The sequence below is a fragment of the Medicago truncatula genome, chromosome 7 (genome assembly GCF_003473485.1).
Source record: "Medicago truncatula cultivar Jemalong A17 chromosome 7, MtrunA17r5.0-ANR, whole genome shotgun sequence".
Lineage (NCBI taxonomy): Eukaryota > Viridiplantae > Streptophyta > Magnoliopsida > Fabales > Fabaceae > Medicago > Medicago truncatula.
The window spans coordinates 20,424,116-20,486,044 of record NC_053048.1 but is presented as its reverse complement, the minus strand read 5'-3'; the positions used below and the strand labels follow the sequence as shown (position 1 = coordinate 20,486,044).

The 61,929-nt window shown below is 35.9% G+C and overlaps 5 protein-coding genes across 8 annotated transcripts; 1 reads left to right on the top strand and 4 right to left on the bottom strand.

Annotated features, from left to right (window-relative positions):
- Nucleotides 1-3,363: 3,363 nt before the first annotated feature.
- LOC120576843 (uncharacterized) lies at nucleotides 3,364-6,860 on the bottom strand. Of its 3 annotated transcripts, XM_039827394.1 has the most exons (9): nucleotides 5,635-6,860; nucleotides 5,191-5,265; nucleotides 4,732-5,102; nucleotides 4,446-4,637; nucleotides 4,238-4,348; nucleotides 4,048-4,129; nucleotides 3,858-3,953; nucleotides 3,650-3,764; nucleotides 3,364-3,495 (listed from the first exon to the last, which is right to left on the bottom strand). In XM_039827394.1, the coding sequence occupies exons 1-8, from the start codon at nucleotides 6,838-6,840 to the stop codon at nucleotides 3,666-3,668; spliced, it is 2,232 nt and encodes a 743-aa protein (XP_039683328.1). In that variant the 5' UTR covers nucleotides 6,841-6,860; the 3' UTR covers nucleotides 3,364-3,495; nucleotides 3,650-3,665. The 3 variants fall into 3 exon arrangements, with proteins under 3 accessions (XP_039683328.1, XP_039683329.1, XP_039683330.1); XM_039827395.1 differs by lacking the exon at nucleotides 4,238-4,348; XM_039827396.1 differs by lacking the exons at nucleotides 3,364-3,495; nucleotides 3,650-3,764; nucleotides 3,858-3,953 and having other exon boundaries at nucleotides 4,251-4,348.
- Nucleotides 6,861-10,728: 3,868 nt separating this feature from the next.
- LOC120577010 (uncharacterized) lies at nucleotides 10,729-12,264 on the bottom strand. Its single transcript, XM_039827898.1, has one exon. The coding sequence runs from the start codon at nucleotides 12,262-12,264 to the stop codon at nucleotides 10,729-10,731; it is 1,536 nt and encodes a 511-aa protein (XP_039683832.1).
- Nucleotides 12,265-15,387: 3,123 nt separating this feature from the next.
- LOC120576868 (chlorophyll a-b binding protein P4, chloroplastic-like) lies at nucleotides 15,388-17,359 on the top strand. 2 transcript variants are annotated; one of them, XR_005642948.1, is made up of 3 exons: nucleotides 15,388-15,562; nucleotides 16,322-16,536; nucleotides 17,001-17,359. XR_005642948.1 is itself a non-coding variant. In XM_039827459.1 (2 exons), the coding sequence occupies exons 1-2, from the start codon at nucleotides 15,515-15,517 to the stop codon at nucleotides 17,283-17,285; spliced, it is 333 nt and encodes a 110-aa protein (XP_039683393.1). In that variant the 5' UTR covers nucleotides 15,388-15,514; the 3' UTR covers nucleotides 17,286-17,359. The 2 variants fall into 2 exon arrangements, 1 of the variants encoding a protein (XP_039683393.1); XM_039827459.1 differs by lacking the exon at nucleotides 16,322-16,536.
- A 1,079-nt stretch (nucleotides 17,360-18,438) lies between these two features.
- LOC120577009 (uncharacterized) lies at nucleotides 18,439-21,926 on the bottom strand. The gene is made up of 4 exons (XM_039827896.1): nucleotides 21,922-21,926; nucleotides 21,322-21,415; nucleotides 21,039-21,228; nucleotides 18,439-18,632 (listed from the first exon to the last, which is right to left on the bottom strand). Exons 1-4 carry the CDS (start codon nucleotides 21,924-21,926, stop codon nucleotides 18,439-18,441), a joined length of 483 nt encoding a protein of 160 aa, XP_039683830.1.
- Nucleotides 21,927-29,766: 7,840 nt separating this feature from the next.
- Nucleotides 29,767-36,522, bottom strand: LOC120577008 (uncharacterized). The gene is made up of 2 exons (XM_039827895.1): nucleotides 33,491-36,522; nucleotides 29,767-33,232 (listed from the first exon to the last, which is right to left on the bottom strand). Exons 1-2 carry the CDS (start codon nucleotides 36,493-36,495, stop codon nucleotides 29,767-29,769), a joined length of 6,471 nt encoding a protein of 2,156 aa, XP_039683829.1. The 5' UTR covers nucleotides 36,496-36,522.
- Between the last annotated feature and the right edge of the window lie 25,407 nt (nucleotides 36,523-61,929).

The window sequence follows — 61,929 nt, the reverse complement described above, 5'->3', positions numbered from 1 at the left end:
GGAAAAAAGTGTGTATATGAAACATTATCCTTTTTAATGTGAATATATAATTATATATGTCATCATTAAGGAGTAAGAAAGACAAAGACCAAAGCTATATAGATTCGATTCTCTGCATACAACTTTGAAATGACTCTGACCAGTCTTTCATTCATTTCTTATCTTTTTATATGCTTGATTCGTTTTATTATCAACTGCTCTCCTTCTAATTTTAATTGTTATTTACTAGCATTTTGTCTATCTTTCAAAATAATAATCATTTTAGAATATTAATACAATATTTATTAATTTTTTCTACTAATATATTTATGGGTTAATAGAGTTTTACCCCCTGTAATATAGGGTACTTTTGGATTTGCCCCATGTAAATTTATTTTTTTTAAATTTTGTCCTTGTAAAATAAAGATTCTTCAGGATTGTCTCATGATCCCTATCACTCAGCAGAATCTCTTAAGTGGCGCTGATGTAGATATTTCTTTTTTATTTTTCATTATTTTTTCATTGGCTACATGTACAATTTATTTAACACATCATATTTAACTTAAAAAAAAAAAAAAAATATAATTAAAAAAATCTGAAAAATATTTTTCAAAAATTTTAAAAAATCGAAAAAAATAATTTTCAAAATAAAAAGTTCGGATTTTTTTTCTCAAAAAATAAAAAAATCTGGAACTTAATTTTCAAAAGAAAAAAAAATAGAAAATATATTTGAAATTAAAAAAGTTCAGATTTCTTTTCAATATAAAAATTATGGAATAAAAAGTCTAAACAACCTTTCTCAAAATAATTTTTTACCAAAATTTTTCTTTTTAAATTTTTTTTTTCAGAAAAATATATATTATTTTCCAGAATATTAAATTAATTGAAAAAAAACTGAAATTAAGATTTTGATTTAAATTCTGGAACAATATTTCAAGATAATTATGAAAAATTACAAAAAATGAATTAATTAGAAAAAAATAATTCATTTAGTTTAAAAAAAAATTGTTAAAAAATCTCAAATTTAATATATTTCAAAAAAATTATAAAATAATTATGAAAAAGATTCTAAAATATCCAAATTTAAATTAAAATAAAAAAAAACTTCGAAAAATATAATATTGTCTAATTTTTTTATTTTGAAAATTAAGTTCCAGAATTTTTTTTTAAATATTCCTAATTCCGAAAACAATTTGATTTTTTTTATTTTCCAAAAATATTTCATAAAAATTCAGAAATAAAACTTTCGAAAAAAATCTGAATTCATTTCTAAATTAAAATTTTTTGAAAAAAAACTGAATTTAAGATTTTCATTAAAATTAAATAAGAATTTTATATTACTTTTACTATTAAAATCAATTAAATTAATATTTTTTTAAAATTTGCGCACAACTTCAATATGGTACATGGTAAGATAATATGTATTTAGAGCTTTTCAAACTTAATCTAGTCCACTTTTTAAACTTAGAAGATGAATAATATGTTGTAAATTTTGATTATATTTTAAAAGTTTCAAATATTTTGTGTCCCATATTATCAATTGAGAAATATCGAAAAATATTTTAATAAAATATTATTATTATAATATTATTAATAATATTGCTTGACTTGGTTTTGTAACATATTAATTCCAAATGTTGTAACTGTCTTTTCCATTGATATCTCTTAACATTAGCCTTATTTGTGGTTTTCTCTCCTTACGGTTCATTTTTTTTTTTTTTCTTTGACCATGTGTTAATTACTTCCTGATTATAAGGAAACAACAAACTTTCTCACTATATAAAAAATTAAAAATATCTCTTATGGTTCTTTTAATTTTTACAGCAGAATAAACATACTTGCTGTAGAGAACTCGCCTCTCCACACACAAAATTAATTTCCACTTCCTTAGAAAATCAAGTTTAGGTTTATTGGGTGCATCATTCCTGTGTTTTATCAGATTCAAGTTGCTCTGTCGCATCTGATGTGATTCATATTAGGGAAGAACATGTTGTATGCTGGAGGATATGCACTTATGAGGCTAATAAATCTTTAAGATTGTTGTAAAATATTGATATATGAATTATCTTTAAATAATAATCAACATATATAAATATAAGCATCAATAAAATATAGGTAAAAGAGAGAACAATAAACTTATCTTTTCTTAAAATTACGGTGATTTGAAGTCGACGAAATCGAAGTGAACAAACACGAAACCATAAAAGGTTATATATAACCTGCTAAGCAGTAATCTGTCATACAACATGAGGCGTGACAAAGTCACTGTCCTTAGGTATTTTTCCGCCTCATAAGAGCATATCTTCCTTGGTATTTCAATAAATGTTTTTAAAATCTCTAAAAATAGTCTTTGCATTTTAATAAATGTTTTTAAAATCTCTAAAATAATAAGAATTATTCTTCAAAGTCACGCAAAATATAGGGACAAACTACATATTTAACCCTAAAATAATTGTGACCTATTAACTACTACATCAGCATTCCGTTAGAAAAATAACAACATAGACTAATTTTGATAACAAAAATAAAATGTGAAAATTTTAAAAACATTTAATGAAATGTAAGAACAACTCGTCAAATGATCGCAAAATCTAAGAACTAAAAACATATTTAACCCTTTAATTTAAATTAAAAAATGAAATTTCTCAAAAATCGAGTTTACATAATGGATCACCTTACCCATCTATATTCAATTCACTACTACAAAAATGGGCTTATATAGCGCTTTTTTTTGGCTTTAGCTAGCGCTTTCAAAGCGCTACTGTAAATGGCGCTGGTAAAGGTAATATAGCGCTTTTTTTGTATAAAGCGCTATCTAAAGTAGTGTTTAAATAGCGCTTTTGTTAAAAAGCGCTAGTAAAGTTTAACCTTAGATAGCGCTTTTAATATTAAGCGCCATCTAAAAGGCGTTTAAAATAACGCATTCACTTCAAAAAATAGCGTTTATGTTTGAAAACGCTATGTAACACCAGGTTTAGATAGCGCTTTTTGTCATAAAGCGCCAGCAAAGATAATCTTTAGATAGCGCTTTTAATAATAAACGCCGTCTAAAAGGCGTTTGGAATAACGTTTTCATTAGTAAAAAATAGCGTTTTAATAAAAAAACGCTATGTAACACTATGTTTATATAGCGCTTTACACATGAAAAAAGCGCTAGGAAAAGCATTAAATATTTTTTTCAGGATTTTTTTTTTTTTTTTTTTTTTTTTTTTACAATAAGATAAAATAATATATATATATATGTATATTTTTTGCACATTAAAATTGAGACTATTATTTATCAAATAAAACTTAAAGATGTCATAAAAAATGTATGTATATATAGCATAAATGTCAGAAATGTACATAGCCACTAATATGGTAACATGGATATCTGAAAGTTACAACTAATTAATTAGTTAATATAAGATCAAAATCTTCTATGGTAGCATGTCTTCATCTATCTTCTTGGTCGTCTCAAAATTTATATTCACAAAAAGCAGGCAAAATTTCCAAATTTTGTTCACTCTCCACCACCTGCATATGGCAGAAAACCCCATTAAGCAATAAGAAACTATATTATATTAGAGACAAATTCAAAGTACTGCTGATCATAGTACAAATTAAAGCAAGATAATAAATTAAAAACACTACCACTTCTAGCAAATATATTTTGAAACATGAAACTCACCCTTATCATAAAAATATCATATAAACAAAAGGCTCATCATGAACTGACACCATTCTTCTTGGATTTTTCTTAGTTTATCATTTGAGTATGTCGCACACTTGAAACCCTCAATGTACTGCATATATTATAACAAAAAATAATCATGTTACTTAATAAACTTAAATAATATATACAAATATTATACTTTAATATAAAAAATAACATATACCAGCTTTGGAATCTCATTTAGTTTCGAAATGAGAATCTCTTTCATAAACCTCATCACAAAGTACCCGCAATCTATACCATTTTCTTGGCGAGGACACTACAAAAAATAAAATAAGTTTGTATAAATAAAATTATTTATATTATATTCATACACTAATTGTTTAAGGTTGTTATATGTTATATTATCAAACCTGTACTCGGACCCATGATATGTTGTTAAATTTATTCTTTGATACTTGAGCGTTCCTTGCAGCGCGAAATACCTTTAGAACTCTACAAAATATAAATGTAAACTTTGATTACATACAACTGACCATATATATAGTTTTCATATACAACAACTGACCATAAATATATATACATATATATATATATACTTACGTGTCAAACATACTCTTCATTTTTGGGTAATTCATATAGTCATTGAGTAATGGATCCATATAATATATGATTTCCGATATGGGATTAATGACAAATAACACCCAATGTCCACTACACAGATGTCAAAGTTAATTAGAAAATCTTCTATAAACGATGGTAAAAAGTGAGGAAAAAATATTCAAAAACAAAGTTTCAAAGAAAATCTTACATAGGCTTATGTATATAAAATGGTAGAATAAATAACTTGTGCTCATCTTTATATTTCAAGAATTCCTTAACCATGTATGCTTTGACAAATTCTTGTTCTGCTTCAATTAACACCAAGGATATTCGATGGGGGGATAAGAAGGAGAATTTCCTTGGGACATCAGTGTCGCGCACAAACTTCTCATACAAGTACCTAGAATAAAAATGTAATATTAATTAGATACTATATATTAAATGTTATACAAATAAAATAATTTGTTCGATCAATTTAAAGTTATTCGGAATACCTGATATATACGCAGACAACAGAGACACCTATTTCTGTATTGTTGAAAAACTCATACATTTGTTCTTTGGTAATTTCTTCATTATACTGTTCTTCACCAAAAATACCTTCCTCCATAGTTATCTGACGCGTATCTGAGTTTTCCATTTGCACTTCCACCAATGATTTAAGAGCTAACACCCATGATGGACGACACTTTGTAGAGTTAGGTTTTTGATGTTTGGTTTTTGCAATATCTTGTCTTTGTTTTGTGATTGGAATATTGCTATGTCTACCCTTATTATTGACTTCTTTCGACTTTTGTGCATGAGACATATTTCTTGGTTTATCCTTGATGATTTTAGTGCCTTCATGCAATTTTTGTGTTTGAATCTAAAATATCAATTGTATAGTTAATTTAGTTAATGATTAACAAATGATTGAACAACAAAATGAACATTCTTTGTGTATATCAATATACCTGTTTTTTTGAAGTGACCGACTCGTCACCCCTCCTAATCCCATCGTTACCATTGCCTTTATATGTTGCAGGAGTCTATGTGAAATTGATTCAGTCAGTGATCAATTTATTTTTTAAACAAGAGTGGAGAAATAAAGGCTATCTTTGATTAGACATAGTTTCACAACTTCTTAGAAGTACATTCTGCCCTCATTTCAAAGAATCACAAACTATTGCTTCTCTTGAAAGATCAATCCTATACTTATAAGTACATGCTATAAATGAGACTAGCTAGCTAGTTACTAACTAAAATTCTTTTTGAAACCTGCTAGGAGAAATAAGTTTCTTTCAAGTAGATAGCACTACACCTATAATAGCAACACACAGAGAAATAAATTGCAATCCGAATTGCACAATAATTCATGATATAGAAGTAACATCATCGAACAGAGAAATTTATTTTACCTCAAGATTAAGGGAAATGAGGTTTCTTTGCCATGCCACATATGTTCCTATTGCATCTCTAACCAACCTTATACCAGCAACATCATCAGGTATGAGCTTCAAATCATCAATTAAAGGTGCCAAGTACACGTCAATATCATTCCCTGGTTGATTGCGCCCAGAAATTAACATCGACAACATCATGAACTTACGCTTCATACATAACCATGGAGGCAAGTTATAAATCACCAAAATCACAGGCCATACGGTATTTGGGATACTTTGAAAACCATGTGGGTTCATTCCATCAGTAGACAGTGCCAAGCGTAGATTTCTTGCTTCTTTCCCAAAATCAGGATAATCATGATCAATTTTAGCCCACTGTGGCGAATCTGCAGGGTGCCGAAACTTCCCATCTCTAATTCTATCATATTTGTGCCATGTCAAATGTTTTGCATCAACTTCACTACTAAACATGCGCCTGAATCTCGGTATTATAGGAAGATACCATACGACTTTCGCAGGAATAAATTCTTTCTTATATCGAGAGACATTACATTTAGGACACTCATTTAACGATGCGTATTCATTTCGAAACAAAATGCAATCGTTAGGACAAGCGTGTATCTTTTCATAACTCATGCCAATCGAGCACAACATTTTTTTGGCTTCATAGTTTCTACTAGGAAGAACATTATCCTTTGGCAGCATATCTATCAGAAGGGTTAACAAGTCTGTGAAGCTTTTATCAGACCATCCATTTCTCGCTTTTATATTGTACAACTTCAATACTGCAGACAGTCTTGTGAATTTGCTGCAACCATCGTATAATGGTTTCTCTGAATCACTAACCAATCTCTCAAACATTTCAGGACAATCCCGAAGATCTTCTTTAACTACATCTAGCATTTCGTCAACTCGATCATGGTCAAATGTATTTGTGTCAAATTCATTTGATTCATATGTCTCATTATTCTGAAAATCTACGTTGTTGTTACTCATCTCACCATGCATTGTCCAACATGTGTAGCTTCGATCAATTCCGTTCGCCAGTAAATGATTTCGCAACACAACCCCATTACCCCTTCCTCCATAACAACAATTTAAGCAAGGACAAATGATTCGATCGCGGTCAGTGGCATGTTTCACAGCAAATTTAACAAACTCTTCTACTCCATTTTCATATTCCTCTGAAAATCGGTCCGCAAACATCCATTTTTTATCCATTGTTTCTTAAAGTTAATTTAAGAAACAATTGATTTTTCAATCTACAAAAGGGTTACAAAACTATTACGCCTACAATATCAACATCTCTGGCCATATATAACAACACATGAATATATTCTACATGTTGTCACAATTCATGTATTAACTAAAATAATCAAAGCACAACACTAAAACCATATACAATTCAAACTTGTTAATTTTAATTTTTTATCAATCAGAAAATAGAACAGAATACAGCGCAAATTCCTCTCAAATTCCATAACTTTCAAATAAGAATCTCAAGTCTAAGCAGCATGGCACATAACAACCAAGGTCGGATTAAGCAAGTACTTCAAAAAAAGTAATTTCTAGCTAGCATTGTGACATGAAACAACATCTATTAAACAAGTAATTCTATAACATAAAAAATTATTACAAAAATTTATAAATTCAGAAGCTGTGGCAAAAATGAATAAAACCCATAACAAAAAAAGAGAAAGTACAAAAAGAGAGAGAGATATCTGGAGAAATTACAGGAGAAAGAGAGAAAGAACCGTCAGGTAGAGAGCTGTGATGGAGAGAGTCGTGAGAGAGAGAGCTGTAAGGGAGAGAGCCGTGAAAGAGAACCTACAGAGAGAGAGGTTGCTGTTAGAGGAGTGAGAGTCAACCAAGCAATTTATTTGTCAAGTTTGTGAAATAAACCTTTTTTTTCCATAAAAAAGTATACATAACTACTAAATTTTAGAAGTTGATTATTTTTATGAATTATTAAATTTGAATTTTGTTTGTAGATTGTTATATTCTTAAGTTTTAGGGCAGCGTTTAGATTCTTAAGTTTTAGCTCTGCCTTTTGAGTACTTCTCAACCTTTTGTTAACAAAATCATGTTATTATCTTCACTTAAGTCATAACTACACTTGAATTATACAATGAACAAATGAAGCATATTTGTGAAACATTCTCTTGTTTTCAGACTCTGATTGTGACATAAACACACTATGACTAATTATTTTCTTCTTTGTGTCTTTTTCTTCTTCTTTATATACCCATGAAAACATATAGGACCAATAGAAGTAATGAAAACAAATTACCAAACAGGGACTATCAAACATGCACAGATTATGCTGAGATTATGCTGAGATTTTTTCACTTAACCCTTTAACCTGAAGTATTGATAATGATAAGTTAGTGTTTTCAATTGGCAGTTGTGATAGCTTTTTAATCCAATGATAGCTTTTTAATCCAATTGGCAGTTTCGACAGACAGAATTGAAAACACAAATTGAAAACACGAGAAAGAGAGATACCTGAAGAAGAAATTACAGGAAAAAGAGAGAGAGAGAAAGCTAACTCCGGTGGCCGATAACAAACTCCGGTGACTTTTTCCGTCCAGTTGAGTTCAACGCTTCAACCCACTTCTTACGTTTTCCGGCCGGCGAATTTAGTTTTGTTGTTTCAATGGCTGCTTGCTACAGTTCCCTTGGCGGTTAGGGAAGACGAGATCCATGGGCTTCTTATTGTATTGGTGCAGAAAAAAGATGTTCCAAAATTAGGCCCATTGTGTTGGCAATATTTTATTTAATATATTACTGGTATTAAAAAAATCAAAGATTATGAAACAAATATTTTATTTTAGGCTTAAATGCTATTTTTGGTCCCTTAAGTATTTAATTGGTATCATTTTGGTCCCTTAACTAAAAAAAAGATTGTTTGAGTACTTAAGTTTTTTTTTAGTCACGTTTTGGTCCCTTCTGTTAGATTTCCGTTACGGTTTAAAAAAAGGCTTAATATATGCTTTGGTCCTTTAACTTATTTTTGAATTTCATTTTGGTCCCTTAATTTTAAACCGTCTCAATTTGGTCCCATAACTTTAGCTCCGTTTACCTAAGTGGTCCCTTCTGTTAAAAAAACTAACACAAGGGACCACTTAGGTAAACGGAGGTAAAGTTATGGGACCAAATTGAGACGGTTTAAAGTTAAGGGACCAGAATGAAATTCAAAAATAAATGGTAATAAATGTTGTAATTTTGAACTTAATTCTGGTTTTCTTTTTACTGTGATAATTAATTATCTTTGAAATTTTAATATACTTCCAATGTATCTTATATCCACGTCGATGAAGTTGAAGATTTTGATCCCTTTAAAAATCCTTTAGACAAATTTCTCACACGAATCTGTTTGTTGCCATCAATGGTTTTAGTGATAAAGATATCACTTATGCTTCAGGATCTGCATGTGCATATAATATAATATATGAAACACTAATATTGACACAAAATATTAATGCGGACACATATCAACACAATTAATAACTCGAGAAAAAAATTAATTTATTGAATAGAAACATATGTTTTGATTTGTTGGAAACTGAACAACTTTTCAATCTGAAATGTTATATGTCACATGGTATATAATAAATTATTCGCTTCTTAATTATTATATAAAAAAAAAGGCTTAATACATGATTTGGTCCCTTAACTTATTTTTGAATTTCATTTTGATCCCTTAATTTTAAACCGTCTCAATTTGGTCCCATAACTTTACCTCCGTTTACCTAAGTGGTCCCTTCTGTTAAAAAAGTTAACTCCTGGACACGTGTCACATTGTCATTGGCTCTGAGTTTTTTTTTACAAAAAAAATAATATTTTTAAATTTTTTTTTTTTTTTTTGTAAAAAAAAACTCAGAGCCAATGACAAAGTGACACGTGTCTACACTTAACGTTTTTTATTAAACCTAATGGAAACCTAACTGAAGGGACCAAAACGAGACTAAAAAAAACTTAAAGTGTTCAAACAATTTTTTTTAGTTAAGGGACCAAAGCGATACCAATTAAATACTTAAGGGACCAAAAGAGCATTTAAACCTTTATTTTATATATTGTATAGTGCTAGTTCGTATTTATAATTTTTACATAGTTTTTATTAATTTTAATTCTTTATATTTATTTATAATATAACATGCACATTTTATTGAATAATTTTTTTTTACTAATATATATTTAGTTTGACACATAACTTATTTTTGGAAAAGTTTGGATTTAGTTTGATATATATATATATGATAAAAATATCTTGTCAAAAAAAAATATATGATAAAAATATTTAAAAAGGGTGTGCTTTGCAGTAGCTATCCATTTTTCATAAAAATAAAAATAAAAAATCGAAATATGTTATGTAGGGGATCGAACAGGGGACCTGTTAGTTAGTAGCGTTTCTTATAAAAAAAAAAAAAAAAAAACAATAAAATACAGTTTCAGGGAATCGAACAAGGGACTTTAAGGTGAAGATGTTAATCTTCTACTACTCAGCTACATTAAAATAGCGCTTTTTTTAACTAATAAGCGCTATATTTCTCAAACATACAGTAGCGCTTTTTTTAACCCACAAAGCGCTATTTAATACTGATTTATTTATAGCGCTTTTCATCAAAAGCGCCATATACCAATATAACTGTTTTTTATTTAAATATTTATTATTTTTATTGAACCAAAAGTGACGCTTTTGAAATAAAGCGCTATATAAAGGTAGAAGTATAGATAGCGCTTTTTCAGAAAAGTGCTAGCAAAAGCCCCGTGTTTTGATTTATAGCGCTTTTATGTTAAAAGCGCTAGTAATGGAGCGCTATATTTTCCCAATTTTGTAGTAGTGATTATACACACAAAGGACTAGGGTGTGAAGTCGTTTCAGAAAAGATGGGAATCTTGAAGAGCAGGCGAGGTGCAGTCAAGGATACGATATGATGTATTCAATCTTTTGTTTTGTTTTGTTTTGATATCCCCCCATACGCAATGAATGATTTCACAGGAAGTGACTATGCATGGAAAATGAATGCGAGACTAATGGCAAGGCAAGATAAAGTGACATATCACATTGCTCAGCGGCGGGAAGAGCAGTGTAGTATCCTATTGCTGCTACGTGACAGCTGCTTCAGTTTTCCATATATTTTTCACAACAGGCTTCTTTTTTTTCTTTCCAAAGGTAACCTCCACATTTTGTTGTCGGTGATAAACTTCCTCTTCGGTCAAGGGTTTTGGAGCAAAACCAATCTCCGGTTCACCATTGAAAGCTTTCCTCATCTTACGATATGGATGATAACGATTTAGAAATTTTCGATGCCCAAGATAAACAGTCTTGCTTCCATGTTTCAGTTGATGATAACATGTTTCAGCCTCACATATAGGGCACGCTTTATGCCCTTTAACTGTGTACCCACTCAAATTACCGTATGCCGGAAAGTCGTTGATGGTGCAAAACAACATGGCACGCATATTGAAATGTTCCCCGGAGTACGCGTCAAGAACATCAACTCCTTCTTCCCACAACAATCTTAAATCATCAATCAATGGACTTAGATAAACATCTATGTCGTTACCTGGTTGATATGGGCCCGAAATCATCATCGATAACATAATATATTTACGCTTCATGCACAACCAAGGAGGTAGGTTGTAAATTATCAAGAGAACGGGCCATGAAGTATGTTTACTACTTAGATTACCATATGGATTCATTCCATCAGTATCAAGTCCAAGTCTAAGGTTTCTTTTCTCTTTGCCAAAAGATGGAAACAAAGAATCGATTTTCTTCCATTGCAAAGAATCAGCTACATGGCGAATTTTTCCATCACGTTTTCTCTCATCTGCGTGCCATCTAAGGTTCTTTGCGTCCTTTGGATTAGAGAACAATCTCTTGAACCTTGAAATTATTGGTAGGTACCAAAACACTTTGGCAGGAGGACCCTTTGTGCTCGCATCATCTCTAGAATCAGCGTCTTTCTTTTTGTAGCGTGACACCTTGCACTTCGGACAATGATCATGTTTTTCAAACTCTTTTCTATATAAGATGCAGTCATTAGGGCATGCATGTATTTTTACATACTCCATACCCATCGGACACAATATTTTTTTGGCCTCGTAATAACGATTCGGCATTGTGTTACCTTCTGGAAGTATTTTTGTCAACAATTGAAGCAATTCTGTGAAACTTTTATCACTCCATCCATTTTTTGCCTTCAAATTAAACAATTTTAAAACAACTGACAAACGTGTAAACTTTGTGCATCCCGGGTACAAAGGTTCTTCCTTGTCTTTACATAATGTATCGTACATATGCGCTCTCTTAAAAGATTCTTCTCCAATATCGTGTATCATGTCTTCCAGTCGATCATCCATATCTGCACTAACGTTCTCTCTTTGGGATACACTTGGCAGTATTGCTTCACCATGCCATATCCATTGTGTATAAGTTTGACAAATCCCGTTCCAAACTAGATGGCCCCTTATTTCTTCCTTAGTAATGTTTGGCTCCCGGTTCGCACAAGAAACACAAGGACACGGGAAAAGTCCATCTTTGTTTGGAAGATTTTGTTCAGCAAACTGTAGAAATTCTATCACTCCATTATCAAACTCTTCACTTAATCGATTAGCTTTCATCCAACTACGATCCATAATGACGCACTGAAAATGAACACACGCTGAATCAAAGAATTGTGATGCCTACATAACTATTAGAACTTAGAAGACTTGGAGTTTGACCAAGTAAAAAACTTGGTGCTTAAGCAACATAACTACTTACGCGGAGGTACGAGATTAATACTAGCTAGAAATCTCTTAGATGACACGCAAAAACTGTCATTGTGAGTATGGTGGCTAAGTTTTTTTTTAATTACATAGGGCCGAAGCCTGAAAAGTTTCAAGCCCCTTATACTTTACAATTGTCGTCCTTCCTTCCATCTCTAAGAAATAGTATTATTATAACAACCGGTGAGTGATTAGATTAAAGTGTGTTTCTAACATTATTCATCAAATCACACATGAATTTAATGACAAAATCAGAATAACTGGAAAAGGGATTAGGGATTAGGGTAAACCATCTAAATCCATTGATTGAAAAGGGCACACATGAATTTAATGACAAAATCAGAATAACTGGAAAAGGGATTAGGGATTAGGGATTAGGGTGAACCATCTAAATCCATTGATTGAAAAGGGGTTTCATAACAAAATCATAATAATTATTGGATTTCTAACCACAATGAAAAACAAAAACGAAAATTGAATTACAAAACCCTAACCATAACCGAATTTAAGAGAGAGAGAGAGAGAGAGAGAGAGAGAGAGAGAGAGAGAGAGAGAGAGAGAGAGAGAGAGAGAGAGAGAGAGAGAGAGAGAGAGAGAGAGAGAGAGAGAGAGAGCTCACCGGAGGAAAACAGAGAGTTTGAGAGTTCGACCGGATTCTTTGAGAGTGGGATTGAGTTCGACGGGATTCTTTGAGATTGAAAGAGTTCGACAGGGTGATTTGAGAGTGAAAGAGTTGGACGGTGTGTTTCTGTTTGAGAGTGAAAGAGTTGGACGATACGGTTTAGGGGTGAACATTTGTTTTTACCTCAGGCACTTGTCACCCACTGATGTAGTAATAAGTTAGCCAAAGTTTTCACTCAAATTGCAAAAATGCCACCGCGTGTCTTTCCCCTCATTTCAATAATCCACTGATGTAAATGTTATATGCTACAAGGAATTACCCTCATGTGCTTATGTCAACTGATGTAAAAACTCATAGTGTGTATCTTTCCCTTCAGTTATTTTCCGTGCTGATGTGAAAACTAAAACCCCCTTGATGTTAAATCTATATTTTGTAGTAGTGATTGTACCAACCCAATATGTAAAAATTTATATTTGCGATGATAACTTCTAATTTCATCCCTAGTTAGCAAATATACATCTCTGGAATCACTTAAATAATGATTTTTCTCAACTGTTATAATTTTGTAACCTTTCATGAAGTTGAATCGAGAAAGCAATGTTTGCTTATAAATGTGACTTGTGGATATGTTCTTTATATCTTGGTTGTGAATTATGCTACACTCCTTTCTAACAACATCAGAATCATTAACAAGAACTGGAGCAGCCATTAGAAGTGATGAACCTGATCTGCAACATATGTAGAAATATAATATATTATATATTTCAGTGAAGAACAAATTTGCATGTGATTGTAGAGATTAAGTAGCAAAGGCACTTTAGAAAGAAAAAAAATACTTGGAAACTTAATATAGAGATTAAGTAACAAGGAACTCTAGAACGGAAAAAATACTTGGAAAACTTACATAAATGAGTGATGAGAACTTGGTTGCGAATGAAGGAGGGCATGAAAATGTGATATTATTGCTGGGCGAACAAGGAACTACTTATAGATTCCATTCTCTGCTTTGAAACTGACATGCAACTTTCGAATATTCTATCAAATCAATAATAATAATAATAATAATAATAATAATAAGGCTGTTAGTCAATATTTATAAAAGGGTATCATTTAATGTGGTCAAAATAGTTGACTTTATGGGAAAGACTTGACCTTGCATTTCTATTGAAGTTGCGCTCCTTGGAAGAGAATCGAAGACGCGCGCCTCTGGTCGATGGGCGAAGGGATCTCGAAAGCGGTTATTTTTTTGGATAAGGTCAAGTGTTCAAACGACTATATTCGATATTCAAATCGTATGGCTAGGATTAGGTAGTTCTTCTGCAGTTATAGTTTTTCAAACTATGTTGTTATTGTCTATCTAACTTATTCCTAATCCTAATTAACACTCCAATTAACACTTCAAATCCTAATTCTTCTTTTTTAGGCGCCAAACAATCCTAGCCCTTGGATCTACACCTTTGGTTGCCACTTATTTATCAGCCATAGATCTGATCTTGCTGATGGCTAGCACAAATCACAATTCAAATTCAAGTTTACAGTGCATTGTAAATGACAAATAATTAATGTTATCGGTTTCCAATACAGTGTTGCATATCCATCTCATTGGAAACAATGGCTCTGACTTAACCCTCCTTTCTCTCCATCTCTCTACGATTCCTCATCTTCTTCAAAAACACACAAAATCCCTTTTTCTTCTTCTGCCTTCATTTCGACCCTCTAAAGTAAATGCATCATCGTTGATCACCGCGTTGGAATATGCTCTTAACCGCGCCGGAGTTGCATCACCGTTGTTAATCACCGTGTCGGATTCGCTCTTCATCGCGCCAGTGTCGCTGTTAGAAGCTTCTCCACCGTTCAATTTTTAATTCAGCAACTTCACCCGGAATCGCTGCGATAAAGATTGAGAGCGAAAAAAGAATCCCGCATCAAACAAAGTTAAGGTAACGATTAATGATTCGTTATACTTTGCTTGCTATAGATACATAGATGAATAAATTTGGTGGCTTGCCTTCATTTGATTTTGCTTGCTGTTGAAATTTTAGATGAAGAATTTGAAAATTGTCTTCATATATTTTTATTCAATTGCACATGCAGGAGTGACAGATTCAAGCCTATTGTAGTCGATCCAGGAACATATTTAGCAAGGAGAAGTCAAATTTTTCAAGCTACAGAGAAGAGAGCAACACCTGATGCATTCAAACTCTTCATTGGTAAATATGTTTTCATTATTTTCAATAGAGTGTGTTTTTTTTTTTTGTGTCTACTCATTGATAAAAATTAGAAAATAAAACAATGTAACGAGACAGTAGAGCTATTCCTATTTATAAACCTTATAAATAGGACCAACTTAATCCATTATGATGCACCTTATATTTTTGAAACATTTTGTTTTTAACTCAATTGAATTTTGAATTCCTCTTCTATTAGGTCATAATTTTTCTTACTCAATGTTTCTATCAAATTGGATTCTAAATCTGGGTTTTTCTTTGGCAAGAAATGCTACTATTTGGTGAAGAATCAAAATATAGCAATTGGGTTTTCAAGGTACTATAGTTTTGAACCAATCAATTTGCTCGATTCATCATTTGTTAATTTTTGTTTTTAATTTTTTTTAGCTTTAGTTCAAAATAGTTGAAGAATTTAACGGGGTTGTGAGTTTTTGTTTTATATAATTTCTAATATGCGATTATGTCTTTTTTGCATGTTTCTTCATGATGTTTAACTCTGTATTTCCCTTTTTTGTTACTTATGTAGGTTGTTTTGGTTTTTGTTCTAATCATGGAAAATCATTTGAGTTTAGTGTTACAAAGTGAGCTTGAAAATCTATACAAAGATGCTATGAGAACATTGAGTTCACTTGCTTTTTGAATCTTCTATGAGTTTGGTGTTCTATGTTAAAAAAATTAAAACCACTACCATAGGATGAAGCAATAGTTTTAGAATCAAATGTTGATTGACAGGAAGATATATTTATTGTCGAAGATGTCTAACTTGCTGCCCCTGTGTTTGTTGTTATGTTATATTACTTTATTATATTCTATGATCGATTATTTCCTTCATTCTTTATGGTTAAATCTGCAATTTCTGTTTGAGGATTCCAAAATATCATGTTTGCTCCTATGCACAATAAGAATTCTGCTAATTGAATTTGCTAGATAATTATCAACTAACTCATGTATTTCTGCATTTAAAAAGTAATAGGGCACTCTGAAGCAGCAATTAGCCAACATACTGGTGTTTGCATATATTTTTAGTTCATTTGTAAGTGTTATCTTACTATTGCTTCCTTTTCTCTCCATACAGATTTTGCTCCAACAGAAAATAAAGATGGTATGTCAGTTCTATTAATGATTTTTCCGAAGTAATATTTTGATTTTTGGAAGACTTAAAATGACATCCATCCAAGCTTGAGTGTTTCATCAAATGGATGAACAACAAAGCATCATGAACAACTTTCTTGATATATTAACTGGGGGTGTTCATTCCTTGAAGCATGAAAACAACAAAGGCTATGAAAGGTGACTTTTTATGATCTAAATGAAATACTGCATGTTTGCTGCTATATTAGTTTTGAAGAATTAAAGTGCTGCTATATTAATTTTGACTAAGTCAAATCAACCAAAGTGCTGCTATAGTATTATATAGTACACAGAAGGAATACTCTAAAAATATATAATTATGCACATGTATGTCACTTTGTGTAGCTAAAACCATTTTCATTATATATGACCATGCTTTGCTGTCAAAGTTTATAAATGAAATCTATATGTGGTCATATTAAGCCTAATGCTATATCAATGTCACTTAAGTAAAGGAGGTGTGCACTGCTACCGTAATGCTTATCTTTTCCATCTGATGAATTCTAATGATCATATTAGCAAAATGTTTGATAGAAAAGACTGAACCCAATAAGATAAATATTTTGAAATAGTCTTGGTATATGTAGCATAGTGATTTTTTTAATTATGCTTGAAAATTGCAGGACTTAACACTTGGAATAGGCAACCAAGATCCTATCTTCAAGCAATACAGCTTGCCTAAGGGAAAGGTTGGTTACCTCAATGGAATTTTTAACCCTTTGAACTTTGCACCAACTTTGGAGGCTAAAGAGAAGGAAATTTCTAATGGTAGATTGGCATTGTTGGCATTCTTGGGATTTATCAGTCAGCACAAAGTTGCAGGAAAAGGACGATTTGATAACCTCTTGCAGCACCTTTCAGACCCATGGCACAACATCATTGTTCAAACACTGAGTGGCGGCAACTAAAATGTTTGTTGTATCCAATGACATGAAAGCCTATGTTATTCTAATGTAATCATGAATGGATGAATTTTGAAAGATATCTGAGCATGATTGTTAAGATCCTTAATTTATTTCCATGTACGGAGGAACTAGGTGGTTTTAAAAAAATAAATAGGCATAGGTGTACCTTTGTGGTGATGGAACTCTTTTGTAAGCCATCCATTTAATATATGATAATTCCCGTTCTTGGAGTGAAATCAGATCCTACATATATTTGAGTTTTATATGCATGTAGTCTTGGTTTAATTTTGATGTCTTGACTTTACTATATAGAAATTATGTGATCTTTTGGATTATACCAATTTGAGTTTTAAATTTATTACTAACAAGATTCATAAATTGACAAAAAAAGTAATTGTTTACCTCTTATAAATAGAACAAAAAAATATAACGAGAAAGATTAATCGTTAAAAAACAATAGCGCTTCAACTCTAATAGACATTTGCGATAGAACGGATGACAATGGAGATTATATCAACACCACTTCAAATGTAGTATATAAAGTGATATTCCAAAATGTGTGAATAATTGTTGTATGTCCTAAAATATTGATTATGTTGAATTGTTTTCTTATTGCAATATATTAGCTTTTCCATTGTTTATGACTCGGGCGGTAGCACGGGTAAAAGTTCTAGTTTTGTATAAATAGTAGTTTTTCTTAGGAAAAACGGGTCACAATTCAATCATACTAAAAACTTACGCTCAAACTATCCATATGGAAGCGATAAACGAGTCACAAGTTGGAATGTATGAATATGTGTACCAACTTACATTCAGTCAATGCAATTTAAATACATTTCTTTAAATGCCTTTGCAATTTACTTGTTTATTTTGAGTAATTCATTTACTTTCATTCGCATCATACTTCGATTGGATTCAACTAGGTTGGATTCGATTGCCCTTTTATTTTATTCTTGCTTTTATCAAAGTTCTTCAAGAACAAACATCACAATTTTAAAGAGATAAATAAAGCACAATATGCTCTTAATATTTACTGGTTGATCTTGTAAGTAAACATTTTGAAACCAGCGATTGTTTACCAAATTTTAGTGTAAATAAATTGGCACGCCCGGTGGGACCTCTTTTGCTTTTATTTACAATCTTTTTAACTAAAACTTTAAAACTGTTGGTCTGCATTGTGCATGCGTTTGAGGAATAAGAAACAACTTCCTGAAATGACGCGACCTCCTCCCGTTCCAGGCGCAGCGGCATCGAACGCCGCTACTGCATCAGGAACAACGACCAATCCACCAGTACCGCCAGGGGCTACCCAACCAAGCCCAACTAGTACTACCGCTCCAGTGATGGAGCCTGTGTGAAACACCCCGACTTCCCAACAGTTATATTAATAAGTAAAATCAGAGTTAAATCAACAACGGAGTGTTACACTGCTTTTCAAAAATTCTTGAATAGGATAAAATGCTATTCATTAAATAATAGTTCATTAAAACATATCAATTCATCGCAGCGGGAATAATTTTCAACATTAAACATCCTTCAAATAAATCCTTGGCACTTGGCCTCAACAAAATATCTTTAATGATTAAAATCAATATCAACAGGTTCATAATGATACATAAGGAATGAAAACATGACAACGATATCCCATCCCGTTACGTATCAGAGCCCTAAGACACTTGAGCCACCACTTCTAATATTCTTCAATACCTGCAAGTTACCCATACGAAGGGCAACAATTCCAAGCAGAAGGGGTGAGATTCACAAACAATAATAATAGATATATATATAAATCATCAACTTAATTAAATAACATAATTAACAACATATACCCAATGATAATATTCATACTTCTTCAATTTTAATAACACTTACTAATCCAATCAACAACAACGACACATCAGTATTTATCAACGACTACAACAGCTCATTCAACAACACTCAACAACATCAACCACAACAACTCTCTCAACAACATCTACAACACCAACTCGCTCAACAACATCTACAACAACAACAACGTGGTACTAATTTCAACGGGTTGAATGACTAAGCATTCCGGGGCATAAGCCCCCAACAATTTGAATGACAAGGCATTCCAGGGCATGAGCCCTCAACAGTTTGAGTGACAAAGCATTCCAGGGCATAAGCCCTCAACAGTTGAATGACATAGCATTCCAGGGCATAAGCCCTCAACAGTTGAATGACATAGCATTCCAGGGCATAAGCCCTCAACAGATTCCTAATCATGAAGGACTCAACTTGTGTATATCAGCATACAACTCAACTACGACAACGACAACATAGGCAACGACAACGACCGTGCATAATAACTATGACTCACTCCCCAACTTGATCAACATCAACAACCTATGACTCCGTTACTTAGAACGACAACTCGCCACTTACAACTCGAACCAACACATTGTACATTCTAATTGAATGCAGTTAAGTATAAACCAGCGATCATTAACAATCATAATCAATCAACAGCAACACAACAGTATACAACAGCATGATATAACAATATCTTATACAATCCAACGATGTCTAGCATTTTCACATAATCCAAGTATTACTTATACAATTTTTATCACATTAATAACCTCAATTTACCCTATCCAGCTTCACAGTTCATCATTTAAATCCTATACATCTTTCATTGCTATCTCAAGGTTCAACTCACAGCCTCTCGTGCGACAAAGTCACATGAAATCCTAAAGAACGCAGTCTGTCAAGCACTAGCTCGCGAGGCGAGAGCCTCTACTCGCCACGGCGAGTTAGGGTAAAACACTCTAGAATCCATTCTGACCCTATTCCGAGTTCAAACTCATTCTAAAACTTTGCCTAATCATTAAGGTACATGTTCAGGCCCTCACAAACACCTAAGGTTAAACTCACAGCTCAAAAACACAGAATCTTGCAAGCTCTCTGCCCACACTCGCCACGGCGAGTAAACTTGCTCGCTATGGCGAGCTGCGAAATGCAACTCGCGAGGCGAACAACTCCTGCTCGCGAGGCGAGCGATGATCTTCATCACTCGCTATGGCGAGGATCATCACTCGGGAGGCGAGCGATGAATAACAGTACGGCCAGGTTACAGTTTTTCTCAAAAATTCACCCAAACCCATTGTTCTAACCTTAAAACTGATTCTAAACATCAATATATGAAACATTTAAGGTCTGTTCATCATTTCTACATCAATTCACCCTAATTCCATCATTTAATCATCAATTCTCATCATAACCCTAATTCCCAATTCTCCAAATTTATTCATAACTTTTGTTAAAACATAATCAGAATCATATACACTAAAATTAATGTAAGTTAGCCTCACCCTTACCTTAGATAATCGAAATCGCAGCCCTTCTTGGTTCTCTTCCCTTTTCTTGACTTTTCTCCCTTTTCTCTGTTGTACGTAAAAACTGCTTCCCCCACTTCTATTTTCTAATTCTTTAATAAATATAATCTCCCAATATTCACTTTACTCCCCCTAAGTTTACTTAATTCTCGTATAACCCCCAAACTCCAATTAAATCCTATTTCTCACTTATTCTATTAAATAATAAAATAGTCATTTAATAAAATATACCACACCACAAAATCAACGTAAATCATTTAAAAATCATATAAAAGACTTTAAATCAACTAAAAATAATTAAATAAAAATGGGGCGTTACAACTCTCCCCAACTTGAAGAATTTTCGTCCTCGAAAATATACCTCAGATCAGACGATCCTCATTCGCTGTCTGAGTACCAGCTAAAGCAAACACTCTTCCACTCGCCTGACCCTTCTTAGGCTTCTTGCACTGCGAACTAAGATGACCTTCCTCATCACAATTGAAACAAACAATATCACCACGCTTGCATTCAGCTATTGTATGCCCTTTCTTCCCACATCGGAAGCACTTCTTCTCCTCACCATTGCAAACATTACTCTTGTGGCCCTTCTCACCACACTTGTAGCAAACAATCTCAGCAGGATCATCTCTCCTCTTAGGTCTCCTCTCATCAGTCAATCTCTGTTCCCCTTGGTTTACAGGAGCACTGTAGGGTTTCGGACGACCTTGTTGACCCTTGTTCCTCCGCTCATTTCTAATCTTATAGTGAGCTTTGGTATCCTCCTCATATATCCTGCAGCTATTCACCAACTCGGAAAAGACTCTGATCTGCTGATACCCAATAGCTCTCTTAATGTCAGCTCTCAACCCATTCTCAAACTTAATGCACTTGGAGAACTCCGTTGTCTCTGCACTGTAATGAGGGTAGAACTTAGCAAGTTCCACAAACTTAGCAGCATACTCCGTAACTGACATATCCCCCTGTTTCAGCTCCAGAAATTCAATTTCCTTTTTCCCTCGGACATCCTCCGGAAAATACCTATTCAGGAATTCTCTCCTGAACACAGCCCAGGTCACCACAGCACCATCTTGTTCAAGCACAGGTAAAAGACTTACCCACCAATCATCTGCCTCTTCAGCTAACATGTGCGTACCAAACCGCACCTTCTGCACCTCTGAACACTGCATAACTCTAAAAATTCTTTCAACTTCCTTGAGCCACTTCTGGGCTCCGTCAGGGTCATACCTTCCTTTGAATGTTGGTGGATGATTTCTCAAAAAAGTTTCCAACATTCTTACTCCATCGTTACCAGCACCAGCTTGTGGGTGTTGTCCTACAGCTTGAGCTACAGCCTCAAGCGCAGCAGCAATAGCAGCATCATTTCTCCCAGCCATTTTAAAACTCTACACCACAAACAACAATCAGAACAACAAAAGACAGATTAAAGTCGACACACTACACTACGTGGCTCAACACGACTCTACTACGTGGCCGGACGGACCAACCTGCTCTGATACCAATTGAAACACCCCGACTTCCCAACAGTTATATTAATAAGTAAAATCAGAGTTAAATCAACAACGGAGTGTTACACTGCTTTTCAAAAATTCTTGAATAGGATAAAATGTTATTCATTAAATAATAGTTCATTAAAACATATCAATTCATCGCAGCGGGAATAATTTTCAACATTAAACATCCTTCAAATAAATCCTTGGCACTTGGCCTCAACAAAATATCTTTAATGATTAAAATCAATATCAACAGGTTCATAATGATACATAAGGAATGAAAACATGACAACGATATCCCATCCCGTTACGTATCAGAGCCCTAAGACACTTGAGCCACCACTTCTAATATTCTTCAATACCTACAAGTTACCCATACGAAGGGCAACAATTCCAAGCAGAAGGGGTGAGATTCACAAACAATAATAATAGATATATATATAAATCATCAACTTAATTAAATAACATAATTAACAACATATACCCAATGATAATATTCATACTTCTTCAATTTTAATAACACTTACTAATCCAATCAACAACAACGACACATCAGTATTTATCAACGACTACAACAGCTCATTCAACAACACTCAACAACATCAACCACAACAACTCTCTCAACAACATCTACAACACCAACTCGCTCAACAACATCTACAACAACAACGTGGTACTATATTCAACGGGTTGAATGACTAAGCATTCCGGGGCATAAGCCCCCAACAATTTGAATGACAAGGCATTCCAGGGCATGAGCCCTCAACAGTTTGAGTGACAAAGCATTCCAGGGCATAAGCCCTCAACAGTTGAATGACATAGCATTCCAGGGCATAAGCCCTCAACAGTTGAATGACATAGCATTCCAGGGCATAAGCCCTCAACAGATTCCTAATCATGAAGGACTCAACTTGTGTATATCAGCATACAACTCAACTACGACAACGACAACATAGGCAACGACAACGACCGTGCATAATAACTATGACTCACTCCCCAACTTGATCAACATCAACAACCTATGACTCCGTTACTTAGAACGACAACTCGCCACTTACAACTCGAACCAACACATTGTACATTCTAATTGAATGCAGTTAAGTATAAACCAGCGATCATTAACAATCATAATCAATCAACAGCAACACAACAGTATACAACAGCATGATATAACAATATCTTATACAATCCAACGATGTCTAGCATTTTCACATAATCCAAGTATTACTTATACAATTTTTATCACATTAATAACCTCAATTTACCCTATCCAGCTTCACAGTTCATCATTTAAATCCTATACATCTTTCATTGCTATCTCAAGGTTCAACTCACAGCCTCTCGTGCGACAAAGTCACATGAAATCCTAAAGAACGCAGTCTGTCAAGCACTAGCTCGCGAGGCGAGAGCCTCTACTCGCCACGGCGAGTTAGGGTAAAACACTCTAGAATCCATTCTGACCCTATTCCGAGTTCAAACTCATTCTAAAACTTTGCCTAATCATTAAGGTACATGTTCAGGCCCTCACAAACACCTAAGGTTAAACTCACAGCTCAAAAACACAGAATCTTGCAAGCTCTCTGCCCACACTCGCCACGGCGAGTAAACTTGCTCGCTATGGCGAGCTGCGAAATGCAACTCGCGAGGCGAACAACTCCTGCTCGCGAGGCGAGCGATGATCTTCATCACTCGCTATGGCGAGGATCATCACTCGGGAGGCGAGCGATGAATATCAGTACGGCCAGGTTACAGTTTTTCTCAAAAATTCACCCAAACCCATTGTTCTAACCTTAAAACTGATTCTAAACATCAATATATGAAACATTTAAGGTCTGTTCATCATTTCTACATCAATTCACCCTAATTCCATCATTTAATCATCAATTCTCATCATAACCCTAATTCCCAATTCTCCAAATTTATTCATAACTTTTGTTAAAACATAATCAGAATCATATACACTAAAATTAATGTAAGTTAGCCTCACCCTTACCTTAGATAATCGAAATCGCAGCCCTTCTTGGTTCTCTTCCCTTTTCTTGACTTTTCTCCCTTTTCTCTGTTGTACGTAAAAACTGCTTCCCCCACTTCTATTTTCTAATTCTTTAATAAATATAATCTCCCAATATTCACTTTACTCCCCCTAAGTTTACTTAATTCTCGTATAACCCCCAAACTCCAATTAAATCCTATTTCTCACTTATTCTATTAAATAATAAAATAGTCATTTAATAAAATATACCACACCACAAAATCAACGTAAATCATTTAAAAATCATATAAAAGACTTTAAATCAACTAAAAATAATTAAATAAAAATGGGGCGTTACACTGTGTACACCCTAAAGGAAGACACTATGGCCTCGCAAACGTGACAGGCCGGTCTATCTAATACAATGGCCACTACCACTTCTAGGGCCACTCCAACGGTTTCAATGGCCGCACAAACTTCACAGGCTATGAGAAGTGCATCGTCTCAAGGATTTCTCAAGCTTAGCACCGGTCGAAGAGGACCATATGGTATGCCAACGTCCTTAATGCAAAATTTGCAAACGAGTCCGGCGGTATCCTCTGATAGTTTAAACACATCGATGCCCCCATTGTTCAACCAAGGGGGAAGCATCCCATTTGGGAGACCCCAACAAACGTTTGTTCCGTTTGGTTCACCTCAACAATCATTGACCAACGCCTCATTAGGCGCTCTGAGGCAACAAATGGAAGAAACTAACCATGAAATGGTTAATTTGGTTACTCAACAAGTGAGCACAGTTATTAACCCCTTGATTCGAGATACCAATAACAGTTATCAAGCACTGTCACATTAGATGGAGCGAATAGCCAATTTTTTGGGCGCTCCTACAGTGTGAGTTGCGCCAACGCCTCAAAGCACTAATGTAAGGCAAAGAGAAGCACCTGTCGAAGAACAGGTAAATCAAGTGCCTGAAAATCAAGCACAAGAAGTGCAACCTGAGATACCAGAGGAACCTGTTAGGGTTCCCATAATAGTAAATAGGCACCAAAATGCGGACCAAGTGGTCATGCAAGCCCGTCGAAATAACTACGAGGGCCAAAATAACATAGTCAATGTGGTCGAGACCTTGTTGGCCCATAACGGTTTTAATATGGGATTACACTGCCCAAATTTCGTTTCGGCCTTATTTGAGTTTGTGTTGGAGATTGAAATGCCTAGAAACACTATGTCGCGCCATTTTTCGGACGTCAAAGGCCATTTGATTGACTTTGACTCACTTTTTATATCACGACCGAACAAAATTTTTTTAAGGGGAAAACGTTCCAAACCACCCATTTTGAAAAGATTTAGGGTTCGGGGGTTGGTTATATTTAGGGAAGGTATTAGCACCCTAAATATTCGTAGTACTCTACGAGAACCTCTTGATTTTATTTAACTTTTTGTGCTTAAACTTGCTTGCTTTTAAAGAGATGAAAATGAAATTGAATTATGAGTTGATAAAGAAAAGAAAATTGATTTTAATTGAAGAGAAAAAAGAAAAATGTTTTTTAGTTGATGATTGAAAAGAGAAAAAAAAAGAAAATTATTTTTTAATTGATTTGGAAGAACAAGGTCCTCTGCCTACGTACCCGTGAGGGATCAAAACCTCGTAGTTCGGGGTAGAAATTGACGTTTGATTGGTTGAGTGTTTTTTATTAGATTTTGAAAAAAGGTTTTGAAAATAAAAAGCCAAGTGGCAAATGAGAATTGATTTGTGTTTTTTAGATTGAAGAAAACTGACTTAAAGTTGAATTAGAATTGATTTGAAATTTGATTAAGAAAAATAAAATAAAAAGACGGTCACTTGATTTAAGATCAAGGTTTATTGTGAAAAGTTCTTTTTGTGAATTTTGGATATTTGAATGTTTTTGCATAATAACTGAAAATTAAACTAATAGAGCAATAAAAAAAATAAAAGTGTGTGGGTGTGAAGAAAAGATTGTTAGTTTACGTTAGTTCAACAAGATAAATAGTATTTAACATATATAGGACCAGAACACTCTGGAGAACAAAAATATAATATTAACAATTAACTTAGGACCAGAGCACTCTGGATTAATTTAATTAACAAGGACCAGATTGTTCTGGAGAATATTTAAATTAAACAAAAATATAATATTAACAGTTAATATAGGACCAGAGCACTCTGGATTAATTTAATTAACAAGGACCAGATTGTTCTGGAGAATAATTAAATTAAACAAAAATAAAATATTAACAGTTAATTTAGGACCAGAGCACTCTGGAGGATAAAAATATAATATTAACAGTTAATTTTGGACCAGAGCACTCTGGATTGAGGTGTGTATTTTAGTGAAAAATAAATTAAAAGATATATATATATATATATATATATATATATAGAGAGAGAGAGAGAGAGAGAGAGAGAGAGAGAGAGAGAGAGAGAGAGCAAGAACGAAAGGAAAAAGTGAAAAGGAAAAGAAAAAGGAGGAAAGAAAAGAAAGGGGAGATGATATACCTTTGTGGGAGAGTAGAAGAAAGAAAGAGAAAAAAAAGAGGGTTGTTTTGTTTGATTTTTGTTTGTTTTGGTAATGAGGGTGTGTTGTTTTGTGTTTGTTTGTTGATGGTGATGAGAAAGAAAAGAAAGAAAGAAAGAAGAAAAAACTTTGTTTGAAAGTAGTGAGCACCTTCACTTTGGGAGAGATTCAATTCTTTGTGTGTAAGCCCCTCCTTTTGCCATTGAGGTATGCTTGTATTTATAGAGGTGAAAGACTTGGAGCTTCACAGACAAAAACAGCTGTGTTTTCCTTGTTAAAAACAGCCCATGTGCTTATGTTTTTGTTGCTTGGAGCACAAGAATGAGAAAAAAGTGAATTTTGTTCATGCAGAACGTTCTCCAGAACGTTCTGGAACTTCCAATTTGCAAAGAGAAAAGGTGGACACGTGAATGCAAGCTGTAGAAGTTTGGAGGCCACTTGTTTTTACAGCTGTTTGGCACTTCTTTGAAAGCTACAAGTGCTGTCCTTTGTTGCTTTGAGAGCAAGAGTGTCCAAGTTGTAAAATTTGCCACATGGAGAATGTTCTTAAGAACATTCTTGTTGTTCCTTTCCTTTTTGAGACAACCACACGTGATGAAAAAACAGTTGTGATCTGGTGGCAACATGAGGGAACATGATGATGTCATTCTTATCCCTTTGAAGTTCCACCAGAATGTTCTCAAGAACGTTCTTTTAGTTCCATGCACTTTTGAAGCAAAACGTGTGGTGTTGTGCAGCTGTAATCTAGTGGTATATTTGATGGGACATAATGAGGTCACTTTATTTCACTCGTAGTACGACCAGAACGTTCTGGAGAACGTTCTGGTAGACTATTCTTGATGAATTTTCATTTTATGCCTTTTTAATAAAAATAAAAACAAACAACATAATAAAATAATGATAATAATAATAACGAAAAGGACTAGAATAAAATGACTAAAAAGAGTGGTAAAAAAAAATGAACAAAAAATGAGGTATTTAAAATACGTCTCTGCCGAAATTTTTCCTAAAAAAGCAAACAATTCCGGGCCAAAAGACAAATGAAATGTGATCTTAGGTCAAAAATTGGGGTATGACAGATGCCCCTATTTAAGTTTCTTCGTCCGAAGATTCGAAGATGGAATCTTTGAATTGACAGGTCGAAGAGACTTAAATACAGAGTACACCATTTTTGACCTAAGATGCTATGAATGCATTTGATGCAAGAATGAGTGCATGATGACATAGGTGACTCGACTGGAATGAGAAACAACAATAAGATACCCAACACTCGCTAGAGAAAGGGATCCTGACTCCGCTAGGGGAATGTAGTTTCACTGGGGAAAATGATTGTCTACTACCTGTATGATAGGTGATTGAAATTAACTAGTGACATCACTGGCACAACTTCACGCCAGGGATGACACTTTGAAATTGATTAGTGACATCACTTGCACGGCTTTACGCCGGGGACGACACTTTTGAAATTGAAATTGAAATGGAAATTGACTAGTGTCATGACTAGAAATGGCTTTACGCCGGGGAGGACACTTTTGTATTTGAAATTGAAATTGACTGGAAATAGGTTCAAGTTGTCCCTTTATCAGAAACTTGCCGCTTGAAATTGACTGAAAATAGATTCAAGCTGTCCTTTTGTCGGAAACTTGCCGTTTGAAATTGACTGAAAAATAGATTCAAGCTGTCCTTTTGTCGGAAACTTGCCGCTTGAAATTGAATGAAAATAGATTCAAGGTGTCCCTTTGTCGGAAACTTGCCGCTTGAAATTGAATGAAAATAGATTCAAGTTGTCCCTTTGTCGGAAACTTGCCGCTTGAAATTGACTGAAAATAGATTCAAGTTGTCCCTTTGTCAGAAACTTGCCGCTTGAAATTGACTGAAAATAGATTCAAGTTGTCCCTTTGTCAGAAACTTGCCGCTTGAAATTGATTGATTCGTGACATCTCTTTACCAGACACACTGGGGATGACACCTTTGATGTAAATGATGATTACAAGCTGTTCATTTGTTAGAACTTGCCATTTGACATAATGATGAAACGAGGACCGAACTGAGGGGATATTATTAAACAAAATTTTGTGGGATTGATGCAACCATGTACGAAATGATGCGATGCATATGTTGTATAAGAATGTATGAAAGTGTTGATGCATGGATGTATGGGTGTATGAATGTATTACGTCCGAAAGCATGAATGTACTTATTGTATATGATAGATGGACTCGATGAGACAAGACAAGATTTGGTAAGGTGGAAAGTGGACTGACATCACAGTACTTATACACTCGGCAAACTTCCTTTGAGATGACCTCATTGGGGACAAAGTATCAAACACATGCCTTATGGGGATGAAACCCATTAAAAGTCTGGAAAAAGTCGCCCTTTGTAAGCTGATACATAATGTTCTTCCATTGACACACTTCCGTCGTTGTGCCCTTTTTTTTTGAATTTTCTCAGTGTCCAATCATGGTTCTCTGGTGGGGTCTAACCATTCTTTGAGGAACGTGCTGACGCATGCTTCCTTCACTCTCAAGTCCTAATATGTACTTGTGCCTTTATGCCTTTTTAAAAGACATGGAAAAAAGTTTTTTTTTTTTTTTTTTTTTTTTTTTTTTAGAGTTCTACTTCGAAATATTATCATCAAACAATGGAAAGAACTTTAAAAATAGAATAAAAGGGGAATTTCAAACAGAAGGGCCATAGGCTCGAGTATTATTGATTTGAATGACAGCCTGCAGATGACATGACTTCATGGATTTTTTTTTTATTTAAAAAAATGGTAATTTTAAAATGGGAAGGTACATTGAATTTCATAACCCCATTCCCCTTACAACTCTTGAATTCTACTGCTTTTGATGCTTCAGATTTGGAGATTCTTTGATAGTAGACATGCCCCAAGTGGATTGTGCCTGACTGGACGCAGTTACTTTGTCTTTTTCTTTTTTATCCTTAACTTTTGCATAGACCGCCCTTTCGGGTTTCCAGCCTATCAGGATAATGATTTCTGTTTGATGTCTCTAATTTTTGCTTGAGCCGCCCTTTCGGGTTTTCAGCCCACCGAGACGCTCATTTTTGCCTAAGCCGCCCTTTTCGGGTTTTCGACTTACCGAGCTGTTCTTATAACTTTTAGACAAAGTATTTCTTGACTGCATCTGTGTTCACAGGACGTGGAAGTTCTTCACCATCCATGGTTTGAAGAGTCATGGCACCGCCTGAGTAAGCTTTCTTGACAACATACGGGCCTTCGTAGTTAGGCGTCCACTTGCCCCTAGAGTCGGGTTGGAAAGTCAAGATCTTTTTGAGCACAAGATCACCTTCTTTGAATTCACGGGGATGAACTTTCTTGTCAAAAGCCCGCTTCATCCTCTTTTGATACAACTGACCATGACAAAGAGCAGACATGCGCTTTTCTTCAATCAGATTCAATTGGTCATACCTACTTTGAACCCAATCAGCCTCTGATAATTCAGCCTCCATTAAAACTCGTATTGAAGGAATCTCAACTTCTATGGGAAGTACTGCCTCCATGCCATATACCAAAGAGAAAGGGGTTGCCCCTGTTGATGTGCGTACAGAAGTACGATATCCATGTAATGCAAAGGGAAGCATCTCATGCCAATCTTTATAAGTCACCACCATCTTCTGGATGATCTTCTTTATATTTTTGTTTGCAGCTTCGACAGCACCATTCATCTGAGGTCTGTAAGGCGAAGAATTATGGTGTTCGATCTTGAAATCATCACACAATTCTTTCATCATCTTGTTGTTCAGATTCGTCCCATTATCTGTAATGATCCGGCTAGGGACACCATAGCGGCAAATAATATGATTCTTGATAAACTTGACTACCACCTGTTTGGTCACATTAGCATAAGATACAGCCTCAACCCATTTGGTGAAATAGTCAATAGCCACTAGAATGAAGCGGTGTCCATTTGAAGCTTTGGGTTCAATTCTTCCAATCATGTCAATGCCCCACATAGAGAATGGCCACGGGGAGGAAAGAACATTGAGTGCAGTCGGCGGCACATGAATCTTATCGGCATAGATTTGACACTTATGACACTTCCTGGCATGCTTGTAACAATCGGCTTCCATTGTCATCCAGTAATAACCTGCTCTCAATATCTTCTTGGCCATTGTATGTCCGCTAGAATGAGTCCCAAAGGATCCTTCGTGTATTTCATGCATCAATAAGTCTGCCTCATGTTTGTCAACACATCTGAGCAACACCATGTCAAAGTTTCTTTTATACAAAATGTCCCCGTTTAGGAAGAAATTGACAGACAATCTTCTTAGAGTCTTCTTGTCTTTATTGGATGCTCCGAGTGGATACTCTTGCCTTTGAAGGAAACATTTGATATCGTGGAACCATGGCTTGTCATCAACAACTTCTTCAGTGGCGAATACATGAGCGGGTCTCTCAAGACGTCTGATATGGATCAGCGGCACTTCATTCCGACGATTTACTTGGTACATTGAAGACAAAGTAGCCAGAGCATCCGCCATCTGGTTTTCATCACGAGGAATATGGTGTAGCTCGACTTTGTTGAAGAAGGTCAGTAATCGTCTTGCATAGTCTTTGTAGGGAACCAGGCCGGGGTGACGAGTCTCCCATTCTCCTGTGATTTGATTGATTACAAGGGCTGAGTCACCATAAATGTCGAGGTTCTTGATTCTCAGATCGATGGCTTCTTCGATACCCATAATACACGCTTCATACTCTGCCATGTTGTTTGTACAGTCGAACGTTAGCCTGGCCGTGAAGGGGATGTGTGCACCTTTAGGAGTAACAATGATTGCCCCAATTCCGCTACCATAAGCATTAACAGCTCCGTCGAATATTAGACCCCATTTTGATTCAGTATCTGGACCTTCCCCGAGTAGCGGTTCATCACAATCTTTCATCTTCAAATACATAATCTCTTCATCAGGAAAGTCGAACTTGATGGGCTGATAGTCTTCAATTGGTTGGTGAGCCAAGTGATCAGCAAGGATACTGCCTTTGATTGCTTTCTGGATACGATACTCAATATCATATTCGGATAATAACATCTGCCACCGGGCAATTCTTCCTGTCAAAGCGGGTTTCTCAAAGACGTACTTGATCGGATCCATCTTAGATATCAACCATGTAGTATGACTAATCATATAGTGGCGGAGGCGTTTTGCAGCCCAGGCTAGTGCACAACAGGTTTTCTCGAGCATGGGATAGCGAGATTCACAGTCAGTAAACTTCTTGCTCAAATAATAAATGGCATGCTCCTTTCTTCCGGTTTCATCTTGTTGTCCGAGCACACAACCCATGGAATCTTCCAGTACAGTTAGGTACATGATTAGTGGTCTTCCTTCAACTGGAGGGATGAGAATCGGAGGTTCTAGTAAGTACACTTTGATGCTATCAAAGGCTTTCTGGCAATCTTCTGTCCAAACAATCCCTTGATCTTTGCGGAGGAGTCTGAATATCGGCCCACATGTTGCAGTCATATGAGAAATGAAACGGGAGATGTAATTCAGTCGTCCGAGAAACCCCCTTACTTGTTTTTCTGTTTGTGGAGCTGGCATTTCTCTGATGGCTTTGACCTTGTCTGGATCTACTTCAATACCTTTCTGACTAACAATGAAGCCCAGAAGCTTTCCGGATCTAACACCAAAAGTACACTTGTTGGGATTCAGGCGAAGTCTGTACTTTCTTAGCCGTTGGAACATCTTTAGCAAATACTCAACATGTTGTTCTTCAGTGATTGACTTGACGATCATGTCATCCACATAAACCTCAATCTCTTTGTGTATCATGTCGTGAAAGATAGTAGTCATACCCCTTTGATAAGTAGCTCCTGCATTGATCAAACCGAACGGCATTACTCTGTAACAGAAAGTGCCCCAAGGTGTGATGAAAGACGTCTTCTCTCTGTCTTCGGGCGCCATCTTGATCTGATTGTAACCGGAGAAACCATCCATGAAGGAGAACACTTTGGATTTTGCAGTGCTGTCAACCAGTACATCAATATGAGGTAATGGGAAATCATCTTTAGGACTAGCTTTGTTAAGGTCACGGTAATCAACACACATTCTGACTTTGCCATCCTTCTTCGGAACAGGCACTATGTTGGCTAGCCATTGAGGGTATTTTGATGTAACGAGAAAACCTGCATCGATCTGTTTTTGCACTTCCTCTTTGATCTTGAGGGCCATATCAGGACGGGTTCTTCTCAATTTCTGCTTGACCGGCGGACATTCGGGCTTCAAAGGCAAATGGTGTACCACAATATCAGTATCCAGACCTGGCATATCTCGGTACGACCAAGCGAACACATCAACATATTCTTTGAGAAGCTCTATCACTCGCTTCTTGACACTTACCTCAAGTGATGCCCCAATCTTGATCTCCTTCTTGTCTTCTTCGGTACCCAAGTTGATTGCTTCTAATTCTTCCCCATAGGGCTGAATGATCTTTCTTTCTTGTTCAAGTAGCCGAGAGATTTCGTCGGGAATCTCTTCGTTCTCTTCTTCTTCCGCCTCATACACAGGGAACTCAAAGTTGGGAGAGATCATAGGGTTATGTTGTTCAACGGGTTCATTGGTTTTTAATCTGCATATATGATTGATGATTTTAGAAAATAAGTAAGTGCAGATTTTTAGAAGGTGATTATATTTTTGGTTTTTTGTATTACCATTTTTTCTAAAATCATAAAAGAAAACAAGGCGAAAAAGTCGGGAACAAAACGACATTTTTATTTGATTGATGATAAATTCTTGAAGCAAAAAGCCCTAGATAGATTCACTCTCGCTTGGGGCGGGGCGAAAGGATTTTCTTTAAAAACATAAAAGACGAAACAAAGTGCATTACTTGGATAAATGAGCAATAAAAGGAACATCTACGGCAACCCAATTGTGGCTAGACCCTCCTTGTGTCACAAAGTTTCGTGGCACTCTTTCGGGATTATCTTCAATGATTGCATGAATGAACCCAGAGCTGTGGAAAGTACCTCTGATTGGTTCGACCATGATTTTAGGCTTGGACAAATCAGCTGATGGGCAGAAACCCACTCCTTCTCGGCGCTTGTTCTCTGGGAGTTCAATCAACTTTCCCCAGCTTGCAGACCCTCCAGCTTGTATCACTTTCTGAGCATCCTTCAGAGAAGAAATAGATGCCTCACTCTTCTTGGTACTCTCTTCTTCCACGGTAAATCCCTGAAAAGGCGTCCCTTCAACACTGTCAGCCCCAATGAAAGAGAAAGACGACAAATGGCTCACTAACAAAGCCTCTTCACCATTCACAGTTACTAGCTTCCCATTCCTCACGAACTTCAACTTCTGATGCAAGGTAGACGTTACTGCCCCCGCTTCATGAATCCAGGGTCGGCCTAGTAAACAGCTGTAGGATGCTTGGATGTCCATCACTTGAAAAGTAATATGGAAATCCTGTGGCCCAATTGTAATAGGCAGAATCACCTCTCCGAGAACATTCTTCCTCGAACCATCAAAAGCTTTCACCATTACTCCACTTTGTCTCAAAGGTGTACCCTTGTAAGTAAGCTGATCATAGGTCGTTTTGGCCATTACATTTAACGATGACCCGGTATCTACCAACACATTTGACAAAGCGTCGGTCTTGCAGTTCATAGATATATGCAATGCCAAATTATGGTTCCTTCCTTCCCCCGGGAGCTCTTCGTCACTGAAACTCAGATTGTTGCATGCAGTGATATTCCCCACTATTCCATCGAATTGTCCCACAGTCACATCATGGTCTACAAAAGCTTGTTCCAAGACTTTCATCAAAGCTTCCTTATGAGCCTCAGAATTCAGCAATAAAGACATTATGGATATTTTTGACGGAGTCTGCATCAGTTGATCAACCACTTTGTACTCACTTTTCTTTATCAGCTTGAGAATCTCATCAAAATCAGAACATGACTTGGTCCCACTAGTCTGACCCACATCTTTGATTGCACCGGAATCTTTAGTTCGAGTTTCTTCAGTCACCGGAGCGTCAACTTTCTTTGGAAACACTAGAGGGATAACACGCCCATTCCTCAATACTCTACTATCTTCGGCAATATTTCCCACAGAAGGCAAAGGCGGTATTGGAACTTCACGACCACCTTCTATCATAGTGGCATTGTACTTGTAAGGAATTGCCTTCTCAGAAGTATAAGGTATTGGACCAGGCAAGCAAATCACTAAAGGAGCAGCAACTGACTTCCGACTGTCGTAAAATATCTCCAAAGGCTCTTCAGGAGTTATAACACATACATTGTCATATTTTCTTTCAACAACCAGTTCTCCTTGGTTCAGCAGTCCTTGAATATCATCTTTCACTTTCTGACAACCCCAGGGGTTCAGAAGGCACTCGTTGCAGCCGTCATGATCATGTTTAAAGAGGTTTACTTTGCATAACTTGGCATGCAATGGGACCAAAGGTGTTCGGATTTGTTGAACGTCGAGAATATGGTGAGTCTCTTGGCAATCTTCGACCATGTTGACAGTTGCAGCACCATGGTTTGGCAATGGATTGGTTTGAATATTTGGCGCTGAGTCTGTGAAGGTTATCTTCTTTTCTTTGATTAGCCTCTGTACTGCATACTTAAAGGCATAACAACTTTCAATATTATGACCTGGGGCCCCTTGATGGAAATCACAAGTCTGATCAGGTCTGTACCATGCTGGCAGTCTTTCTGGTACTGGAGGAGGAGGCCTGGTTTGAACCAAGTTATTTCTGAGTAATCCTGGAAGTAACTCCGCATAGGTGACGGGAATTGGGTCAAATTGCATTCTTTGTGGTCGAGGTTGCTGTTGTTGATAGGGATGTGGGGGATTTTGTTGATATGGTTGTTGTTGGTATGGACGTTGCTGGTATGGTTGTTGGGGATATTGTTGAGGGTGTTGAGGATATTGTGGGAATTGAGACTGGCTATTTGGGGGATGAATAATATTGGCAGCAGGTGTGATGGCAGCAATGTGTTGATAGGTTGGATAAGTTTGCTGAGGCCTTCCTTGGGCCACCATACTAACCTCATGTTCTTTCTTTCTCGGGATGTGGTTGCCATATTTCTTGGTTCCACTGGTAGAAGCTCCATCTTTTACTAAACGTCCTTCTCGGACTCCTTCTTCCAACTGCACACCCATGCCGACCATTTCAGCGAAGTTCTTGGGCGTACTTCCGACCATCTTCTCGTAGTAGAACTGACTGAGAGTTTTTAAGAAAAGTTTGGTCATTTCCTTCTCTTCTATACGTGGGCTGACTTGGGCAGCAACATCCCTCCACCGCTGAGCATACTCTTTGAATGTTTCTTTGATCCCCTGAGTCATGGCCTGAAGATCACTTCGGTCTGGAGCCATATCTACATTGTAATTGTATTGTTCCACAAAAGCTTCACACAGATCATGGAAAGTTTGGATCTTTGTTTTGTCCAGATTCATGTACCACTTTGAGGCGGGACTAGCCAAGCTCTCCTGGAAGTAATAAATAAGGACCTGATCGTCCTTAGCATACGCGGACATCCTTCTTGCATACATTGTTAGATGTTCCTCAGGGCAGGAGTTCCCTTTATACTTCTCAAAATCTGGGACCTTGAACTTATGGGGTATCTGGACGTTTGGCACCAAACAGAGGTCATAAGCAGTTTTTCCAAATCTTTCTTTTCCGCGGAGAGCTTTCATCTCACGGTACATCTCATCATACTTCTCTTGTAAATCCTCCACTTGACCATAGGCCTTCATACTCCTTGAATGGAAGATGGGTTCTTCATTTTGTGGAGCAGTGTGAATCATAGGTGCTGAGTAAGTCATGACAACTGGGGGAGCTCTTACAGGAGGCGGAGGGACATGAGTCACCTGATGAGTAGGCATCTGAGCTTCACAAGCAATGGGACGGAGTATTTCGCCAGCAGTAAAAGGCGGGAACCAAGGCACGGAGAGCTGTGGAGCAGAGTGTGTCGGAGTGTCGGCACATATTGTCCATTCAGGGATGGCAGAGGAAGATGCTTCAGCCTGAGTATTGGTGGGAGGTGGAGGAGCTTGTGTTTGTGCATGAATTTGTGCTTGAGCTTGTGCTAGAGCATGAGCTTGAGCCTGAGCCTGAGCTTGCTCTTGGGTCCGCATATCTGCCATCGTCTTCATCATTTCAACCATTTCGTCCATCTTAGTCTGCATGGCTGCCACTTCTTCACGGAGCGCCCGATTCTCTTGCTCGAGAAAATCCATCTTTCTTTTAACAGTTGCACGAGTGTAATGAGTACGAGTAGACTTGTAGTGGATGCGCGGTGCCACCTTTGAAACGAGCTGACTTTTGATTGGAGAAGAAAATTTGTGTGAGACTTGGATTTGAGACTATGAAATGCAAGATGATGCATGATATGCTTATGCAAAAATAGACACATTTTATTTTATTTTTTTTTTTTTTATCGAAGGACTTATAAAAGCTATTTTGTAAACATTATAAAGAGATAGAGGATAGACCTATAAAGATAATTCCCTTTTTACAAACTGAGCCAAGGGATAGACTCCAAAGTTCATAAAAGAAAGCGAAAACATAAAAGATAAGAACATTTTGGGAAATTCTTGAGCCTCTGAAGTAGACTACTCCTCGGAATCTGAATGCGCGTCCTTGAAAAAGTCCCAACGCTCCTTTGCGCTGATAAATTGTGCGAGCCTTGTGCTCTGAGCTTGGATCTGAGCATCTTTTTCAACTATTTGTTGCTTTTGCTTGCGAATCTCATGATCCTGTTGTTCTATTTTACCACTCATAGTTTCCATCTTGAGCATAGCTTCATCATACTTTCTTTTCCAAATGGCACCTACACAGTTTGATTCAGCCAATTCCTCTTGGCACTCTCCCACAGTCTCAGGAGCCAAGGGTAAGGATGGTGCTGGGGTAGTTGAAGATAGGTATCTTGGGAGGTGATAGGGTAGGACTAGACTTGAAGCTCTATTAATGACCCATTGAGTGTGAGATCCTTGTGAAAAGTCTGATTTCTTCGCCAATTGGCTTCTGCTAAGTCTGCGAATAGCACGCCAAGCCTGAACAAATTTTCCTCTCTTGTTTGTGGGATCTTCATGGTTAAAGTAGAATTCACCCTCTAAGTAGATGCTATCCGGTTTAGTTTCCATTGGGCATCCAAACTGACGTTTGGCAAGGATAGGGTTGTAACTGATTCCTCCTTGCATACCGAGAAGGGGTACGTTTGAGTATTCTCCACAACTGACAATGATGTTTCTGAAGTTATGGGTGGCGTGGTACCAGGCTATGTCAGATGGAGTGAGGGACATGATTCTTTTAGACCAAGAGAGATTTCTTGGATTGGCTTGAAAGGAATGGGTTTGGGGTAAATGAGAGGTAAACCATTTGTATAGTAAAGGTGCACAACCGAGGATAGTCCCACGACCTACCTGGTTCCGATCGTGTATGGAATGGTACATATCGGCTAACAATGTGGGGACAGGGTTCTTTGTGAGGAAGATTTGAATGGCATGGATGTCAACATAATTATCAACATTTGGGAACAGTACAAGGCCGTAAATGAGTAAGGCTAGGATGGAGTAAAAGGCGTTGACATTGTTTACTTCGGCGAAATCAGAGGCTTGCTGGTAAAGGAATTTGGCGGGTAGGCTTGGAAGATTTCCTTTGATGGTGAGTTTTGTTTTTATGAGAGAGGTTTCAAGATGGAGAGCATCTGCTATAGTGGCGGCTTTTGGAATGGGTTCAAGGCCGGTAAATGGTACTTCGTCAAGCACTGGTAGGCCAACTAAGTAGGAGTATTCCTCGAGGGTGGGAGCAAGTTGGTAGTCGGGGAAAGTAAAACAATGGTAAGCAGGGTCATAGAATTGGACCAAGGTCTCCAAACATCCTTTCTCAACATTTGTCCAAAGGATACCAAGCAGCTTTCCATGACGATCATGAAAGTCTTCCGGACTGGCTACCTTAACTGCAAGATCCCTTAAGTTCATCAAATCCAATTTCTTGAAAGTGAACTTCCTAGTGTTTCTTCTCTCCATCCCTTTGATATTTACAAAAAAAAACTATATAAGCCCTTCGATATTTTGATGAAAGAAGTTTTTATGGATGAATGCATGTATGCATGATTATGCTGCACAAATGGTGAAAACATGGTGAGGTTTTAGGTCCACATTGATGGAGTCAAAGGGTAAACACGTCATTTGGTAAGGACTATGGTCTCATTTGTACCTGTATCACGGGTTCTACCAAGTTCCCAGAGTCTTTAACCGCTTCCGAATGTCATCGGGTTACGGAAATACTTCCGGTCCAACAACGTTCGTAAGAGAGTCTCGTCTGAGTGTAGTATCGCGTATCAACTAGACCAAGACTACTCTTGATTAGCCACCGCACTACGTCCTAAAAGGCCAGGATGGGTAATGGTAACTAAAGGTCCTCAACTTCGACGGTCACTTGAAAATACAATGCCAACACGACTACTCATGCCAACATAAATTACTTCCAAGATTCCTCCATTGAGCGGGGTTATACCACATGAACCAAAACACGAGACTTGACTCTCGGAATGGCACTTTGGTTATACCACCATCTTATCTTATGTTTCCCTCAAGCCCGGGTGTAGGACTTATCTCACCACTCACGTTAAGGAAAAAAGAAAGAAGAAAAGAGAACATATATACCAGTATTTCCATCCTTTATTTTTGTTTTTGTTTTAAGCAAGTTAGAGCACAAAGAATTAAATAAAGCCAAGTTAGGCTCAACCCTCTTAAGTGTCCCCAGTGAAGTCGCCATTTCTGTCGCGCCATTTTTCGGACGTCAAAGGCCATTTGATTGACTTTGACTCACTTTTTATATCACGACCGAACAAAATTTTTTTAAGGGGAAAACGTTCCAAACCACCCATTTTGAAAAGATTTAGGGTTCGGGGGTTGGTTATATTTAGGGAAGGTATTAGCACCCTAAATATTCGTAGTACTCTACGAGAACCTCTTGATTTTATTTAACTTTTTGTGCTTAAACTTGCTTGCTTTTAAAGAGATGAAAATGAAATTGAATTATGAGTTGATAAAGAAAAGAAAATTGATTTTAATTGAAGAGAAAAAAGAAAAATGTTTTTTAGTTGATGATTGAAAAGAGAAAAAAAAAGAAAATTATTTTTTAATTGATTTGGAAGAACAAGGTCCTCTGCCTACGTACCCGTGAGGGATCAAAACCTCGTAGTTCGGGGTAGAAATTGACGTTTGATTGGTTGAGTGTTTTTTATTAGATTTTGAAAAAAGGTTTTGAAAATAAAAAGCCAAGTGGCAAATGAGAATTGATTTGTGTTTTTTAGATTGAAGAAAACTGACTTAAAGTTGAATTAGAATTGATTTGAAATTTGATTAAGAAAAATAAAATAAAAAGACGGTCACTTGATTTAAGATCAAGGTTTATTGTGAAAAGTTCTTTTTGTGAATTTTGGATATTTGAATGTTTTTGCATAATAACTGAAAATTAAACTAATAGAGCAATAAAAAAAATAAAAGTGTGTGGGTGTGAAGAAAAGATTGTTAGTTTACGTTAGTTCAACAAGATAAATAGTATTTAACATATATAGGACCAGAACACTCTGGAGAACAAAAATATAATATTAACAATTAACTTAGGACCAGAGCACTCTGGATTAATTTAATTAACAAGGACCAGATTGTTCTGGAGAATATTTAAATTAAACAAAAATATAATATTAACAGTTAATATAGGACCAGAGCACTCTGGATTAATTTAATTAACAAGGACCAGATTGTTCTGGAGAATAATTAAATTAAACAAAAATAAAATATTAACAGTTAATTTAGGACCAGAGCACTCTGGAGGATAAAAATATAATATTAACAGTTAATTTTGGACCAGAGCACTCTGGATTGAGGTGTGTATTTTAGTGAAAAATAAATTAAAAGATATATATATATATATATATATATATATATAGAGAGAGAGAGAGAGAGAGAGAGAGAGAGAGAGAGAGCAAGAACGAAAGGAAAAAGTGAAAAGGAAAAGAAAAAGGAGGAAAGAAAAGAAAGGGGAGATGATATACCTTTGTGGGAGAGTAGAAGAAAGAAAGAGAAAAAAAAGAGGGTTGTTTTGTTTGATTTTTGTTTGTTTTGGTAATGAGGGTGTGTTGTTTTGTGTTTGTTTGTTGATGGTGATGAGAAAGAAAAGAAAGAAAGAAAGAAGAAAAAACTTTGTTTGAAAGTAGTGAGCACCTTCACTTTGGGAGAGATTCAATTCTTTGTGTGTAAGCCCCTCCTTTTGCCATTGAGGTATGCTTGTATTTATAGAGGTGAAAGACTTGGAGCTTCACAGACAAAAACAGCTGTGTTTTCCTTGTTAAAAACAGCCCATGTGCTTATGTTTTTGTTGCTTGGAGCACAAGAATGAGAAAAAAGTGAATTTTGTTCATGCAGAACGTTCTCCAGAACGTTCTGGAACTTCCAATTTGCAAAGAGAAAAGGTGGACACGTGAATGCAAGCTGTAGAAGTTTGGAGGCCACTTGTTTTTACAGCTGTTTGGCACTTCTTTGAAAGCTACAAGTGCTGTCCTTTGTTGCTTTGAGAGCAAGAGTGTCCAAGTTGTAAAATTTGCCACATGGAGAATGTTCTTAAGAACATTCTTGTTGTTCCTTTCCTTTTTGAGACAACCACACGTGATGAAAAAACAGTTGTGATCTGGTGGCAACATGAGGGAACATGATGATGTCATTCTTATCCCTTTGAAGTTCCACCAGAATGTTCTCAAGAACGTTCTTTTAGTTCCATGCACTTTTGAAGCAAAACGTGTGGTGTTGTGCAGCTGTAATCTAGTGGTATATTTGATGGGACATAATGAGGTCACTTTATTTCACTCGTAGTACGACCAGAACGTTCTGGAGAACGTTCTGGTAGACTATTCTTGATGAATTTTCATTTTATGCCTTTTTAATAAAAATAAAAACAAACAACATAATAAAATAATGATAATAATAATAACGAAAAGGACTAGAATAAAATGACTAAAAAGAGTGGTAAAAAAAAATGAACAAAAAATGAGGTATTTAAAATACGTCTCTGCCGAAATTTTTCCTAAAAAAGCAAACAATTCCGGGCCAAAAGACAAATGAAATGTGATCTTAGGTCAAAAATTGGGGTATGACACACTAAAATTCCCAAATTCACTAAGTTTGCTGGGGAAACTAACGAATCGACAGTCGAACACATTGCTCGATATCTTATGGAAGCTGGAGATCTGGCAAATAACGAGAATCTGAAAATGAAATATTTCCCTAGTTCTCTAACAAAGAATGCTTTCACATGGTTCACAACATTGCCTCCCCATTCTATTTTTAGTTGGAATCAATTGGAAAAGACATTCCAGAAACAATTTTACATGGGTCAATCTAAGATTAGTTTGAAGGAATTGGCTAGCGTTCGACGTAAGACGCATGAGTCGATAGACGATTATTTGAACAGATTCCATCTCCTTAAGGCCAGGTGTTTCACATCAGTGCCAGAGCATGAGTTGGTCGAAATGGCTGCAGGCGGCCTAGATTATTCGGTCCGAAATAAGTTAGATACTCAATATCTTAGGAATATGGCACAATTAGCAGATAGAGTCCGGCAAGTTGAAAGGCTTAAGGCTGAAAAGGCCAGGACAAATAGATTCCCTAAGAAGGAGAAAGTTACTTATGTTGATACTGGAGACAATGACTCATAATTCGATTAGGGATTTGATATTGTCGATGATAACGAGATAAATCTCGCAGAATTAAAAGATGGGCAACCATATACCTGTAAGTTATTGAGGCCATCAAATGGAAAAGACCCTGAAGAACCAAAGAATGACAAATATCCTCCTAAAACATATACTTTTGATGTTTCTAAATGCGAAGAGATTTTTTATCTTCTAGTTACTGATGGCATAATTCTGGTGCCAAGTAACATGAAACTCCCTCCTTTAGAACAGAGGAAAAAGAGAGGTTTTTGTAAATTTCATGGTTTCTTAGTGTAACGCTCTCTTTAATTATTTAATTATTTTATAGAGTTTAGAGTCCACTTTATATGATTTATGTGATTTTAAATGATTATGTGATGTTGTGATATTTTATTTAAAGACTTATTTTATTATTTACTAGAATAAGATTTGAAAATAAAATAAATATTGAGATTTGGGGCTGTTTTGGAATTTAGAAGAGTTTAGTGGAAATAGAGGAAATAAGATAAAGTGGATTGATGAGAGATATAAGGAGGAAACTAGGTTTAGAAAAGTTTTTACGTGAAACTGCTTTTTGGAGAAAAAGGGAGAAAACAAGAGAAGAGGAGAACCAAGAGGGAGAGAAACCGCCGATCATCAATACTAAGGTAAGGGTGAGACTAGCTTTCTCTAATAATGAGTTGTATAATTTTGAAAAAGGGTTTAACCTTGTAGTTGTTGTTAGTTTTGGTGTTATAGAGATTATGGTTAGATTGAATTCAATTGTTAAAAGAGTAGGTAATCCAATGAATTAAGGTAATAATTGGTGTTCAGATTGTAGAATAATCATAGGAAGAGTTTTCTATAAAATTTGGTGTTAGGGTTGTATGATCACATAGATAGTGAATGGTTTTTGTTTTCCATTGTTTTTCATGATATTTCTGTTTTATGATGTTGCTGTGACTTTGAGTATATTTATCTCTCTTAATTTCACTTTTACTTAATTACTTATTTATTTATGTTGATAGAATAATTGCTTATGAACATATATATTATTCGAAGAAACAATTGTTGTTCTAGATTGAGGACTGTTTTGCCACGCCATTAACACGTAAATGTAAAAATGAATAATCTAGAAAAGTTTAGAATTTATTTTAGTGAATCGTGTAACGCCCACCTTCGTTTAATTGATTATTTAATCGAGTTTAAGCGATTATATTATATTTCTATAATATATATGTGAGTTTTGTTGATTGAGTTGATTTGGATAATTTGATGTGTTTTAATAAGATTATGAGACTTATTTTATTGTTAAATAAAATAAGATTTGATAAGAAAATAGAAATATGAAAAATATTTAGTTGGGGGCTGTTTTGATATTTTAGATAGTTTTGGGGGAGAAAGTGAGATAAGATAAGTAATTAGGAAGAGATATAAATAGGGAAGACCTAATTGTTAGAAAAACTATTGTACGGGAAAACTTTTGGAAAAAGCAAGAAAAGCTAAGAGAAGGAAGAATCAAAGAGAGCTGCGATTTTTCTTCATAACCAGGTAAGGGTGAGACTAATAACTCAGTAATGGTAATTGATTATAATTCTGATGATTAGTTAGCAAGAATTAGGATTGAATTGGAGAAAACGAAAACTAGGTCAAATCCCTAGAATTGATGATCAAACGGTAGGAATTGATTAAATTGGTGTAGAAAGTGTTCCTAGACCTTAGATAATGTTTAGGACGAACTTTGGAATCAGTATTAGGCTTAGAACCATGAGAATCGTCGAATTTTTGTGGAAAGAGCAGGTCTGGCCGTCGCGAAAGTCATCGCTCGCCACGGCGAGCGATGAGTTTCGCCTCGCGAGTGATGAACATTCATCGCTCGCCTCGCGAACCCTTTTCACTCGCCTCGCGAGTTGTGCAATGCAGCTCGCCACAACGAGCAACCTTACTCGCCATAGCTAGCTAAGGCAGAGAGCATGTAAGATTTTGCAATTTTGACTTTTTAGTTGGACCTTGAGTGCCATTGAGTGCCTGAACATACCTAGTAATGATTAGGAATGATTGTAGGACAAGATTGAACCTAGAACAACATTAGTTTGGAAACTGACTGGTACTCGCCATGGCGAGTAGGAGCTCTCGCCTCGCGAGCACTTCCAGATTGGAGTGCCTTGAGTGTTTGTGCGATCTGTGTCGCACGTTTTGATCAAGAGTGAATCCCTAATTGGTAATGAGACCTAATGACGATGTTTAATGCAATCTGTAAAGCCGTTTAAGATATGTCGATATTAATTGAGCATGATTAATGTACTATGCATTATGTCAGATATGAATTAAATATTATGATGCCGTTGAATTGTAATTGATATAATGATATCATCCTGTTGTTGTGTGACTTGACTATGCTGCTGCTGTTATTTAACTAAGTGCATAATGTCCATATATGATGAATAAGATGACGTTTAGCTCCAAATTATTGGATGCATATTGATATGATGATTACGGTGATTTGTTGATAAGAGTCCATGCATTAGCATTCATTGAGCTTAGTCCTCACCACGATTATTAGGAGCTTTGTCCTCCGCACGATTTATTAGGAGCTTTGTCCTCCGCACGTTTAAATTATATTAATACTTATGATGACGATTGGTACCACATGCATATAAGGAGTCTAAGAGCATTGTCGCATTGTCGTGTCTAAGATGCTATGTTGTTGATGATGATTGAATACGTGAATATGTAATAATTGTTTATCAAATATGCAAAGTTGTTTAAGATTGATTATGATGTTAATGTTAATTTATGATTCGAATTACATTGATTAACAATATTTTGTTATGAAATCTCACCCCTTCTGCTTGAAAATGTTGCCCTTCGTATGGGTAACTTGCAGGTGATCGTGCTTAGTGTGCAGTTTGCTGTTGTGAGTGGCCTTGCCTCACTGTGTCGTCTAGGTCGCTCTAATACGTAACGGGATGGGGTTTTGATATGCATGCTTCATTCTATTACGTGAAACATTTATGTTATTTTTATGAGGTTGTTTAACTTTTGAAATACTTTGATGGGGCCTACGTGCCAAGGAGATTTATGGATTATGAAATAATTTCCGCTGCATTATTTAATTAAATTGTTGAAAGTTAAATTGTTATTTAACTGATTTTGGATTAAGTTTGTATGTGATATCCCGTTTATTGTTGTTACTCTGATAAATGTTTAGAAATTTTTATATTGGGAAAACGGGGTGTTACAATTGGTATCAGAGCAGGTCGGTCTGTCCGGTCAATTAGAAGAGTCGTGTCGAGTCTTAGTAATATTTATATTACTATCTTATGTTGTTGTTGTTACTTTTGTAGAATATCAGAAATGGCTGGAAGGAACGATGCTGCGTTAGCTGCTGCTCTACAAGTTGTTGCCCAAGCTGTGGGGCAACAACCTAACGCAAATGCTGGTGCTAATGCTGAGACGAGGATGTTGGAGACTTTCATGAAGAAGAACCCTCCAACTTTCAAAGGAATATATGACCCTGATGGAGCGCAGACGTGGCTTAAAGAGATTGAGAGGATCTTCCGTGTTATGCAGTACACTGAAGATCAGAATGTGCGGTTTGGTACTCATCAGCTAGCTGAGGAAGCTGATGACTGGTGGGTTAGCCTTCTACCTACCCTTGGGCAAGAAGATACTTTCCGGAAGATGTTCGCGGGAAGAAGGAGATCGAGTTCCTTGAGTTGAAGCAAGGAAATATGTCCGTGACTGAGTATCCTGCCAAGTTTGTTGAGTTGGCGAAGTTTTATCCGCATTATGCTGCTGAGACTGCTGAGTTTTCGAAATGCATCAAGTTCGAGAACGGTTTGAGGCCCGACATTAAGAGGGCGATCGGATACCAACAACTCCGAGTTTTCCCTGATTTGGTGAACAGCTGTAGGATCTACGAAGAAGATACCAGAGCTCATTACAAGGTTGTTAATGAGAGGAAGACTAAGGGCCAGCAGAATCGCCCTAAGCCTTATAGTGCCCCTGCTGATAAGAGCAAGCAGAGAATGGTCGATGATAGGCGGCCTAAGAAGAAGGATGCTCCTTCAGAGATTGTTTGTTTCAACTGTGGCGGGAAAGGCCACAAGAGTAATGTTTGTCCTGAAGAGATCAAGAAATGTGTCCGGTGTGGCAAGAGGGGTCATATCGTAGCTGATTGCAAGCGTGAGGACATTGTGTGTTTTAACTGCAATGAAGAGGGTCACATTAGTTCACAGTGTACTCAGCCTAAGAGGGCGCCGACAACTGGTAGGGTTTTTGCTTTGACCGGTACTCAGACAGAGGATGAGGATCGTTTGATCAGAGGTACTTGTTATATTAATAATACTCCTTTAGTTGCTATGATTGATATTGGTGCTACTCATTGCTTTATTGCTTTCGATTGTGTTTCTGCTTTGGGTCTTGATTTGTCTGATATGAATGGAGAGATGGTCGTTGAAACTCCAGCTAAGGGTTCGATGACTACTTCTCTCGTATGTTTGCGTTGTCCTTTGTCTATATTTGGTCATGATTTTGAAATGGATTTAGTTTGTCTACCTTTGAGTGGTATGGATGTGATTTTGGGTATGAATTGGTTGGAGTACAACCATGTTCATATTAATTGTTTTAGCAAGTCAGTGTATTTCTCTTCCGCCGAAGAGGAAAGTGGTGCAGAGTTCTTATCTACTAAGCAGCTGAAGCAAATGGAACGTGATGGCATTTTGATGTTTTCTTTAATGGCTTCTTTATCTATTGAGAATCAAGCAGTGATTGATAAACTACGAGTGGTATGCGATTTTCCTGAAGTGTTTCCAGATGAAATTCCTGATGTGCCTCCAGAAAGGGAAGTTGAGTTTTCTATTGATCTTATTCCTGGAACGAAGCCGGTGTCGATGGCACCTTATCGTATGTCTGCTTCCGAATTATCTGAGTTGAAGAAACAGTTGGAAGATTTGCTTGAGAAGAAATTTGTTAGACCAAGTGTTTCACCTTGGGGAGCGTCGGTTTTACTAGTAATGAAGAAAGATGGTAGTATGAGGTTATGTATTGATTATCGACAGTTGAACAAGGTAACTATCAAGAATAGGTATCCACTTCCGAGAATTGATAATTTGATGGATCAGTTAGTGGGTGCACGTGTTTTCAGTAAGATTGATTTGAGGTCAGGTTATCACCAGATTAAAGTAAAAGATGAAGATATGCAAAAGACAGCTTTCAGAACGCGTTATGGTCACTATGAATATCAAGTTATGCCTTTTGGTGTTACCAATGCACCTGGAGTGTTTATGGAGTATATGAATCGCATCTTCCATGCATTTTTGGATCGGTTCGTAGTTGTGTTCATCGATGATATTCTGATTTACTCCAAGACTGAAGAAGAACATGCTGAGCATCTGAAGATTGTCTTGCAAGTGTTGAAAGAGAAGAAACTTTATGCCAAATTGTCTAAGTGTGAATTCTGGTTGAAAGAAGTGAGTTTTCTTGGCCATGTTATTTCGGGTGATGGTATTGTAGTGGATCTGTCTAAAGTTGAAGCGGTATCGCAATGGGAGACTCCTAAGTCAGTTACAGAGATTAGAAGCTTCTTGGGTTTAGCTGGTTACTATAGAAGGTTTATTGAAGGGTTTTCCAAGTTAGCTCTTCCACAAACCCAGTTGACTTGTAAAGGTAAAGCTTTTGTGTGGGATGTTCATTGTGAGAACAGTTTCAGTGAATTGAAGAAGCGTTTGACGACTGCTCCAGTTTTGATTTTGCCTAAGTCCGATGAACCTTTTGTGGTGTATTGTGATGCGTCCAAGTTGGGTTTAGGAGGTGTACTTATGCAAGAAGGTAAAGTGGTAGCTTATGCTTCAAGACAGTTGAGAATTCATGAGAAGAATTACCTGACGCATGATCTAGAGTTGGCGGCTGTGGTCTTTGTATTGAAGATATGGAGACATTACTTGTATGGTTCAAGGTTTGAAGTGTTTAGCGATCACAAGAGTTTGAAGTATTTGTTCGATCAGAAGGAATTGAATATGAGGCAGCGCAGATGGCTTGAATTGTTGAAGGATTATGACTTTGGTTTGAATTATCATCCAGGTAAAGCTAATGTTGTTGCAGATACCTTGAGTAGGAAAACATTGCATATGTCCGCTTTGATGGTTAGAGAGTTCGAGTTACTTGAACAGTTCAGAGATATGAGTTTGGTTTGCGAATGGTTACCTCAGAGTGTGAAACTGGGTATGCTGAAGATTGATAGTGAATTTCTGAAAAGTATCAAGGAAGCACAGAGAGTTGATGTAAAGTTTGTGGACTTGTTGGTTGCTAGAGATCAGACTGAAGACAGTGATTTTAAAATCGATGATCAAGGTGTGTTGAGATTCCGAGGAAGAATTTGTATTCCAGACAATGAAGAGATTAAGAAGATGATTCTTGAAGAGAGTCATAGAAGTAGCTTGAGTATCCATCCGGGAGCTACGAAGATGTATCATGATTTAAAGAAGATTTTATGGTGGTCTGGTTTGAAACGAGATGTGGCAAAGTTTGTGTATTCCTGCTTAGTTTGTTAGAATTCAAAGGTTGAGCATCAGAAACCTGCTGGTATAATGGTATCTTTAGATGTGCCAGAATGGAAATGGGATAGTATATCCATGGATTTTGTGACGAGTTTGCCGAATACTCCGAGAGGGAACGACGCAATTTGGGTAATCGTTGATAGATTGACGAAGTCGGCTCATTTTCTACCGATCAATATTAGTTTTCCTGTTGCCCAGTTGGCAGAGATTTATATCAAGGAGATTGTGAGGTTACATGGTGTTCCTTCGAGCATTGTATCAGATAGAGATCCTATATTTACTTCTAGATTTTGGAAAAGTTTGCAAGAGGCTTTGGGTTTAAAGTTGAGATTGAGTTCGGCTTATCATCCACAGACAGATGGTCAGTCGGAGAGGACAATTCAGTCGCTAGAGGATTTGTTGAGAGTTTGTGTGCTTGAGCAAGGAGGAATTTGGGATAGTCATCTTCCGTTGATCGAGTTCACATACAATAATAGTTATCATTCTAGTATTGGAATGGCACCTTTTGAGGCTTTGTATGGTCAGAGATGCAGAACTCTGTTGTGTTGGTTTGAGTCAGGTGAAAGAGTGCTCTTAGGACTAGAGATTGTTCAGCAGACTACTGAGAAAGTTAAGATGATTCAAGAGAAAATGAAAGCGTCGCAGAGTCGACAAAAGAGTTATCATGATAAGCGCAGAAAGGATCTTGAGTTTCAGGAAGGAGACCACGTGTTTTTGAGAGTCACTCCTATGACTGGTGTAGGACGTGCATTGAAGTCAAAGAAGCTGACCCCGAAGTTTATTGGTCCGTATCAGATATCAGAAAGAGTTGGAACGGTGGCTTATCGAGTGGGTTTACCACCGTAACTTTCGAATTTGCACGACGTTTTTCATGTGTTGCAACTTCGGAAGTATGTTTCGGATCCATCTCATGTGATCCAGAGTGACGATGTGCAAGTTAGAGACAACCTTACGGTAGAGACTTTACCCGTGAGGATTGATGATCATAAAGTGAAGACGTTGAGAGGCAAAGAGATACCTCTCGTGAGAGTCGTTTGGTCGGGATCGACTGGTGAAAGTTTGACGTGGGAGCTTGAGAGTAAGATGCTGGAATCTTATCCAGAATTGTTTACTTGAGGTAAATTTTCGAGGACGAAAATCTTTTAAGTGGGGGAGAGTTGTAACGCCCACCTTCATTTAATTGTTTATTTAATCGAGTTTAAGCGATTATATTATATTTCTATAATATATGTGTGAGTTTTGTTGATTGAGTTGATTTGGATAATTTTATGTGTTTTAATAAGATTATGAGAGTTATTTTATTGTTAAATAAAATAAGATTTGATAAGAAAATAGAAATATGAAAAATATTTAGTTGGGGGTTGTTTTGATATTTTAGATAGTTTTGGGGGAGAAAGTGAGATAAGATAAGTAATTAGGAAGAGATATAAATAGGGAAGACCTAATTGTTAGAAAAACTATTGTACGTGAAAACTTTTGGAAAAAGGGAGAAAAGCTAAGAGAAGGAAGAATCAAAGAGAGCTGCGATTTTTCTTCATAACCAGGTAAGGGTGAGACTAATAACTCAGTAATGGTAATTGATTATAATTCTAATGATTAGTTAGCAAGAATTAGGATTGAATTGGAGAAAACGAAAACTAGGTCAAATCCCTAGAATTGATGATCAAACGGTAGGAATTGATTAAATTGGTGTAGAAAGTGTTCCTAGACCTTAGATAATGTTTAGGATGAACTTTGGAACTAGTATTAGGCTTAGAACCATGAGAATCGTCGAATTTTTGTGGAAACAGCAAGTCTGGCCGTAGCGAAATTCATCGCTCGCCACGGCGAGCTATGAGTTTCGCCTCGCGAGTGATGAACATTCATCGCTCGCCTCACGAACCCTTTTCCCTCTCCTCGCGAGTTGTGCAATGCAGCTCGCCACAGCGAGCAACCTTACTCGCCATAGCGAGCTAAGGCAGAGAGCATGTAAGATTTTGCAATTTCGACTTTTTAGTTGGACCTTGAGTGCCATTGAGTGCCTGAATATACCTAGTAATGATTAGGAATGAATGTAGGACAAGATTGAACCTAGAACAACATTAGTTTGGAAACTGACTGGTACTCGCCATGGCGAGTAGGAACTCTCGCCTCGCGAGCAGCACTTCCAGATTGGAGTGCCTTGAGTGTTTGTGCGATCTGTGTCGCACGTTTTGATCAAGAGTGAATCCCTAATTGGTAATGAGACCTAATGACGATGTTTAATGCAATCTGTAAAGCCGTTTAAGATATGTTGATATTAATTGAGCATGATTAATGTACTATGCATTATGTCAGATATGAATTAAATATTATGATGCCATTGAATTGTAATTGATATAATGATATCATCCTGTTGTTGTGTGACTTGACTATGCTGCTGCTGTTATTTAACTAAGTGCATAATGTCCATATATGATGAATAAGATGACGTTTAGCTCCAAATTATTGGATGCATATTGATATGATGATTACGGTGATTTGTTGATAAGAGTCCATGCATTAGCATTCATTAAGCTTAGTCCTCACCACGATTATTAGGAGCTTTGTCCTCCGCACGATTTATTAGGAGCTTTGTCCTCCGCACGTTTAAAGTATATTAATACTTATGATGACGATTGGTACCGCATGCATATAAGGAGTCTAAGAGCATTGTCGCATTGTCGTGTCTAAGATGCTATGTTGTTGATGATGATTGAATACGTGAATACGTGATAATTGTTTATCAAATATGCAAAGTTGTTTAAGATTGATTATGATGTTAATGTTAATTTATGATTCGAATTACATTGATTAACATTATTTTGTTATGAAATCTCACCCCTTCTGCTTGAAAATGTTGTCATTCGTATGGGTAACTTGCAGGTGATCGTGCTTAGTGTGCGGTTTGCTGTTGTGAGTGGCCTTGCCTCACTGTGTCGTCTAGGTCGCTCTGATACGTAACGGGATGGGGTTTTGATATGCATGCTTCATTCTATTACGTGAAACATTTATGTTATTTTTATGAGGTTGTTTAACGTTTGAAATACTTTGATGGGGCCTACGTGCCAAGGAGATTTATGGATTATGAAATAATTTCCGCTGCATTGTTTAAGTAAATTGTTGAAAGTTAAATTGTTATTTAACTGATTTTGGATTAAGTTTGTATGTGATATCCCGTTTATTGCTGTTACTCTGATAAATGTTTAGAAATTTTTATATTGGGAAAACGGGGTGTTACAAATCGCATGAGCTAATAAGAAGAATACAGGTAGAACCGATTTGCTTTGATAAAAGCCACACGTTTCAATTTGTGGTCAAACCATGTTTAACCATTCTAGTCTATAATTGATTTTAAAAGAAATACTCGCAGGATTGACTAATTTGTTATACCACTGAGAATGTGATGCTACTGGCATGCTAGTGTTATACGGGTCCCCTATAGCTTATTAGTGGATTTAATTAGTCTAATTTTTATTCGTAAAGGTAGGCTAAAATGATAGTACGTTCTATATGTGCGTGAACAAAAATATGATGTTATATGATGTTGTTCGTAATTAATGAATTACTATATGAATGTATATATTGATGAATTATGATATTATGATGCAAAGTCGTCGTTGTTGTCATTGTCGTTGTTGTCGTCAATGTCGTTAAAGTTGTCTATGTTTGAAGTTGTCTAAGTTGCAAGTTGTCTAAGTTGTAAAGTTGTAAGTTGTCTTTCCAAAGTATTGGAGTCTTTAGTTGTTAATGTTGTCTAAGTTGTTGAAGTCGTAGTTGAAGCTGTTGTTGGTGACTGTTTATGTTCAGGTGTTTTGTGAGAGGTGGTGTACTCTACGTTGTTGTTTATAAGAGGTGGTGTACTCTTACGTTGTTGTCTATAAGAGGTGGTGTACTCTTACATTGTTATTCTTTAAGAGGTGGTGTACTCTTACTTGTCGTTTATAAGAGGTGGTGTACTCTTACGTTGTTATTCTTTAAGAGGTGATGTATTCTTATGTTGTCGTATTATAAGAGGTGATGTACTCTCACGTAGTTGTGTTGTCAGGTTGACGTTGTCGTTGATGAATTGTTGAAGTTGTGTCGTTGTTGATAAGTTGTTATTTAACCTTGAGTTGTTGATGAAACTTTATATGAAGGACTATTATTAGTTAATGATGATGTTTATGATGTGATGATTATGTCTTTATATGATGATGTTTATGATCTGATTATTATGTGCTATATGATGTTGTATATAATGTGATGAATATGAAGTTAATGATTATTATAAGTTGATTGAGCTATTAATGAAGTACTATATGAATAATTAATGTTATTAATTGATGAAGTTTAAGTTGTTAAATGCATTTGATGAATTATATGCTTATTATTATTTGAATGTGAAATCTCACCCCTTCTGCTTGGAAATGTTGCTCTTCGTATGAGTAACTTGCAGGTAATCAAGTTTAGTTGTGAAGTGAGTGACCCCTCACGTGTCGTCTAGGGTCGCTCTGATACGTAACGGGATCGGGATCTTTATTGTTTTCCATATGTTACGTGATTTATTATGACTTTTATGTTGAAGACTATTTAGATTGGATTTTTATTAAGTTGTTTAAGTTGAGGCCGTTGTGCCAACATGATGTTTTATTAAGATATTTTCCGCTGCATTGAGATTTAATTTGATATTATGAAATGATTGAAATAATTAGTAATTTTGCTATATTTACGTTTGAAAGAAGTGTAGCATTCCGTTTAAGGTGTTTTACTCTGATTTTTATGAGAATTTTCAAGTTGGGAAAACGGGGTGTTACACTTAGGGCATAACTTACCCCATTGTACTCGTTTCAGGGACTCTGTGCAGAAGGCTCTCGATGAGGGAAGGTTGAAGTTCGGAGAAAAGGCTAAGCAACCCACAAAAGCGGATGCCGAATCTTCAAAGAAAGCTAATTCCATGTACGCCGAAGTGATCGGCATAAACATGGTATATGTTGCAGAATCAAGTGATAACAAACTACCCATGGGGATGTAGCCCCTCAAAGAGACGCCACCAAATGATGTTGAAATGGTCACTGAAGACCATGGTTTCGATAACACTATGGTCATTGAAGACCAATTCACTGAAAACATGAAAATGGCATATCCTAAAGCTAAAGAAGATCTGGTGAATTTTCTCAACCGATGCAAAATCTCCAACACTAATGCCATGCTTTGGTCCCAGAATTTCAGCATGTATGATGCTGTCGAAATCGTGAGGCGATTCTACTGATCGTGAGGCGATTTTGACAGAAAATCTGTAATTTCAGTATGTCTGATGCATACCCTGTTTCATGTTCTTGCGTCTTTTTCACACGTTTCTGTTTTGAATTGACCTTTGGTGTAAACATGAAAGTTTTAGATAATTGTGTTAGCTTTCTAGTGGTATTGGTTTGACTTGAAAATAATTTTTGGTTTTTAAGATATGATGAAAATACTCCAAGGAGGTCTTAGTGAAATCTTAGGAAAATTCAGTATAACCATTTCTAAGTTAATCCAAAACTTATGGGATGATTTCAAACCTCAAAACTAGAAGTACTATGAGTTCAATTAAGGTGTTTAAGAGTATTTAACCCATGTTGTGAGTCGACCCTTGGGGTAGGAACGAATTTGTTAATGATTATAATGAGGTTCAGAGAGGATGAATAAGATGATTAATATTGATGTTTTACTTTGATGATTAAATTTGAAAATATTTATATATTGTGAAAGACGTTGATATGAAGTTGTAATTGTTATATATGATGATTATTATTGATGGTGACTTGCTGCATATATTTAAATGATGTTGTCTTGCTGTTGTGATGAATTAATACCATTAAGATATCTAAGTTGTTAAGTTGTAAGATGTTGATCCAAATTATTGGAGTCATATGAGATGTCTAAGTTGTTAAGTCGTAAGATGTTGAGTCCATTGCATACTCATTTAAGTTAAGGGCTTGATGCCCTGTGAGCCTATTTACGCTGATACGTTGAGGGCTTGATGCCCTGTAAGTTGAGGGCTTGATGCCCTGTGAACCTATTTACGCTTATATGTTAAGGGCTTGATGCCCTAGTTGGTACCACATGCATGATTAAGAAGTTGAAGTTGCATATGTTGAGTTTAAGTTGTAGAAGTTGCATTGTCGTTCTCGTTAAGTTGTCATTTGTCAATGAATTGTTAATAAAGAACTAAGTGAAGTATTAATATTTATTAATCGTTGTTGTTTATGTCGTTATGAGATGATGTTTATGATGTGTTGTTTATGTTGTTATAAGATGATGTTTATGATGTATCGTTTATGTCGTTATGGGATGATGTTTATGATGTATTGTTTATGTCGTTATGCGATGATGTTTATGATGTATTGTTTATGTCGTTATGAGATGATTATTATGATGTATTGTTTATGTCGTTATGAGATGATGTTTATGATGTGTTTTTTATGTTGTTATATGATGATGTTTATGATATGATGATTATGTCGGTATATGAATATGTTTATGATCTGATTATTATGTGCTATATGATTTTGTATATAATGTGATGAATATGAAGTTAACGATGATTACAAGTTGGTTGAGTTATTCATGAAGTATTATAAGAAGAGTCAATATTATTAATTGATGAAGTTTAAGTTGTTAAATGTTTTTGATGAATTATATGCTTATTATTATTGAATGTGAAATCTCACCCCTTCTGCTTGGAAATGTTGCTCTTCGTATGAGTAACTTGTAGGTGATCGAGAATAAGTAGCTCTTGATTGCTGTCGTGAGTGGCTATCCCTCACGGTGTCTTTAGGTGCTCTGATACGTAACGGGATGGGAACTTTGTTGCATGCTTTTCTATTCCTTACGTAGTACTTTAAGGATATTCATGAATAAGTTGTTGATTTAACTTTATGAGATGTTTATGATGAGGTCTTCGTGCCAAAGACTATTTTAGATGTTGAAATAAATTCAGCTGCGAAGTATTAATTATTATGTTGTAGACTTTTGAAGGAAAATTAGTTAATTATTCCATTTATGATTTTAAGAAAGAAGTGTAGCATTCCGTTTAAGGTGTTTTACTCTGATTTTTATGAGAAATTTTCAAGTTGGGAAAACGGGGTGTTACAATTGGTATCAGAGCAGGTCGGTTCGTCTGGCCAACTAGTTGAGTCGAGTTGTGTCGAGTAACAGTTGTAATACTGTTAATGTGTTATCTTGATTGTTGTTCGTTGTGTTTTTCTAATTAATGGTTATGTTTTATTATGTGATCTTGTTTGACTGACTAACTTTAATGTGATTTTTGTGTATTGTTGAAGTTACTATTTTGTTACACAAAGTTTAAGATATTTAAGCGATAATTAAATTCATTTTCTTTTGTGCTCTGAATTTCGAGGACGAAATTCTTTTAAGGGGGTAGAGTTGTAACGCCCTCTTTAATTATTTAATTATTTTATAGAGTTTAGAGTCCACTTTGATGATTTATGTGATTTTATATGATTATGTGATGTGTTGATATTTTATTTAAAGACTTGTTTTATTATTTACTAGAATAAGATTTGAAAATAAAATAAATATTGAGATGTGGGGCTGTTTTGGAGTTTAAAAGAGTTTAGTGGAAATAGAGGAAATAAGATAAAGTGGATTGAGCAGAGATATAAGGAGGAAACTAGGTTTAGAAAAGTTTTTGCGTGAAACTGATTTTTGGAAAGAAAAAAAAAGGGAGAAAACAAGAGAAGAAGAGAACCAATAGGGAGAGAGACCGCCGATCATCAATACTAAGGTAAGGGTGGGACTAACCTTCAGTAATTCTGAGTATGTAATTCTGAAACTGGATTTAACAGGTTGTAGGTTGTAGTTTTTGGAATTTGGGAATTAGGGTTTGAATTGCAATTTGATTGTTGAGAGATTATAATTTGAGAGAAATAACCTAGGGTAAAGTAAACCATAGAATTGAACGGTGAAAAGAGTGGTTAATCAGGTAGGGTAGCGATGGATTAACGTTTAAATGATAGGGTAATCATATGGTGATGATTATGGACGATTTTGGAGAGTTTAGGGTCAAGAAACGGAGCCAAGGAGGCTCCCATCGTAGAAAATCGCAGAAAAATCTGTGATTTCAGCATGTATGATGATGTCGAAATCGTGAGGCGATTTTGACAGAAAATCTGTAATTTCAGTATGTCTAATGCATACCCTGTTTCATGTTCTTGCGTCTTTTCACACATTTCTGTTTTGAATTGACCTTTGGTGTAAACATGAAAGTTTTAGATAATTGTGTTAGCTTTCTAGTGGTATTGGTTTGACTTGAAAATAATTTTTGGTTTTTAAGATATGATGAAAATACTCCAAGGAGGTCTTAGTGAAATCTTAGGAAAATTCAGTATAACCATTTCTAAGTTAATCCAAAACTTATGGGATAATTTCAAACCTCAAAACTAGAAGTACTATGAGTTCAATTAAGGTGTTTAAGAGTATTTAACCCATGTTGTGAGTCGACCCTTGGGGTAGGAATGAATTTATTAATGATTATAATGAGGTTCAGAGAGGATGAATAAGATGATTAATATTGATGTTTTACTTTGATGATTAAATTTGAAAATATTTATATATTGTGAAAGACGTTGATATGAAGTTGTAATTGTTATATATGATGATTATTATTGATGGTGACTTGCTGCATATTTTTAAATGATGTTGTCTTGCTGTTGTGATGAATTAATACCATTAAGATATCTAAGTTGTTAAGTTGTAAGATGTTGATCCAAATTATTGGAGTCATATGAGATGTCTAAGTTGTTAAGTCGTAAGATGTTGAGTCAATTGCATACTCGTTTAAGTTGAGGGCTTGATGCCCTGTAAGTTGAGGGTTTGATGCCCTGTGAGCCTATTTACGCTTATATGTTGAGGGCTTGATGCCCTGGTTGTTACCACATGCATGATTAAGAAGTTGAAGTTGCATATGTTGAGTTTAAGTTGTAGAAGTTGCATTGTCGTTGTCGTTAAATTGTCATTTGTCAATGAGTTGTTAATAAAGAACTAAGTGAAGTATTATTATTTATTAATCGTTGTTGTTTATGTCGTTATGAGATGATGTTTATGATGTGTTGTTTATGTTGTTATAAGATGATGTTTATAATGTATCGTTTATGTCGTTATGGGATGATGTTTCTGATGTGTTGCTTATGTTGTTATGAGATGATGTTTATGATGTATTGTTTATGTCGTTATGAGATTATGTTTCTGATGTATTGTTTATGTCGTTATGAGATGATGTTTATGATGTGTTGTTTATGTTGTTATAAGATGATGTTTAGGATGTGTTGCTTATGTTGTTATAAGATGATGTTTATGATGTGATGATTATGTCGTTATATGAATATGTTTATGATCTGATTATTATGTGCTATATGTCCTAGGAAGGTTCATCTTAGATAATGCAATGGTGGCTATTTAAATTATACACTATATGAAGGCAAAGGCTAAAGGAAAGAGTGGAGATGTTACACTTAAGTTGGATATTAGTAAAGCTTATGATAGATTAGATTGGGATTACCTACGAGATATCATGAATCAAATGGGTTTCTCCTCTCGATGGGTTTGCTGGACTATGCTTTATGTTGAGACGGTTGATTACTCGATCTTGGTTATTGGAGCATCGGTGGGTTCTATTGTGCTAGGGCGCGGCCTTCGCCATCTCACCTTATTTTTTCATCATTTGTGTTGAAGGTCTTTCCTCTCTGATTCGTGAAGCTGAACGTCGCAATGATATTAGAGGTACTATGATATGCACAGATGCACCAATTATTTCTCACCTTCTCTTTGCAGACGATTGTTTTCTTTTCTTTAGAGCTTGTGAACGTGCGGCTGTTTGTATGAAAAATATTTTGGCTACTTATGAAGAAGCTTCGGGGCAAGCCATTAATCTTTAAAAGTCAGAATTATTCTGTAGTCGCAATACTCCAGATGATCTTAAGAACCTCATTGCTACTAGTCTCGGTGTTAGTTAAGTGTTGGGTACAGGTAAATATCTTGGGCTGCCATCTATGATTGGACGCAGCAAACATGCAACTTTTAAATTTATTAAGGATCGTATCTGGAATAAAATAAACTCATGTAGTAGTAGATGTCTCTCGTAGGCTGGAAGGGAGGTTCTCATTAAGTTTGTTTTGCAATTTATTCCTTCCTATGTGATGAGTATTTTTCTTCTTCTGGCATCCCTCATAAATGAGATAGAAAAAAATGTTAAATTCCTTTTGGTGGGCTCATAATTCAGCAAACTCTCGAGGATTGCATTGGCTATCTTGGGAGCGTCTTTCAGTTCCAAAGGTGTTTGGAGGTATGGTAGTTAAGGGCCTTAAGGCTTTTAATATGGCTTTGGTTAGTTAGCAGGCTTGGAAGTTGGTTTCTTCTCTAGAGTCTCTAATCACTCGTTTACTCAAAGCTAAATATTTTCCTCGAAGTGACTGTTTTGGAGCTAGTATAGGCCATAATCCTAGTTATGTTTGGCGTAGTATTTGGAGTGCTAAAGATGTGATTCGGCGTGGTTTTCAGTGGAGTATAGGTACAGGCGAACACATACCAGTTTGGGATCACCCTTGGATCAGTAATGTTGCACGAATTTTACCATCAACTCATCATCACTTGGAGTGGCTATCTACCACTATTTCTGATTTGTTGCTTACACCCCAGAAACAGTGGAATATGGAGCTCATCAATACTTTTTTTGATAATGTTACTGCTAGATATATTTTTAACACTACGTTGCTTCCTTCGGTAACTCATGATGTGCCTGTTTGAAAGTTCGAGAGGAATGGTACTTATTCAGTCAAAAGTGCTTATAAGGATATTCTGAATCATGATGTGGCAGTTGTTCAACACCGTGTGCCGGGTAACTGGAATTGTATCTAGAGTTTAAAATTGCCCCCGTAAGTAAAGAATTTCCTTTGGCGAGCTTGCCGTAATTGCTTGTCCACGAGAATCCGTTTGCAATCTAAAGGAGTTCAGTGTACTGATAGGTGTGCAGTGTGTGATGATTTTGGTGAGGATAGTACTCATTTGTTCTTTATGTGTAATAAAAGTATGCTTTGCTGGCAACGTATTGGTTTATGGAGCCCTTTGATGGCTGTTTTTGATATTAATGTCAGCTTTCCAACCAATGTGTTTACAATCCTACAACACCTGGATCAGCAACAAACGCAAATGTCCAATGTGACCCTCTAGAGTATTTGGAAGCATCGAAACAATAAGGTATGGAACAACATTACCGAAACAGCTCAAGCTATTTGTGCTCGTGCAGGTTATCTTTTTACCAGCTGGAGGAATGCTCAGAATATTCGACATCATATCTCTCAGAATCTTGACACCCTGAATGATTTGAAGTGGATCAAACCAAGTCCCGACAGGTTTACTTGTAATGTTGATGCGTCCTTCTCTCAAGCTCGGAATCGGGTCGGTATTGGTGTTTGCATTCGAGACGATGAAGGTCACTTTGTTTTAGCCAAGACTGAATGGATGACTTCGCTTCTTGATGTGGATTTGGGTGAGGCTTTGGGTTTATTATCAGCAATGTACTCGGTTCGCGATCTGCAACTAGGTATTGTGGACTTTGAGCTTGACTCCAAAACTGTGGTAGACAATCTTTATGGTAGTAAAAATGGCGTCTCTAATTTTAGCACGGTTATTAATGATTGTAGACGTCTGTTAGCTTCTGATTTAGTAACCTCTGATGTTAGGTTCATTCGCAGACAAGCCAACGAAGTCGCTCATAGCTTTGCTAGAGTGACTTTGCGTCATGCTAGTTTCCATATTCATATTAGGATTCTATCTTGTATCTCTACTATTATTATGAATGAAATGCAAGAAGTTTATTCTTGTAAAAAAAAAAAAAAGTAAATACCTCTTCTAAAATATTCTTTAGGCTTTTAATCATTAAAAGTTTTCATCCATGAAATTAGCCCATACTTTTTAGTAAATTCATGTATAATTTTCATATTTTTTAATGAAATTTTCTAGAAATGGGTAGAAAATTACGACAATATTTTCCAAAAAAAAATTAGAATTTTTTAACAAAAAATAAATTTAATATGAATTTTTTAACACCAAAAATATTAGGGGTATTCTGGAAAAAAATAATTTTACAAGGACGAAAACCAAAAACGTAATTTTTACAGGGGGTAAACATGGAAATGACCTATATTACAAGGGGGTAAAACACTATTAACCCAAAATATAAAATTCATGATTTGTTAAAAAATTCTATTTCTTAGAGAGATTGTCGTAATATTCTACCTATTTTTGGAAAATTTTATTAAAGGTAATGAAAGTTAGACATGAGTTGACTAAAAAATATAGACTAATTTCATGAATGAAAATTTTTGAAGGGACCAAAAGCCTAATTAATATTTTAGAGGGACTAAAATAAATTTTGATATATCTGAAGCTTGTATTGACAACCATCATTTGGTCATTTTGATGATGTTTTAGTTGCAATCTGTTCTAGCATATTGTTTCTATCTTGATAATTTTGTCCTAGAAATTGTTAAAAGCACCTTAGTGATCCATGGCATAATATTTCTTTTTCCTGTGTGTCAAAACTTCAGTCGCATGCTTTCAAAACTGTTTATGTACAGGTGAATTGATTTACAGTTTACTGAATCGTATCACACAAGCTCTCTGACTTTGTGTGAATTGACTCAATACTTCTTGAATCAATTCACTCCTGAATTGTATCATTCAAATTTGAAACGTATCATAAAACTTTTTAACTTACATTGATTTGATTCATTTTAAACTGAATCGTATCAATCTTCATCCTAGGAAATTTGGATCGAGTCATTTTTTGTCTGAAACGCATCAATCTTAATTGTTTATTAACTTGTATTTCAGTTGTCTGAATCGATTCAGTGATTTAGTGAATCGATTCAAATAGTTGGTTTTAGACGAATATTTGCACTTGCACTCATTCAGTATATATACTCACTCTCCCTTAACTCCAAAATATTGAATCATTTGCATCTATTCTCTCTAGGTCTCAAAAACTCATTGTTCATAAATTCTTCAAGATTAAACACTTTTTC

Bases quoted from the DNA above. Each gene is read 5' to 3' on its own strand.
- LOC120577009 (XM_039827896.1), bottom strand. The intron at 21,229-21,321 runs GTAAACCAAGGG...TGTGGTGAGAAG, and splicing joins CGAAACCCTACAGTGCTCCT to GGCCACAAGAGTAATGTTTG. The intron at 18,633-21,038 runs GTACTCAGACAG...TGTTTCACACAG, and splicing joins AAGAGTGTTTGCTTTAGCTG to GCTCCATCACTGGAGCGGTA.
- LOC120577010 (XM_039827898.1), bottom strand. From the start codon at position 12,264: ATGGATCGTAGTTGGATGAAAGCTAATCGATTAAGTGAAGAGTTTGAT.
- LOC120576843 (XM_039827394.1), bottom strand. From the start codon at position 6,840: ATGGATAAAAAATGGATGTTTGCGGACCGATTTTCAGAGGAATATGAA. The intron at 5,103-5,190 runs GTATATTGATAT...TTGATATTTTAG, and splicing joins CGGTCACTTCAAAAAAACAG to ATTCAAACACAAAAATTGCA. The intron at 3,765-3,857 runs GTATATGTTATT...TAATATATGCAG, and splicing joins TAAATGAGATTCCAAAGCTG to TACATTGAGGGTTTCAAGTG.
- LOC120577008 (XM_039827895.1), bottom strand. From the start codon at position 36,495: ATGCCTACTCATCAGGTGACTCATGTCCCTCCGCCTCCTGTAAGAGCT. The intron at 33,233-33,490 runs GTAATGCACTTT...TCATATATGCAG, and splicing joins TTTATTGCTCATTTATCCAA to ATTAAAAACCAATGAACCCG.
- LOC120576868 (XM_039827459.1), top strand. From the start codon at position 15,515: ATGCTACTATTTGGTGAAGAATCAAAATATAGCAATTGGGTTTTCAAG. The intron at 15,563-17,000 runs GTACTATAGTTT...TGAAAATTGCAG, and splicing joins ATAGCAATTGGGTTTTCAAG to GACTTAACACTTGGAATAGG.